Below are 69,370 nucleotides of genomic sequence, written 5' to 3'. Positions count from 1 at the left end.
AGGGAAGCAGGAACTCTCGTGGCAGCTCTAGTTGCTTCCTCGATGCAGCGACGCCAGAACGACTGGTTCTTTCTGTAAAATCGCCATTAAAACAAAAAAAAATCGCCAGTTGCTAGTCGCCTTTTGAAAGAAAATCACTAGAGCCGTCTGAGAAGTTGCTAAATGTAGCAACAAAGATGTTAAATGGGAAAACCAGAGAGCAGAGCAGCCAGACAGGAAGGAGCAGGAGGTGTTGGTTTTTCAAAATAAAGTATATTTTAGCATTTCATTTAAGAAAAGATACAAAGGCAATATTATTGTAAATTGAATTGTAATTATCTCAGATGTCTCTTGCTCTGTTCCTGCTGCTCTGTGAAACTGTAGCGACGCAGAGATCCTGTAATATTCAGGCCTTATTGGGGGGATTTCTGACACTTCTAAATTAATTTATCAAACTCTTTTCCCCTTAAGGCGGCCGACTTGAGCAAACCTATAGACAAGCGCATTTACAAAGGGACGCAGCCCACATGCCACGACTTCAACCACCTGACGGCGACGGCGGAGAGCGTGTCGCTGCTGGTGGGCTTCTCTGCTGGGCAGGTGCAGCTCATCGACCCTATCAAGAAGGAGACGAGCAAACTCTTCAACGAGGAGGTAGGTCCTGCAGGAACGCCGCCTAGGGCTGAACAATTAATCGCATTTTCAATATAATCGCGATTTAAAAAAACGCAATTTCCAAATCGCAGAGTCTGCAATTTTTGGCTATGTAACATTTAGGGAATTAGACGCGTCCATTAGGTGTTGGTAAAATGTTTAAAGTGGGTTTGCCTCCACATGGAAGGGAAGACAGTTGCAGCAGTGAGATAATCTAATTTTATTACTTGTTTTAGAGTTTATATAATCATACAAAGCATTAAGTACAGGTCAATCAGTTTAATACATAGACTTGCTTGTTGGTTGCACTTTATGTTCAACAAGGATTGATGTCCAAATCAATTAAAAGCTGTTCTCTTCAACAATATTCTGATTAATAGAAACATTAAAACTTTTTGTTTTAAATAGTCCTTGTTTACAAACGTCTTTATTTAGACGCCATTTTTGTTGCTTGTGGTTAACGTAGAGAAAAGTCAAAATTGCAATTTTGGTTGAAATATATTGTAGTCAGAACGCAATCATTTCTGCTCTCAGTTTAGATGCTGCGGGTCTTTTAGCAACTAATCTGCACAGCGAGGAAACAAAATGATGTTTGTGTATGTTTAAAAAGACATGATAAATTAAACTGGGGAAAAAACTTGCATTAAATCACAATATTAAGAAAAAAAATCGCAATTAGATTATTTTCCAAAATCGTTCAGCCCTAACGCCGACTGAACAGGGCTCCACAGCTTCAGTCTTCCTCACGTTACCGACGCCATGACAGCCGCCATGACAGCTGCCTCCATCTGTACGGCTTCTTTACCACCAAACTGTCTGTAAACCGAGCCGTTCAAAGTAATCAACGTTATAGATATTCTTTTCAGTATCAAATTTGATGTTTTTGCGTCGAAACGACCGCATGGGGACGTTAATCTAGTCGGTAACGTAAAATATTCACAGGAAGAGCTTTCCAATCACAGGGATCAATTATCCTGCTAATGCTGATCTAGAAGCAGCAGATATCGTTGATATATTTTCCTCACTTTGTTCACTAACATAATAAGGATGTTTTATCATTTAATTTTGGACTTTTTAAGAACAAAGTTATATTTATTAACAAATCAAATAAAAAATCAACAGCAGGAACGCGGTAGAGCTTCCTTCAGCACTAAGTTGGACTTAAAATCTGTTTATAAAAATATGACGATGCTGATGAATGAAATCAGTGGTTTAACGGTACATTACTAAATAAAATGTGTAATAATCAGAAATGGAGCGACAGGTTATCGCTGTTGATGCTTCGTGCTGAAGGTCCGACCCGCTGAGCTGGAACCGTAAAAATGGTTTTCTGTCCTCAGGAAGGTGTTTTTCTCCAATTAATGTTTTAATTGGAAGGAGAGCCTCTGGTTTCCACTTTATCACAATCGTTTGTTTCCGGACTGGAGTTTATTAAATCAATCGAGAACCATTTATGATCCCAGCAGCTCCGCTTACAGAATGAAGCTGTTTGGGTTCTAATGAGGTTAGCTGGAAAGAAAAGCTTAAAATTTAAAAAAAGGAAGAATTTAGGGAAATATAAAAACATCCAGATTTGTTTTTTTTTTGTTTTTTAATAACTTTAGCAATAATTCGTCTATGAAACCCAACGACAGGAGTCCTGTTCCGTAAACATCTTAAATCCTGATCGAACACGACGTAACCAGCCAGCTTGTTATGGTAATATGTGATAAAGTCAAATTTAACTAAATGTTAAGTAATAAATAGTTTATTACTTAATAGTTTAGGGAACCGGTCCGGCTGCTGTTTGAACCGAGAACGTCTTCTAGACTATATTATCTCCTTAGAAGTTCGTTTAAGCTCCTTTTTTCTGAAGGTTTAAAGGAAGTTTTACCTCAGTTCTGCTATCTCGGCGTTTTCACTCGACACAAACTTTGCCGAACCGGTTCTGGCAGAAAACATTTTTTTTTTTTTTTTTTTTTTTTGTTTCAGATCTAGGTCTGAACGATTTTGGAAAATAATCTGATTGTGATTTTTCTTTATCTTAATATTTTTGATTTAATGTGATTTTTTTATTTATTTATTTATTTTTCCCAGTTTGATTTATCATGTCTTTTTAAACATATACAAACAACAAATCAATTTGTTTCCTCGCTGTGTGGATTAGTTGCTAAAAGACTCACAGCATGTAAACCCAGAGCAGAAATTATTGCGTTCTGACGATTTATTTCAACCAAAATTGCAATTTTGACTTTTCTCTGCGTTAACCACAAGCAACAAAAATGACCTCTAAATAAAGACGTTTGTAAACAAGGACTATTTAAAACAAGAACTTTTAATGTTTTTATTATTCAGAATATTATTCAAGAGAACAGCTTTTAATTGATTTGGACATCAATCCTTGTTGAACATAAAGGGAAACCAACAAGCAAGTCTATGTATTAAACTGATTGACCAGAACTTAATGCTATGTATGATTATATAAACTCTAAAACAAGTAATAAAATTAGATTATCTCACTGCTGCAACTGTCTTCCCTTCCATGTGGAGGCAAACGCACTTAAAACATTTTACCAACACCTAAATGTCTGATTCCCTAATTGTTAAATAGCCAAAAACTGCAGACCTCTGGGCGTTGTAGTCCAGCTGTGGAGCTCTGCTCAGGTGTGTCCTGCTCTCTACCTGCTTCCTCTAAATAACTCTCTCTGTTCTCCTCCCACCCGGCTCCTGCTGCCAGAGGCTGATCGATAAGTCCAGAGTGACGTGCGTGAAATGGGTCCCGGGCTCTGAGAGCCTCTTCCTGGTGTCCCACGCCAGCGGCAGCATGTACCTGTACAACGTGGAGCACACCTGCGGCACCGCGGCGCCGCACTACCAGCTGCTGAAGCAGGGCGAGAACTACTCGGTGCACACCTGCAAGAGCAAGTCCACCAGGAACCCGCTGCTGAAGTGGAGCGTCGGCGAGGGCGCGCTCAACGAGTTCGCCTTCTCGCCCGACGGCAAGTTCCTGGCGTGCGTGAGCCAGGACGGCTTCCTGCGCGTCTTCAACTTCGACGCCGTGGAGCTGCACGGCACCATGAAGAGCTACTTCGGCGGCCTGCTGTGCGTGTGCTGGAGCCCCGACGGCAAGTACATCGTGGCGGGCGGCGAGGACGACCTGGTGACGGTGTGGTCCTTCCTGGACTGCCGGGTCATCGCCCGCGGCCACGGCCACAAGTCCTGGGTGAGCGTGGTGGCGTTCGACCACTACACCACCAGCGTGGAGGAGAGCGACCCCATGGAGTTCAGCGGCAGCGACGAGGACTTCCAGGACCAGATGATCCATTTGGGCCGGGACCGGGCCAACAGCACGCAGTCCCGCCTCTCCAAGCGCAACTCCACGGACAGCCGGCCCGTCAGCGTCACGTACCGCTTCGGCTCGGTGGGCCAGGACACCCAGCTGTGCCTGTGGGACCTCACCGAGGACATCCTCTTCCCCCACCTGCCTCTGTCTCGGACTCGGACTCACACCAACGTGATGAACGCCGGCGGCCCCCCCGCCGCCGCCGCCACGGGCGCCACCATCCTCGCCAACGCCACCAACGGCAACAACAGCGCCGCCAACACTCCCGCCGTCAACTCGCTGTCCGCCGCCACGCTGCCGCGCTCCAACAGCCTGCCGCACTCCGCCGCCGCCGCCAACAGCGCCAACCGCACCGGCGCCGGCGGCATCATGGACAGCGCCATCGCCACGGGCGTCAGTAAGTTCGCCACGCTGTCGCTGCACGACCGCAAGGAGCGGCACCACGAGAAGGACCACAAGCGCAACCACAGCATGGGCCACATCAGCAGCAAGAGCAGCGACAAGCTCAACCTGCTGAGCAGAACCAAAACGGACCCGGCCAAGACGCTGGGCACGCTGCTGTGCCCGCGCATGGAGGACGTGCCGCTCCTGGAGCCGCTCATCTGTAAGAAAATAGCACACGAGCGGCTGACTGTACTCATATTTTTAGAGGACTGTTTAGTGACTGCTTGTCAGGAGGGATTTATTTGCACGTGGGCGCGGCCGGGCAAAGTGGTAAGTTCTTTTTAACAGGAACCGCGGAGGAGGGCGCCGGCGCCGTGTTGTTCTCTGACGGCTCGTGTTCTGATGCCGCGGCGTGCGGCTTAGGATTTCTTCTTTTTTTTTTTTAGCTTTCTACGGCAGCCGGTGGCGTGCTGAGGCTTCCTGCTGCTTTCATAGGAACCGTTTATCACGGCTGAGTTTGAAAACCTACTTCCTGCTTTTATAATCTGAGGCATTGAAGGGAAGTCCTGCAGTTCAGGTTGTTTTATTTGTTTTTTTTTTACCCAGGAGGCAAAGATCTCCGCTCAGATCTAAACAAAACTCCTCCTGGACTTTCCATCTTTTCTATTGTCACTGGTTCCTGAAGCAAAAACTGAGCATCACAGCGTTTGTTTCACGTTTTTTTGTCTCTCTCTCTCTCTCCCTGGATCGGCCTTTGTTTCCTGCTCCACACGGATCCCGCTAAATGACTCCCTAACGAGCTTCAACAGTTCACTAATTAAATTAGATCCCAAACCCCTGAAATCAGCAGCGACTCAGATTTCTGTCAGAATCTTCTTGTGCCTCTCAGAAAAACGACGCATCAGCAATCTCTACTGCGTTACACGTAACAAATATTTATCCGTTATCTCTGTTTTCAACCCGGAAAATACTCAACCTGCTCACGTTTTACGCCGTTTTGCATCAAAGCAGCCGGATTTGTGCCAAAAAAGGTAAAAAAAAAAGGTGTTCAGGGACCCAGGAGGACGCCGTCACAGCGGTTCTGATTACCTGAGACGTTGTTATTTAACTGATGCTAATACTTAACGCTCTGTTTTATGGGCTAACAGCAGATAAAACCTAAATTATTGTTCTAGTTTGTGTAAAAAAACATTTAAACTAAACTTCAGTGACGATCTGGAGTCAGAACCTCCAGAACCTGAAAAAACATTTCTACTCAAAGATCCGAGTTTAGACGTCGATCTGAAGCTCGTCGTTCTGCTCCATGTGGCGTTAGACGGGTTCTACTGGGTTCTACTGGGCCGGTGCTCTGCTCTGGTAGAGTTTAAACCTTAATTAGATTAAACAGGAGGCGCTGCTGCAGGTTTCCCCCTTAGTTTGTCTTTCAGCCAGCTGGTCAGCAGTGCTGGTCCTGTTTTTTTTTTTTTTAGCTCAGTGGTTCAGGCAGTAACGGGCGTTAAACCATCACCACATAGTAATAACGATGTTAACGAGCTGTTAACGATGACGAATAAGGAAGTGCCTTGGTCCGCCCAGACGTAACGGACCGGCTGCTCGCTGACGTGTTTCGTTGCTTCATTATTTTATTTATTTTTGCTGCAGAATGTGGACTTTCCCAATGCAAATCTCCTTGTTCTCCTTTTTCCAGGGCGTATTGTCATCTCCCAGTGGGACAGTAGTGTAGCCAGAGTATTTCTGCTGCTAGAGTCCCCCGCCTGCTGGCTCTCTGCCGGCCGTTAGAGGAGCGGCGAGCGATTCCTGCTGCTTCCGCGCTCACGTTGCGCCTCAGCTCTGGAGTTTAACACATCTTAGAGCCTCTGTGTCTCTCCTCCTCCTCCTCCTCTTCCTCCTCCGACTGTTACTCTGTGGGAGCTCGGCTCCGTTAATGCGGCCGGCATAAAAACGCTCATGCTCCGTTTCACCCAGACTCGCTACGCCTCAATAAGAACTCCAACCTGACGTCCATCCATGCTGAACCACTACTTGTCTTTAGTGACTAGAACCTCCTGGTTTTTGACTTTGCACTGATTTATTTTATGTCTGTCAGCGGTTTAGTTGTTGTTTTCTGCTCCAGGCAGGACGCTGCAATCATTGTCTTTTTTTTTTTTTTTTCCAAGGAAGAAAAAATGTTTGCACTTAAATTAGTTTATTAGAAGAAAATGGCTTTACATTTTTTTTTTTTTTTTTTGGGGGTGTGCTAAGAACTTACAACTGGCTAATACAGTAGGTAAAGAAAATGCTAAAAGAGAAACTATTAAAACCTTTATCTATTGAGCATTTATTTTAATATTATTTCAGATTCAAATCTGCTCTGTATCATAATGTGTATAATGTAATTAATTGATTTGATTGGGGCCTACGCAGACTACCATTACAGTTTTGTCATTGATAGTTATATTTCTAAAGCCTAAAGTATACATATTAAAATAATCTTGAATACATTGTTTTCTGCTTGTTTTTTATACATCTTTGCACCGACATAATTTTACATAATAAACGTTTAATATTTGACCCTCTATAACAGGGGTGTTAAACTTATTTCTACACAGGGCCACTTTGGCATCATGAGGTCATTTAAAGGGCCGGTTGCACCTGAATAGATACTTTTGATTTCATAATTTAATTTCAGTTCATACAGAAATATTAAAAAGAAAATGCACAGTACCATAAAAGTAGCACATTAGACCCATTTATACAGTTTATCTGCAAAAAAAAGTTGATATTATGGTGAGTTAAACTTTAAACTCATCATTCTGCATCACTTCTTCTCTTTCTGGACATTTCTGGGTTGTTTTAAATGTGTTGTAGGAAAACTGACATCTAGTGGCAGGATGGTGTTACTACACAGTTAAACATTTGTTACAGGAGGCTCAGTTTTAGCCACTTTATAGAATTTAAAAGTATATATGCCTCTACTTTGACATGATGCGCCTTTTTTTGGCCGGATTAGGCCCACGAACCTTGAGTTTGACTGGTGCTAATAAAATTCTGGGAAATGATGAATTAAACATCAGCGTCCTCAACTTCATGGCACAACAAACTGATTTCTCAGTGAGGAAAACTTGTTAAAAATAAATGTGACCCAAAGGAAGAAGCTTTGATTCTTTTGTTGAATTATCGGGATGTGAGGACCTCCATGGTTGGCAATATCTTTGTCTTTTCTTGTTAAAATATTTTCACGCTGACTCACAATAAAATCGATGTTTGAACTCGATGGTCAGTGACCGATCTGAAAAGTGCGGCATGCACAATGGTCTCAGGTGTTCTGCAACCTCCAGCAGGACTGAGCAGAAACCAAACCTAATGCCGTTTAGTGTCTAACTTCAGGTGGACGTCCATGTCCTGGTAGGTCTGCAGGAGGTCCATCCTCTCTCCAGGTCCAGATGATGATCAGAGCTCTGGGAGGTTCTGTAGAACCTGATCCTGCTGTAAACTGGACCAGAACTTATTCTCCGACCCGTCTGCTGGGTTCCCTGGTCTCCATGAAGCTGGATGTTCTCTGAAGAACCTCTGAGGTCTGAAGCAGCAGGACTTCTGAAGGTAAATCATGTTTTTTTTTTGTTAAGTCCTAAACAGCGTCATATTTTCTCACTTTGCTGCAGGAAACCAGTTTGTGTTGGTCTAACAAAACAAGTTTAAAGGGTGTGAAAACTAATTGCAGGCTCTGAAGGTATGTTCTTTGCTAATCAGACAATGATCTAGACTCCGTGTGTCTGCAGGACGTTTTGTGACGTTCTGACTCACTTGTCTGGTTTACAGGAAGTTATTTGGAAAAGGGGGAAACTAAAACCTTCCTGTTGTTTCTAACTGGGCCGACACCAAATACCCCGTTAATCCGAACATCTGCAGACCCGCGGTGGACATTTTAATATATGATGGATAAATCTTTCTTGTTTTATCTTTTCAGTTTCTGCTCCATGAATAAATCCAACGGGCGGTGGAGATGAGATTAGAAGTATTTGTGCCGTCGGTGTTTGTGAAATAACACGAACAGATGAAATAAAACACACTTCGCTGGACAACAAGTGAGGTTAAAAAGTTTGAGCGTCCCGTTAAAAGTCGTTACGTTCGGGTTAAATGTGTTGATGGTCACAATGTGGCCAAATCCAGCCTGTCTGGTCGGGTTTAAACACTGATAAATACGTTCAATCATTTATTAAATACAGATAATTTGGACGTGAATTAAGACTTTGTCAAAAATGGTTATAATTCTTACAGTTTAATCTTAAAATATTTGGTGTTTCTGCCTCATTAACTGGATTTCAGATTAGTTTGGGTAATTTTCTAGCAGCAGAACAATCACCTCACCTGTAAGGTGTTGGTCCCGCCCCCTGACCGATGGCTTAGGCTGCCATTAAACGTGTGCTGCAACACTGTTGGATCAACACTGAAATAATCTGTTTTTAACGTTTAATGAGTTTAAATGTCAGTAATTTCTGATAGGATTTATGAAAAAACTATTTTTTAAGTGTCAGACGTGGAGGATGTGTTTACTGCATTCTTTATTTTGTCCAATTTTAAAAGTTTCAAATCGTTATAAAAACATAAATTAACTGAGATCAACGACATTTTTGGGGAAAGCTCTGATCAAACCCCGACCATCAGTTTGTGACTTTAATCTGAAGCAAACTTGGGAGTTTCAGCAGGAAAAGGATTAAAATTAGGGTTCTGGAGTGGCCTAGTCAAAGTCTGAACGTCCAGTATATCCAGTTGAGACCCACAGAGACATTAAAGCTGCTGCTGCCCGGGGTGGAGCAACCAGGCATTATATTTAGGGAGTGATAACTTTTCACACAGGCTCTGGTCAGGTTAGATGGCTTTTTACCTTAATAAATGAAATCATGATTAAAAAAACAACTTTCCAGGTTGTTTCTCTTAAAAAATGTATTTGATGTGAAACGTTTCTGATAATAAAAAAAAGAAGCAAAAACATGAAATATGTAGGGGTGGGGGTGGGGGGTGCACATACTTTTGACAGCATTGTAATTATCATATGACGTGTTTTATTTGTGGACCGGCGGCTCTCCGCTCCAGCGCCGGCTGACGGCTCTCCTGGCGGCCGCTGCGGCTCTCAGGTTCCTCCGGGCTTGCGCTCCAGAGGAGGCCAGCAGAAGGTCTTCACGGCGGCGCAGGGCGGCTCGTCCTGGGGCTGCAGAGACACGAGCGTCGCTGTCAGAGAACCGAGCCTGAGCTCACGCTGGAAACCTTTCATCACGTCGTTACAAACGGAACCGTTGCGGGAAAACACCGACGCCTTCACACCTGCACACTCACCTGGAGCACCTGCGACTGGCACTTCTTTGGCGTGATGGGCGGCAGCGGCGCGCCTCTGTGGCCGACGGGGAGGGCAGGCATGGCGGAGAAGGAGAGCTGCGTCCCCCCGCGGGGCGCCGCGCTGAGCCGGGCCAGCTCCGCGGGACGGGGGCCGTTCCTGCGGGGGAGGAGGTCGGCTCCGCGCCTCACCTGGTGCTGAGGAGAGACGCGGCGGTGAGCGGCTCTCTCTGCGCGTCTGACGCTGAGCGGCAGACTTACGTTCAGCAGCAGCGGCGTCTGTCGGGGCAGTCTCCCTCTCAGCTGTTTGCCCAGGCGGCCCGGCCGCCAGATTTGCTCCAACGAGTTCTGGGTCCCCTCCAGGTTCTCAGAAACTCTCTGCAGGGTCTCTGCTTTCTTCTCTGCCATCCTGGGACAAACACACAATGCCGGTTTTAACATTTTCTTCTCTAATGAACAGCCAGCAGCCAGAAGGTGTCAGGAGGAGCCTTCCTGCACCTGGTTTCCCTGAAGTAGGTGTGCCTCAGGGCGGTTCCTGCAGCGATGCGCTCGTCTGGGTCGTAGGCCAGCATCTGGTAGAGCAGGGAGAGCGCAGGCGCAGGGCAGCTGGGCAGCAGCCGTGAGATGCCGCTCCCTTTCTTTGGAGGGAAGTTGAAATGCATCGCCCTCGACCTGAAAACAGAGGAGACACCGCAGGACGTCTAATTACCAAAGTCTGCATGTGCTGCTTCCACTGCCAGGTCAAAGAATTAGTACCAATAAACTTTATCACGTTTGTCTTCTGAAAACCACAAACTTCTCTGCGTTTTAGTCGGAATTCATGTGAGCGGCACAGTTCACCCTCATGACCGGGGAGATGGACGGAGCTGAATCAGGATAATCCTGGAGGAGAACCTGAGACTGAGGAGGAGGTTCTCCTTCCAGCAGGATAACCAGCCTGAACCTGCAGCCTGAGGTATTATGGGATGGTTTATGGGTTAGAACGGCCTAGTCCCAGGGTCTGCAACCTGTGGCTCTCTACACCTTCAGCTTTGGCTCTTAAAAACTTTGATCAATGTTTCCAAATGTAAAGGTAATTTAAAATTGCTAGCTTTATGATGCATTTAGTTCTGCAATATATGCATAACATTTCCAGAAAGAGAGAAACTAATGGAGTATAGAATATTTTGCTACAGATAAATTAAGTATCTTTTTGTCAATGGGTAAAAATCAAATGTCCAATTGAAGAAAATGCATTAAACCTAAACATAAAAATACTGGTTTAAATAATAAAAACTGTTGATCTTTAATAAAAAAATAAATCCTATAGTATACTATAAAAACAAGGTCTTGTTTCAAAGAGATGTGAAACTTTTGTGGCTCTGAACAACATTTGTTTAGCTGGCTCTGCGGGTTGTAAAGGTTGCTGATGGCCTAGTCAAAGTAAGAACCTGAATCCAGCAGAGAGTACGTGGAACGACTTGAAAACTGACACTGTGCCATCTTCATTTATAAAGCGCTTAGAAACATCCAGCAGCTGAAACAAACTAAAACACATCCATTAAAAAAAGATAATGCATAAAAACACGTAAACAATAAAACCGATTTAAAGCAGAAACTAAGCCTGTCTAGTGGTGAATGATGGTGGGTTTTACAGCGAGTTTGAAGCTGGGCAGTGAAGGAGCAGAGCAAACGAATCTTCATGAAGTCTCGCTGGTCCTGGTTGTGTTTGCAAAGCAGGAAGAACTAAAATCTCCGTCTCTACGGCGACATTCGTGGTTCCAAATAGGGCTGAACGATTTTGGAAAATAATCTAATTGCGGTTTTATATCTTAATATTGCAATTTAATGCGATTATTTTTAAGTTTAATTTATCATGTCTTTTTAAACATCTACAAACAACAAATCAATCCGTTTCATTGCTGTGCAGATCAGGCGCTAAAAGAGCCGCTGCGTCTCAACTCGCAGCAGAAATGATTGTGTTCTGCCTGCGATGTATTTCAACCAAAACTGTGATTTGATTTAGACTTTTCTCTGCATTAACCACAAGCAACAAAAATGGTCTGTAGATAAAGATGTTTGAAAACAAGGACTATTTAAATCAAGAACTTTAAAAAAAATTTATTAATCAGAATATTATTCAATAGAACAGCTTTTAATTGAGTTGGACATCAATCCTTGTTGAACATGAAGTGCAACAAACCAACCAGTCTATGTATTAAACTGATTGACCAGAACTTAATACTATGGTGAGATTCCTGAAATTTTCTGGTAAAACAGTTTGATTATATAAACTCTAAAACAAGTAATAAAACTAGATTATCTCACCGCTGCAGCTCTCTACCCTTCCATGTGGAGCAAACCCACTTTAAACATAATTACCGACACTAAAGGTCTGATTCACTAATTGTTACAAAAACTGCAGACGTCTGGGATTTGGAAATTGCGTTTTTCTAAATTGCGATTAATCGTGCAGCCCCGGTTCCAAACGTGGCCAAAGTCTAAAGGCGGGGCACACGGTGGCTCAGGGGTCGGGCTCACCTTTTGAATTTCTGCAGCAGACTCTGCTCCGGCGAGCCCAGCACGTTGTGGATCTTGGTCACCTGGTCCAGCTCGTTGGTTCCAGGGAAGAGGGGATTCAGGCTGAAACACAACACAGCCGTTTGCAGAGAGGGCTACACCTGCTGGCTACACCTGTGGGCTACACCTGTGGGCTACACCTGTGGACTACACCTGCAGACCGACCACGTCTCACAGAGAGCCGAGGCCCCGACGTTCCCGCTGAATCACCTCATGATCTCGAAGAAGACGCAGCCGGCGCTCCAGACGTCCATCTTCAGGCCGTAGTAGCCGTCGGTCAGGAGGCACTCCGGCGCCCGGTACCAGCGCGTGGAGATGTACTCGGTGTGAGGCGGCTGAGAGTACACGCTGCGGCAGGAGCCAAAGTCGCCGAGCTTCAGCACGTTTTGCTGCAGGCGAGAAGGAAAACGCAGACATCAAAGCGTCTCTACAAACCGTTTGAAGATGTTTTTCCCCCCTAGAACGAGACCAGTCTGTCTCCTGTAACTACAAATTTAGCTGACAGGAAATAAAGTGTAAAATAAAAAAGCTGCAATGACCTGAATAGAATAAAAGTAATCCTTCAATTTTATTCATATGGAGCCAATTCATGAAGTATGTCATCTCAAGGCTCAGGTTGGTCAAAAAAATGTCCTTTATTGTCCCCCAGCGGGGAAATTCAGCAGCTAATGAGGGAAAACGTCCACAACAGGAGACAAAATCCAGTGCAGGTAATAAAAATGGCCGCCTCCCTCACCAGTTTCCACCTCATCTGTTTTGTTGAAACGTCTGTTGTTCTTCTCTGCTGCTGGATACACACGACTCTGTTAAGGGCTTTTTGCATCCTTCTCCTGACTGATACCTTTGCAGAAGGAGAACCCTCTGGAGTCCCCGGATGCAAATGTCTTTGTTGGGCAGCTGAACTTTATTGACATTTAATCAGATTTACAATAATTAATGATGTGATATCATAAACACTGAATGCTGAGATTAAACCAAATTAATTTAAAGGCGTTAAACATTAATACAACCAGGTTATTCCAGCTTTTTTATGTCTCATTTCTCCCCCCAAAGTTAAATAGTTTTTACACAACGTCGTATATGTTTTAGTAAACATGCTTCTTACTTTGATGAGGATATTTTCAGGTTTTACGTCTCTGTGAAAGATCCCAGAGCTGTTAAAAAAGAACCAGAGCAACATCAGGGGAACGTTCTTAGCTTCCTGTAGAGAACAGTAGGGCAGACGGCGGCTCTTCGGTCCTTTCTGCTGCACCTGTGCATGTGATCCAGGGATTTACAGAGCTGGTACATGTAGCTCTTCACCGTGTGGTCCGGCAGGGGCGTCTGTCTCCCTGCAAACAGCCAGAGACGTTCAATCAGCACCAAGCTGCCGTTATAAAGCGGCTTCATGGGCCGTCTTACCTTGTATCAGCTCATAGATGTTCATCTCCATCAGCTCACATATCAAGGAGACCGTCCCGGTTCCCTTGTCGCTGAAACATTGGGTTCAGTTAATACGACGAGCCGCGGCTGTTAGAAATGAGGCGGCGGTGCAGGACTCACTAAATCAGCTCGTGCAGCTGGATGATGTTTGCGTGGGGGCTCAGCCTCTTCATGGCCTGGACCTCCCGCAGGTTGTTGGCCTGGTCCAGACTTGGAGGAACATAAAACGAGTCAGCTGTGCTGTTCTGCGTCATATCCGGCAAGTGCATGCTTTTAATTGACTTTTTAAAACAATTCTTCTGAAAAAGTTCTGCAAAGGTTAAAATAAAACTTTCTCTAAAAGGCTTTTCTCTCATTATTAGCTGTACAGAGGATCATAAAGTGGCTTTCATGTGACTTTGTCCATCACTGAAAAACCAAATGTTCTGAAATAGGTGCAAAAACCTGGTGGCAACAGACTCTAGGATATCTGTGACATTAAAGGAAGGAAATGAGTTTCCTTTGTCTCACGCTTTAACAGGGGTGTGTATACTTTCAGCAGCCAGCGCAGTTGAAGAGGACGTACCTGTTAATCGTCTGCTTCATTGTTTTACACGCATAAAACTTCCCATCTTTAAGGCTCTGAGTTTTCAGCACCTCGGAAAATGTGCCCTCTCCAATTTTCTTGATTATTTTGTAACCTGCAATCATGGTAATAAAGTTAGAATGAACAGCAACTTCTTTTTAAAATAAATAATTAATTTACATTTGTTTATATATATATATATATATATATATATATATATATATATATATATATATATATATATATATATATATATATATCTCCAAATCACAGATCTGATTAATATGCCGTCATATAGACATATTCTGATTCACATAAATCAAGCCTAATTCATACTTGATGAACAATACAGCTAAATTCATTTGATGATACAATCCTGTTTAGTAAAAGGTTTCTTTCTAAGCGAGCCCAGCCGACTGCAGCAATCCCTCTAAGGAACCAGACGTGAGCGATCATCCGCTGTAACAAAGGGTTTGAAAAGGCAGAAAGCAGATGCGGTCATGCGTCCCTGATCGTGTCTGACCCCTGAGCTGCAGGTCAAATCCTTGAAAAATCAGAATGTACCTGTTCTGTTCTTTAAATTCATTAAAAACTTTAATAGTATTAGGAGAGAAAACGTTGTCCCTGTTGTCAGTTTAGCAAACTAGTCAATTCCTCCCAGACCAGGTCCTGATGCGCCGTTGGCTGAGCTGCAGATCACCAGAATGATCCATAACCTGGACAGATGGACGGTCAAAGATGTCTCGCTCTGTGCCGTGGGAAGACCATCCTGCTTAAAGAACCGGCGCCGACCCGTTTTCACTTTCAAGGCAAACAGCTTCTTTTTTAAATTCAGAGTGTATGACGTTATGGACTACACGGTTTCCTGTGCTTTGTCAGGAAAAACAAGCCCTGAGCATCACAGCCCCCCCCCCCCCACACACACACACACACACACACTGTACTTAACACTGGGCATGAGGTGCATCTCCAAATATTCATCTTTTTATTTACCTTTAGTGTTGATTCACAATTAAGGTTATATAAGTCTTTTTTCATGCATTTTTGTGTGAGGTTATGCTGCAATGATAATAATAATAAAAAAGTTTTCAAGAATTTTTTAAATATATTATCTGGGAAGCTAATAAATTTGCCCACTTGGATATCATAAGATTTTTCTTGACTTGTAATTTCTACCTCACACTGTCAGTTGTTGCTAAATAATTTTTTATGTATTTTTCCTCTATTGTTATCATGATATAATAACAACAGTAATAATAATAATAGTAATAACATAAATATTATTATTGTTATTATAATATTTTAGCAACAATTCAGTTGTTGCTAAATCATTTTTTATGTATTTTTCCTCTATCGTTATTATGATATAATAACAACAACAGTAATAATAATAGTAATAACATAAATATTATTATTGTTATTATATAGTAGTAATAATAATTATTATTATATAGTAATATTTTTATTATTATATAGTAGTAGTAGTAATAATAGTAGTAATAATAATAACAACAAAGTCCCTCTTGTACTTGCGAGTGGAAAGAAGGTGAACACTCACGTCACCAATATATTAAAATTCAAATCAAAACAAAATCAAAATAAGTTATGTATTTTAATCTGTGTTGTTTTGTCTATTTATGTCTCTTTATTTGCTCCCAGCGCACAGAGGCGCATAATTTGAGGTTAAAACCGTAAATCCTAACGGAAGAACCGTGGGGAATCACCGGTGAACGCTCTGTTCTCGTTACTCACGGTGCATTCCTTTCACCTTTTCCCTCCGCATGTCGGCCAGGTGTCTGTAACCTGTGCGTGATGACGCTACATGCCAGTAAAAGCCGCAAAAAGGAGATTTTCCTCTCCGGAGCTCCGGTCTGATTGGCTAGCTTAGCACCGCCGCGGCGCCCTGTTAGCTGACCGTTGCCCCGGCAACGGAGCACGCCTGCGCCCTCCGCCCTGACCCGAGGAGGCGACGCGAGCTCAGCCATGACTGCCAGGGCAGCGCGGACCTTCCGCTGGGAACGGACCGGTTTAAGAGCGCAGCAGCAGCCGCCCCTGCTCCCGTTTTTCACCGCGGGCCCAGACAACAGACAGAACCGGACCGGACCGGACCGGAGGCGTGTTCGCGGTCTCACCTTTTCTCCGGAGGTGGGCGGTGACCAGCAGCCCCGGCGGGTTCTCGTCGGGCCGCAGGACGTTGCTCTGCGTTTCCACGCTGCTGACCCGGTGCGCGTCAGGGGTTGCCCTGCGCGCATTTCTCAGGCTTGCCCTGTTCTTCACGCCAATGAGCCAGCTGGAGTAGTGCATCATCGGTGCACACGGACAGCTGGCAAGCGGACCATGAGCTCAGCAATTTATAGGAGGAAAAAAACAGCTCGTTCACTGAATGCATGAAACAGCGTTAAGCCCCCAGACGCCAGTTCATATCACGTACAATGCATTCTCTCCACCGATGGTGCGAGTAAAAGGCGTGGACCATTTCATTTTTGCACCCTATGGGCTTCCGTAGAATTATCCTTGCGAGGTGTGGGAAACGTCAGCGGGTTTTCCATATTGTGAGTGGAACGTTCTCCTCAGAAACACCAGCGATGGGACGACGGCGGTTTCTGAATAAGTAAAACATGTTTTGATTTGTGTGAATTAAATATATAAGTATAAATGTTCATTTTGGCCTCAGTAATGATGATAACTCAGACGAAATAAAACTTAATTCAGCATTTTCACTATTAAATAAACTGTGGTTTGTTTAGCTTCACATTTATTGGTTGGATGTGCAACGGTTTAGTCAAATTTTTGTATATTATTATATTAAATAAAATAGTGCAGTGAATAAATAAACATTAATATACATTTTAACAATATCCTATCATAAACAGACACAGATTCATATATATTCAGCCTAATTCATTCATATTTATAAAACAATACAGTTAAATGAATTTGATGATCTATCTATCTATCTATCTATCTATCTATCTATCTATCTATCTATCTATCTATCTATCTATGATAGAAATACGTTTATTTCCTAATATAATACGCTTACTTTAAACATTACTTGTGGTAATATAATTCCTATCTAATGTGTAAAAAGGTCTAAGCAGAAACACCCTTCCCAATATGGCGTCGAAGCTGACGCACTGTAGACTCACGTGCGGCGTCCGCCCCTCTGTGTCTCGCACAGCTGCGCATGGGCAGAACTTCCCCGCAATATTTTCTTGTTGTAGCCTCAGATATGTGAAGTTCTCGGTCCATACATCACAAACTGAGCTCCGGACGGGATCCAGGTCACCATGAAAGGCCGGTTCACCACCGTGGACATCCGGGCAGTTATCGCCGAGATCAACGCCAGGTAGGCGGCAGCTGTTAGCCGCAGCTAACGCTAGCAGCCCGCAGCTAGCGCGGCTAACCTTGATCTGTTTACACATGTTGGGTCTTTCATTCGTGTATTTCTCCACAGCTACATTGGCATGAGAGTGAACAACGTGTATGACATCGACAATAAGACTTATCTGATCCGCCTGCAGAAGTAAGGACACTTTGAAGCCTCAGAATTTATTATAAAGTGTATGAAACGGTCAGAGACATGCTTTTATGGTTTCTGTGAAGCAGTTTATCGTGATTGCTTCTATGCTAACAGCAAGCAACATTTAAAACATAAATTCTTTTTAATGGTTTCCTTTAATTGCTGTGTTTTGCTTTTAGTTTTCTTGCGTATAATTGCATTTAATATTTTACCTGAGTATTTTAATTACATTTTAATGTCCCTCTCTTATTTTATTATCTGTTTTCTATTAACTGTAGCACTTTGAGATTTCTTGGAAACGTATAGTGCATTACAAATAAACTAAATTATTATTACTATTATTATTAGATTTATGATACTGTTGATACGTTTAGATATTACGTCTGATCTCTTATTTCTGGCCGATTCTAAAATTTTCTTTTTCATGACTAAAATAAATAAATAATAATAATAATTTCAATCCAAGAGACAGAATTACAAGATTTCTCCCATTGATGCATCCAGGCACATGCCCCTAACCTGTATCTGGTTTTAATTAAACCCAAAAAGGTGCATAAAGAAGCACACTGCGGGCGTTTCAGTCGCAGATCAGAGCCTCTAGAAAAGGAAGACCTAGTTGGAAGTAAGACAGTCAGTGTCATCCAGATGAGTTGATGCTAGGGAATTTTCTCAAAGGATGAATTTTTATCCTCAGCGACAGTGTAATAGATTGCAGTTTTGCTAAAAATGCAGATCATTACACCAACACCCTGAGCTATAGAGTCAGTGAGCAGGGTTGACCTCTGCTGTGTTGTTGTTTCAGGCCGGACAGCAAAGCTGTTCTCCTCATAGAGTCTGGGACTCGCGTTCACTCCACGGACTTCGAATGGCCCAAGAACATGATGCCTTCGGGCTTCGCTATGAAAGTAAGAACGGCTAACAATCGTTTTAGCACCATGCTGCATTGACGTTCTTCTTGTTACAACCACAAACCTCAGTGGATTTTGTTTGGATTTTGCACGACAGACCAACAGAAAGTGGAGCAAAATTATGAATTTTTAAACATCATATTTGGTTTATAGGTGTGGAATGCATTTGTTTTCATCCACCTTCAGCTCTGATACTCCTAATTATCATTGCTTTAGAGCTCCGCATGTGTGTAATTTAACCTCCTCATACGTTAATCTCCTCTGTGAGGGTCTCAGAAGTTTGTTAGAGAACATTAGATTTAAATTTAAAAAAATGCAATTTCCAAATCGCAGAGGTCTGCAGTTTTTGGCTTTGTAACAATTAGTGGATCAGAAACGTCCTTTAGTGTCAGTAATTATGTTTAAAGTGGGTTTGCTCAACATGGAAGGGTAGAGAGCTGCAGCAGTGAGATAATCTAACTTTATTACTTGTTTTAGAGTTTATATAATCAAACTGTTTTACCAGAAACTTTCAGGAATCTCTCCACAGCATTAAGTTCAGGTCAATCAGTTTAATACATAGACTGGTTGGTTTGTTGCACTTCATGTTCAACAAGGATTGATATCCAACAAAATTAAAAGCTGATCTATTAAATAATATTCTGATTAATAAAAAAAATTAAAAGTTCTTGATTTAAATAGTCCATGTTTACAAACATCTTTATCTACAGTCGATTTTTGTTGCTTGTGGTTGATGCAGAGAAAAGTCTAATTAAAAATCACAGTTTTGGTTGAAATATATTGTAGACAGAACGCAATATTTTCTGCTCTGAGTTGAGATGCAGCGGCTCTTTTAGCGCCTGATCTGCACAGCGGTGAAACAGATTGATTTGTTGTTTGTGTATGTTTAAAAAGACATGATAAATTAAACTTAAAAATAATCGCATTAAATCGCAATATTAAGATATAAAACCGCAATTAGAATATTTTCCAAAAGCCCTAATCTGTAACCTATAATCCCAGTAAAATACGCCGGACCTCGTGGCTGTAAAATATTAAAACATTAAGCCACTGCAGCGGCACCTGTTGTTTTAATTTCCCATCTCCGAGCAGATCTGAACGTCTAAAGTCCTTCATGTCATAATTTCCCACATCGTCGGCTTTTACTGAGACATAGACCTGAACAGGGTTCCCACGGGTCCTTGAAATCCTTGAAAGTTTGTGAATCTGAAAAAATAAATTCAAGGCCCTTGAAAGTTCTTGAAAACAGCCAAAAAAACACGTTGTACTTGAAAGTCCTTGAATTTTTTGTGGGGTTGAAAGTTCACACGGATGACGACTCGTGTCATTATTTTACTACCACACGATCTTTTAAAATTATGTTGATTCCGCAGACTTTTAATTTGCAAAAGTACGTCCGCTCTTCTTCGTTAGTTGGTAGGTTTAGGCCTACGTGCGTCCAATAGGTTACATTCACGCAGTGTTGCCAACTCAGCGACTTTCTCGCTATATTTAGCGACTTTTCAGAGTCAAAGTCAAAAACTAGCTTAATCAAAGTAAGTGAAACAAATTGATATAATTCTGAACATTTCAATGCTGCACTTTTTTCCATAAAATTCCATGAAACGGTAGGCTAATGTACATCTTATATGTAATGTAGTATAGCATAGCCATGTACATAAATGTAGGCTATGAATATGATCAATATCAATGTAGGCTATAAATTAAGTCCACTTTCTTGCATTGCTCCTGGAAAGTCCTTGAAAGGTCCTTGAATTTGATGTTCACCAAGGTGTGGGAACCCTGCCTGAAGCCGGATGTAAAAGCAACGTTTGTTTCCTCCGCAGTGCCGGAAACATCTGAAGACGCGGCGGCTGACCCAGATGAAGCAGCTGGGGATGGACAGGATCGTTGACATCCAGTTCGGCTCGGACGAGGCGGCCTACCACCTGATCGTTGAGCTGTACGACCGGGTCAGGAAGCTGCACTAAACCCCCCCCGCACGCCGTAAAACGCTGGTCGGATTAACCCAGACCTGTTAACATACCCGTCTGCTCTCAGGGCAACATCATCCTGGCTGACCACGAGTACACCATCCTGAACCTGCTGAGGTTCCGTACGGCAGAAGCCGAGGACGTGAAGATCGCCGTGAGGGAGCGCTACCCCGTGGAGAGCGCCAGGCCCCCAGAACCCCTCATCACCTTAGACAGGTAACGTCATCCATCACTGCACCTCCATGATGACCGCACAAATGAAAACATGTCTTCAATGTCGTTTTATAGACTCTCAGACATCCTGAGGCAGGCCCAGCATGGAGAGCAGGTGAAGAGAGTCCTGAACCCACATCTGCGTGAGTAGCCCGCTCCTAGACGTCAACCACGCCCAGACGCCTTCCTGGCATTAGTGCATCACACTTCCTGTTTAGATAGATAGATAGATAGATAGATAGATAGATAGATAGATAGATAGATAGACCGGGATTTGGGGCGAACTGTGGGAATCAAGACTTTAAAAGACGTTAGAAAGTGTCCTGGTCCACAGCGACTCGAGTCCAGGTACCAACATGGGCTGAAAGGTCGCTCAGAGACAGAGTCCATAACTCCAAATCCATAACCCAGCGTTCCTGCAAAGGCTCAGAATAATGAAGCTTTTATCTATTTCCAGCTTTGGGTGAGTTTGGGGGAAAAAAGACAAATCAGGAAAAATTTGGGAATTTTTTCTAGATTTTTCTTTCTTTTTCCCCCCATAAATGTAATTTCTTATCTCTAATTTCTTATCATGCCTAGATTTCAACATTTAACTGGTCAGTATGTAAAGTTTTGACCTGACTGGATGAACAAACATTTTTTTATTTTATTTATATTTTCTGCTTGACAACTTTAACAGAGCTATAAGTGATGCTGACACCTTGTGACTCAAATCGGTACAATAGCTGCCTGTAACAATCTAATCTGCCGTTTTTAAACGGTGTGCTGCTGCTGTTGTGAATATTTACTCACACAGGACGGGTCTGTGATGATGTGTTCTGGTTCTGGTTCTGGTCCACTTCTCCTACTGGCTTCCATGTTTGCAGCCTGCTGCTCTGCTTTGGGAACTCTGATGTGATTGGCTCAGGAACCAGGAAGTAAACACGAGCTACACTCTGAACTCGACCATACCTCTAGGCTTGAAAGGAGAAAATGTGACTAAGACATTGTTGATGGAGAAGATCGTCTGTTTATAGGGAATGTTACGTCCATCCTGGGTGACAAATTAGAATGATTTAGGTTGATTTTACAGTAAATATCTTATTTACTTATTGGTCCTTTAAATTCAGGATAAACTGGACATTTGATTTTCAAACAGGGCTCGTTTAAAATGTCACACAAAGAAATTAAAGAATTTACAAACTAAATAAAGCCTTCAAGGTTTTGTGCTGTAAGGAATTTAGCTTTTATCTAAAAGATGGCAGTCATCCAGAGCTCCTCCTACTTTGTCCAGATACCAAAAATAAGAGAAATGGCCTGAAAACTGAAGCCAGTGTGAGGATTGTGTTTCAACCTGCAGATGGTAAAACCAACAAAACGTCTCTATTTTTATATTTTCTACTCAAATGTGAGTAGAAAACACTTTGAGTGTTCTCAAAGCTGAAGAAACAAAATCTAGATTAAGTCTGAAAAAGTTTGAAATGAGAAATTTTAGGTTACAAACAGAGAAGCCTTTCAATTGGTCGGTCGTCCAGAACGCTGGTATTAACCTCCGGGTCCAGGGACAGAAAAAGACAGATGCTGACCAATAGAAACGCGCCTAGGCTCCGCCCTTCAGATGAAGCCCCGCCCTTCAGATGAAGCCCCGCCCTTCAGAGGAAGCCCCGCCCCCAGACGTGGAGACACGAAACGTAGCGAACGCGATCTGTGTTTTGAAAAGAATTCATAAAACTTAAAAAAATTTAAATCTGAAAAAACAGATCTAGGTTAAATTTTGCACGCATTGTAAATTACTCTGAAAAACTTTTTGTTTTGATCAAGAAGTTTTAGAAAGTTTAATTTTCTCTACTCGCAACATTAAAGAAATAAATATCTTCCCCATAGCCTGACGACACTGGAGGGTTTGGCCGTGGGGAAAGTTGTTAAAGTTGCAGAGTTCCTCCTTTTCATCTAAAAGCTGCTGATAAAAGTCAAATTTACCATCAAAGTTTATCTCTAATCTTAAATTGTTGGTTCTCCTTTCCCCATCCTGAATGGACGTGACATTTCTACGGTATGAACAACAAGCCTTCTAACGTTTTGTGTCCCTTCCTTCAGCGTACGGCGCCACGCTGATCGAGCACAGCCTGATCCAAGCGGGCCTGCCGGGCTCCCTGAAGGTCGGCGGTGAAGCCGATGTGGCCGAAGGTACGCCGGCACCAGCGGCAGATTTCCTTTTCTCGCATGCACTCTGTTAACGAGGCGTATTTGTTTTTGCAGTTGCACCTCGGATCCTGGAGGCCCTGCAGGTCGCTGAAACGTACATGGAAAGAACAGAGAAATTTAGCGGCAAAGTGAGTCAGAAATGTCACAAATGTCAGTGCATGTTGTCGGGATTTCATGCGACAGCAGAGCCCAGTTTAGCTCGTCGCCATCAGGAGTTATTTCAGGGCTCCTGCCGTTTCTACCAGAGACGGAAACGTTTTAACCGCTCTTCTCTTTAAAACCGCTCATCGGATTAATATCAGTTTTTTAAATCCTGCCACTGATTCCCGTCCAGATTTAGGTTGGGGACTTTGACTAGGCCACTCTGACCTGACGGATAATCATTCATCCAAATGTAGCTCTGGCTAGGGCTGAACGATTTTGGAAAATAATCTAATTGCGATTTTTTTTTCTTAATATTGCGATTTAATGCAATTTTTTTCCAATTTAATTTATCATGTATTTTTAAACATATACAAATAACAAATCATTTTGTTTCCTCGCTGTGCGGATTAGTTGCTAAAAGACCCACAGCATCTAAACTCAGAGCAGAAATGATTGCGTTCTGCCTACAATATATTTCAACCAAAATTGCAATTTTGACTTTTCTCTGCATTAACCACAAGCAACAAAAAATGGCCTCTAAATAAAGATGTTTGTAAACAAGGAATATTTAAAACAAGAACTTTTAATGTTTCTATTAATCAGAATATTATTCAAGAGAACAGCTTTTAATTGATTTGGACATCAATCCTTGTTGAACATAAAGTGCAACCAACAAGCAAGTCTATGTATTAAACTGATTGACCAGTACTTAATGCTATGTATGATTATATAAACTCTAAAACAAGTAATAAAATTAGATTATCTCACTGCTGCAACTGTCTTCCCTTCCATGTGGAGGCAAACCCACTTTAAACACATTACTGACACCTAAAGGACGCGTCTGATTCCCTAATGCGGTACCGCGCGCGAGCTATTTTTAGAAACACAACGTCACAATGACGTCACATCACGTGGTACGCAGTGGGGCAAACTTTTGAAACCCGCCGCTGCTTTGCTTTAAAAGAGACGTGCGTTAGCCTAGGTTTTACTCGGTAAACGACTGCTTTTTCCAAATCTAAGACCATGGTTTTTAAACATTGTTGCTATGGAACGGGCAACAGCGACTCGAGGTACGCTGATCGGCCGCATATGAAGGATGTTTTCTTCAAGACTGCCAAGGAGAAATGTGTACGCTTGGTACACCGGTGCGGTCGGCCTACACAACAGTTCAACCCGGAAAAAGTTACCAAATTCACGTACATATGTAGCAAGCATTTTGTCGGAGGAAAGGGCCCAACCGAAGAACATCCTGACCCAATTCCAGCGACATCAAGTCAAGGTAAGAGTATTTTGGTGGCCGACATGTTAATAAAGTAGCGCCTGCTACCATGACAGCATATAGGCTATCATGGTAGCAGGCGCTAACATGATAGCCTGCTACCAGGATAGCTTACTCAAAAACATTTCAAATGAGACAAACATTAAACATATACCCATTCCTGGACGGTGATTGCAAACAACAACAAAAAAAAAACGGCCGACGCTGCCATGATCGCCGCGCAGGAAAAAAAAACAAAGCTTACCGTTCATCAACTCGGCCAGTTTTCCAGTCTTTTTAAGCCATCGACACTCAAGCCATCGTTTGAGCTGAAGGTTGGTGTGTTCTTCGACAGTTCTACCAGTAATCCGTGTGCCTGGGACATCGTCTTGGGAAAGTTTAACAGCTGTAAAGTCGGTCATATCGCTGTTTCTGTTGCGCTTGTAATAGCTGGGTTATCCGTGCTTTCTCTCCTGTATGCCCTACCTAAGCGGCAAAAGGGGCGTTGCTCTTGAGACGGTGACGTCACGTGCGCGGTACCCCATTGTTACATAGCCAAAAATTGTAGACCTCTGCGATTTGGAAATTGCGTTTTTTAAATCGCGATTATATTGAAAATTCGATTAATTGTTCAGCCCTAGCTCTGGCCGATTTCACGTTTTGATTTGTAACAAAAAAAGTTACAAACCGTGTTTCCTTTTCCTTCTACTCTACTATCACGTCCTAGTTCCTGTTGTGCTGTCGCATAAAATCCCAATAAAATGCAGGAAGGCTGCTGTGGAGATTCTCCGTTTCATCCTCCTAAAGTCTTGCTCTGCTCTAATAAGGGTTACATCATTCAGAAGAGAGAGAAGAAGCCGAGTTTAACTCCAGGAAAGCCCAGCGAAGAGCTCCTCACGTACGTCTTGGCCTGTGACCCGGCAGCGGTCGGCACGTCTCTCCGGATGCTGGTCTGCAGGATTAATTTGCTCCGGTAACGTCTCTCCGCAGGTACGACGAGTTCCACCCGTTCCTCTTCGCCCAGCATGCAGCGAGCCCTTATTTGGAGTTCGAGACGTTCGACAAGGTGAATATCAGCCTGAGCGCTACTGTCCTGTCCTGAGGAGAGAATAATGACAGAGACACGTTCCCGCAGGCGGTGGACGAGTTCTTCTCCAAGATGGAGAGCCAGAAGATCGACATGAAAGCCTTGCAGCAGGAGAAGCAGGCGCTGAAGAAGTTGGAGAACGTGAAGAAGGACCACGAGCAGCGGCTGGAGGCTTTGCACCAGGCGCAGGTAAATCACCCACACCTCGTCTGCAGGAAGGAAATGTCCGGCCTGATCTGACTGACGTGTGTCTAACAGGAGGTGGACAGAAGAAGAGGAGAGCTGGTGGAGATGAACCTGCCTGTGGTGGAGAGGGCGCTGCAGGTGGTGCGCAGCGCTCTGGCCAACCAGGTGGACTGGACGGAGATCGGCGTCCTGGTGAAGGAAGCCCAAGCCTCCGGGGACCCTGTGGCCTGCGCCATCAAGGAGCTGAAGCTGCAGACCAACCACATCACCATGCTGTTGAAGTGAGCCTCCGTCTGAGACCACGCCCACCTGGTTTACACCCGTCAGCCCGTCATCGTTGTTTCTGCTTTCACAGGAATCCCTACGTTTCTGACGAAGACCAGGAGGAGGAGGAGGAGGAGATCAAGGTGGTGGAGGAGGAGAAGGGAAAGAAATCCAGGAACAAAGACAAAGGTCAGGACAAGAAGCTGCAGAGGAGCAAGGTCATGCTGGTGGACGTGGATCTGGGCCTGTCGGCTTACGCCAACGCCAAGAGGTGGGTTTGAATTCAGGGAGCCGTTTGAAAGGGCCAGGGTGGACGGAGTTTAATTCAATTTTATTCATATAGCACCAATTCATGAAACACACCGTCAGGACCATGAAGAGGCGCCAGAAACATTATTTAACCGCTGGTGCAGAGTAATAACTTATTATTATTATTATTATTATTATTATTATTATTATTATTATTATTATTATTATTATTATTTATACAGGTATGCTTATTGAGATCCAAGATCACATTTTCATGTAACCCTGTTGTAATAAAAAAATAACAAGAACAGTAAAAATACAAGTAACCAAAACATTTGACTCAATCATTAATTTAGCAAAGTTGTGGGCTAAATACCTCCATTATTTATTTATTTGTGTTTTTTTTCGTATTCAGGATCTGCATGGCAGGTTTAAAGCAGTTTTCATATAAAAACATTAAAACAAAGGCTCAAGGCCTTCCAGGGTTTTCTACAGCATCAGGATCCAGAGGCTGATTTCTGATCTGTGGCTTTAATGCTTTGATCTCCTGATACTGAATTTGATTTCTAATGAAGAAAGTTTTTCTCAAGAAGATAAAAGTTCAGCATCCAAGACCTCTTGTTTCTGTCCATTAATTATTTATGACAGGGTGTAACCGTTCTTAAAAACTGACATAAAATGGTTATGGAGTTCATGTTTTTAAATCAGCGATCGGGCTGGTTAGCAGTCAATTAAATTACATTTTATTTATATAGCGCTACACATCATCTCAAGGTTCTTTCTAAAGTCAGCTTCCATCAGATCCTCCATGTTGGTGAGAAAGTTTCCTCTCTAAGGAAACCCAGCAGGTTGCATCAAGTCTCTCCAAGCAGCATTCACTCCTCCTGAAAGAGCGTAGAGCCACAGTGGACAGTCGTCTGCATTGTTGATGGCTTTGCAGCAATCCCTCATACTGAGCATGCATGAAGCGACAGTGGAGAGGAAAACTCCCCTTTAACAGGGAGGAGAACCTCCAGCAGAACCAGAACCAGGCTCAGTGTGAACGCTCATCTGCCTCCACCCACTGGGGCTTAGAGAAGACAGAGCAGAGACACAGAAAGCACAGAAGCTCACATTGACCCAGGAATACTTTCTATGTTAGAGAAGACAGAGCAGAGACACAGAAAGCACAGAAGCTCACATTGACCCAGGAGTACTTTCTATGTTAGAGAAGACAGAGCAGAGACACAGAAAGCACAGAAGCTCACATTGACCCAGGAGTACTTTCTATGTTAGAGAAGACAGAGCAGAGACACAGAAAGCTCAGAAGCTCACATTGACCCAGGAGTACTTTCTATGTTAGAGAAGACAGAGCAGAGACACAGAAAGCTCAGAAGCTCACATTGACCCAGGAGTACTTTCTATGTTAGAGAAGACAGAGCAGAGACACAGAAAGCACAGAAGCTCACATTGACCCAGGAGTACTTTCTATGGTAGAGAAGACAGAGCAGAGACACAGAAAGCACAGAAGCTCACATTGACCCAGGAGTACTTTCTATGTTAGAGAAGACAGAGCAGAGACACAGAAAGCACAGAAGCTCACATTGACCCAGGAGTACTTTCTATGTTAGAGAAGACAGAGCAGAGACACAGAAAGCACAGAAGCTCACATTGACCCAGGAGTACTTTCTATGTTAGAGAAGACAGAGCAGAGACACAGAAAGCTCAGAAGCTCACATTGACCCAGGAGTACTTTCTATGTTAGAGAAGACAGAGCAGAGACACAGAAAGCACAGAAGCTCACATTGACCCAGGAGTACTTTCTATGGTAGAGAAGACAGAGCAGAGACACAGAAAGCACAGAAGCTCACATTGACCCAGGAGTACTTTCTATGTTAGAGAAGACAGAGCAGAGACACAGAAAGCACAGAAGCTCACATTGACCCAGGAGTACTTTCTATGTTAGAGAAGACAGAGCAGAGACACAGAAAGCTCAGAAGCTCACATTGACCCAGGAGTACTTTCTATGTTATAAGGTAATAGCGATCCGTTTCTGTTCCTCTCAGGTACTACGACCACAAACGCAGCGCTGAGAAAAAGGAGCAGAAAACCATGGAAGCTGCAGGCAAGGTGGGGGAAGCTGCTCTTTCCTTTATTTCTGTGGCGCTCTGGGGTTCCTCTGCGCGCTCGTTGAAAGCGTCTGCAGCTTCAGCAGCAAACCTTTAGACGCTCTGCCTCCCAACGTGTGTGCAGGCCATGAAATCTGCTGAGAAGAAGACCCATCAGACCCTGAAGGAGGTGCAGACGGTGACCACCATCCAGAAGGCCCGGAAGGTCTACTGGTGAGACAAAGTGAAGTACATGACGCTGCAAAAGTTATTCACACCCCTGCAACCTTTTTTAGGCAGGTTTGATGTGGCGGAGCTTCACAGAGTTCTGCAGAATTGTGAAGTGGAAAGAAAAAAACATTTGTTTCTGAGCTGAAATCCAGGAAAAACCTGGTAGAAAACCTGCAGGAGACCTGAGACAGAGGTGGAGGTTCTCCGTCCAGCAGGAGAACCAGCCTGAACCTGCAGCCAGAGACATTATGGGATGGTTTAGATCAATGCAGATTCATGGGTTAGAATGGTCTAGTCAAAGTCCAGACCCGAATCAAGATGCTCTCCATCTGACGTAGAACAGGCAAAGGCTTCAGTCTCTAGGTGTGGAGGCAGAACCCAGCAGAACGTGCTCCTACGATTTATTAAATCAGCCTGGCTGAAAAAGTATGCAGGCCGCACTTTTCAGATTTTCCTGTGTAATGAAGATTAAAAACTTAAAAGTTTTTCCTTCACCCTCCCAGTTCTGCACCACTTTAAGTTGTTCTATCGCATAAAATCCAGCAAAACGAGGACATCAGGGGGTCTTAACAGGGAAAATTTATTAATTAAAAAGTAAATTCATTAATGAAAGAATTGTGAATTATCAATGTTTGGAGGGTTTTACACACTACTCCCCCCCCCCCCCCCCCCCATACACACACACATAATGTCTATTTTCAGAATAATTATTTTTTCATGTTTAGTAGTGATTCTTTCAGGCTGTGGAAGTTAAACTCAAACTTACTAAACGATCCAAAACAAAAGCTAGTAGAAGAAAATATTAAAGAAAATGATACTGATACTAAAATTATGGTATGGGACGCTCTAAAAGCTGCAATGCGAAGGAAAATAATCTCAACTTCTACGTACATGAAGAAATAAAGAAAATAGCAGAAATAAAAGGAAAATTTAAAGAAATTACAACTAGTGGACAGCAATAATAGCAACTCAACTGTAAAAGAGGAAATTAATCAACATCCAACAAAACATTGACCTTTCTGGATGTTTCGGGACAAAATGTGGGGTGTGAATACTTTTGCACGGCACCATAAATGCGCGGGAGTTTCTGCTGGAGGTCCCTAATTGGTGGTTGTTGGGGCAGGTTTGAGAAGTTCCTGTGGTTCATCAGCTCTGAGAACTATCTGGTGATCGCAGGCCGGGACCAGCAGCAGAACGAGATGATCGTGAAGCGCTACCTGCGGGCAGGTAAGAGCAGAAGAAGAAGAAGAGGAGGAGGGCGTGTCCTCTGAGCACGCGGCGCTAACTGCTCCTCCTCTCCTCCAGGGGACATCTACGTCCACGCTGACCTACACGGAGCAACCAGCTGTGTCATCAAAAACCCGTCAGGTACTCCGCGCTCCGCCGCGCCTCACGTTCACCTTTCTGTTCCCGCGCTGAACGTCGGTGTCGCTCCGCCGCCTCCTCAGGGGATCCCGTTCCGCCGCGGACGCTGACAGAGGCCGGCACCATGGCCGTGTGCTACAGCGCCGCCTGGGACGCCAAGATCATCACCAGCGCCTGGTGGGTGCACCACCATCAGGTCAGTGAGAAGCCGAGGGCAGCCGGCGGCGTCCTGCTTTTAGCGACGAGATTTAAAACCCCCGCTTTATTATTTCATTAATCCTGAAGATAAAAGCGTGTATTTGAGTTAGAACATGCAGCTCATCTTCTAGAAGCTCTGACTCCTGGTGAATTCCCCACAAAACGGCCTTTTCTTCAGAACCGCCGTTGTTTGTGTCGCCTTTTATCTGCCGACGTTTTTCCTTCCACTCAACTTTCCACCAAAACGGGTCTTGTGCAGCACAGCGGCGTCTCTGGCTTTCAATTTTTATGCATAAAATTACAAATAAAGTCTCACTAATAATGTTCATTAAAAGATTCACATCAATGAACTAGAAAGGACAACCAACACTGTTGACACACACTTTGCAGCTGAATGTAAACTTTTTTTTTACTTTCTTTTATTTTACTATATTTTAATCATATTAAACACTTTGCATTGTCCTTGTACTGAAATGTGCTACACAAATAAATCTGCCTTGCCTGGATGCTCCCAGACTTTCCAGCAGAACGTAAACGTAACATTTCCAGCGTTTTGATTGGACGATCCCAGCTTGTGCCCCACGTCTGTCTACTGGGAGCGTACTGGGCATGCTCACTGCGACTTTAGATGTTCATTATTTAAACAAACGCCTTAGGAGGATTTAGCCTCCGAGTTTGTCAGTTTTCTGGCAGACTTACATATATAGACACAGAATTTTATGGGTAAGAGTATCAGCCTTTTTTACAATAACGCCCAAATGTGGTTGGAGTTTCTATCAGAACCGTCAACATGAACGGAAACAAACACCTGAAGGTCCTGTGTTCTTCTAATCAAGAGGCAGCTGTACACTGCAAAAACAGACCTAAAAATTAGTAAAATGTTCTTAAAATGAGTGTATTTGTCCTTGATTTGAGCAGGTAAATAAGATTAAGATAAGATAGTCTTTATTGATCTCACAATGGAAAAATTCACTAACTTTTATCTGCCAATGGAATAAGATTTGTGCACTTAAAATAGGAACAATTCATCTCGATCATCTTATTTCAAGTGCTGGATGTCTAATTATCTTATTTTAGGGGTTAAAATACTCATTCCGCATTGCAAAAACGGATCTAAAAATATGTAAAATGTTTTTAAAGTTAGTGTATTTGTCCTTGATTTGAGCAGGTAAACAATGGAATGAGAATTTTAATCCCTAAAATAAGATAATCAGACATCCTGCACTTGAAATAAGATGATCGAGATGAATTGTTCCTATTTTAAGTGCAAAAATCTTAATTCATTGGCAAATAATCTTATTTACCTGCTCAAATCAAGGACAAGTACACTAACTTTAAGAACATTTTACTTATTCTTAGATCCGTTTTTGCAGTGTAGAGCTCAGGTACGCTTTAATTACAGGAAAAATGCTTTTCTATTTCCTTTAGATGTGAGAAAAAAAGTGTTTTATGGTTAAAAATACGATTTTTAAAAGGCAAATAAATAAGACTTGCTGCTTGAGGAAAATGAATCTTGTTTTTCTTTTGTCCAGGTGTCTAAGACGGCTCCCACTGGAGAGTACCTGACCACGGGAAGCTTCATGATCAGAGGTACGTCGCTCTATCGTCTGCGTACGTTAACGCGTCTCCTGCGTGACGTTAGATCTTCTTTCTGCTCCTCAGGGAAGAAGAACTTCCTCCCTCCCTCCTACCTGATCATGGGCTTCGGTTTCCTGTTCAAGGTAAGCGCCGGCTCTGATCGCCTCGGCCTGCCTGGGTCCGTCGGCTCTTCATGCGTGGCTCTGGTCCCCCACAGGTGGACGAGCAGAGCGTGTTCCGGCACCGTGGCGAGCGGAAGGTGAAGACCGTGGAGGAGGACCTGGAGGAGGCCACGTCCAGAACCGCCGAGCTGCTGGAGGAGGGCGAGGAGCTCGTTGGTACGGGACGGTGGAAAATAGTTTAATTACTTACAGCTTTCTGCTTTTCTTTTGGTCACACTTAAAGGTTCTAGATCATCAAACACATTTTTATTATCAGTTCAATTTTAATTTTATTTATATAGCACTAATTCACATCATCATCAAGGCTCTTTCCAAAGTCAGACTTCATCAGATCCTCCAGGTTGGTCAGAAAGTTTCCTCTCTAAGGAAACCCAGCAGGTTGCATAATGTCTTGAAAAGATAAGTAACTAAACACAAAATGTAATTTATCAGCTTTGATTTAAGCTTTGGTACTCTGTCGAAAAGCAAATCACGAATCAAATGTGATTAACATCGTTTTCCAGAAAAATACGTTTGAGTTCCCAGTCCTGCAGAATCAAGAGAACCCGAGTTCACTGCAAAAAGGGAACTAAAAGTAGATAAATCCTCTTGAAATTTGTGTATTTTCCATTGATTTGAGCTGGTAAATCAGACTATCTGCCAATGGAATAAGATTGTTGTGCTTAAAATAGGAACCATTCATCTCCATTCCTCTTATTATATGGGTTGAAATTCTCATTTCATTGGCAAATAATCTGATTTAGCTGTTTGAATCAATAAAAAGCAGGTTTGAAGTGGCCTAGTCAAAGCCTGGGTAGGTCCAGCTGAGATCCTGGATTTAAACGCAGCAGCGGCGTTGAAGACCAATCAGCTGGGGAAGCGACCCGCTTTCAGGTTGAGATTACTTCTCCTCAGAGCTCCAGGACGGGTCCAACGGCTGTTTTCCCACCGTAGATGAAATCATCGTTTAAAAAAAAGAAAAAAAGAAAAAAAAGTCGTCTTCTGATATTAAAAATGAGTTTCATGACCTGAAACGTTAAAAGTGTGACAGAAAGGGGAAAAGCCAGAAGAAGTTTATGCTCCAGGTAAAAAGCTGCTGGACTCGTTTCTGTCGACGTTCTCAGGCGACGGCAGCAGCGATGAGGATCAGGGCGAAGGACGAGCAGAAGAGATGGACGCCGAACCCGACGCCGCTGGGCCGCCGTCAGAGCCCGGCGACACGGAGAACGGGGACAACGACGACGACAGCGGCGTGGAAGACGAGTTGAGCTTTCCGGACACCACCATCTCCCTCTCTCACCTACAACCTAACAGGTAACGTCTCGTCCTCATGAGGACGTCCGTCTTCCTCCGCATTCACAACCAGGAACCAATCAGATCCTCCCTCCTCATTCCTAGGACCGCGCCCAACCCTGGCTTCAGAAAGGAAACGACCCCCCAGGCAACGACCAGCCTCTTGTTCTTCTCTCCAGGCTACCTTTATATTACCTAATATAAGTTAATTATTTAGTTTCTATAATTTTATCCCTGCAGGCTGAGGCGGATTCACAAGGGAGGAAACACATGAGCGCCAAGCAGAGGAGGTGAGCAGCAAAGGTTAAAGCAGACGTCATCGCCTTCAGCGCCAGGGGACGGTTTTTGTGAGACAGGCTATGGCAAGACCATTAATATTTAAATGATAGACTGGATATGAATTATTGATATCTGCAAAAATAACTTTGTTTAGACAAATTCTTATTCAAAATGTCTGTAATTAGATTCTGGTTAAAACTCTAATTTCAGACATAGTAAGATTCAAACTGTTTTGCCATTAATGTGTCGTTTATCATCATAGATGTCTAATTTAGTTTTGATTGGTCAGAATGACATTAAATATATCTTAAATCAAAATTCATACTAGTCACAGTGACATTACGACTAGTCAAAATGACATAGATATATAATGGTAATTCAGGATAGTTAAACATACTGATTAAATGTTAAATCACTTGCCATATACTCTAAATATCCATTGAGCAGAGCGGCTTCATTGCTAACCAAAGTCGTACATTTTAACAGATTTTTGAGCGCATTGTACCACATAAAATCAGTCAGTAAGCAACACTTTAATCATAGATAAGGCCCACCATCACTTTTTGAGATTTAAGGATTTAAAGTCTGCCTTATAGTTTGGTATAATATAATAATACGGTAAATTAAGAGCTCCTGGGGAAATGTTGGGATTTGTTCCTCAGTGGCTCCAGAAGGTCTGAACTTAAAATGCTCGTTCAGGTGAAAATAAATAATTTATCTATGTTTTTTTTCAGCAAGCTCTTTTGTCTTCCTCATAATTGAGTTTAAAACCTTCATGGATAACGTTTACATATAATCACCAGTGGAGGGAAACTAACGGTCAATAAACTATCCAACGGCTTGATCATGATTTAAAAAGTCCACTTTAGGCCAGAAAAACTGTCCAACTGCTTTAACAATATGAAAGGAATAAAGTCTTATTGGAATCAGACTTTTTTTAAAACTGAATTTTAATCCTGTGACATCATGCATGTGATTCTTTAGTTTTGTGAGTTGACCTCCTGGTGACAAAAGCCAGAGCAATAAGTACTAGAAAGAGTTGAGCAGCTTTTAGCCAATCATATCGCCCCCATTTGATCATGTGACAACAGTGAGTTGGGCAAAGGTGAGTCTTGAAATAATTTGTGGCAAATTTTTGCAGGTGAAATGAAAGTAAAGCATAAAACACGAGCATAATTTCAAATGATAAAAATGCAGTTATAAATTCAATCTCTAAAAAAGTCAGACTATATTTCTTCCAAATATTTTATATATATATATATTTAAAACAAAAACGGCGTCTTTTTCCTGCTGTTTCCTAACAAGCTTTACTTTGTGTTCGTCTGTCGCATTAAATCCCAATAAAATATGTTAAAGTTGGTTGAAAAAAAAGAAAGAAAAAAGTTTGAAGTCGTTGATTCAGAGATTTTATTTTAGAGAAGAGAAGAAGAAGAAGCAGAAGCAGGAGGACTGCGACGCTGAGGAGAAGGTGGAGGTTCCAGCTGCAGCTCAGGGGTCCAAAAGTGGAGGAGGTCCTTCTCAGCCGCCTCTGAAGAGAGGCCAGAAGGTGAGAGAAAAGCTTCCTGCTTGTGTGGACCAGAACCAGAACCAGAACCAGAACCAGTGTCATTAAGCGGGGCTTCCAGGATGAGGTCATTAGTGTTTTACTTTGTCTCCAGAACAAGCTGAAGAAGATCAAGGAGAAGTACAAGGACCAGGATGAGGAGGACAGGGAGCTGATGATGCAGCTGCTGGGGGTGAGGAGCACCTTCAGGTTCGCTTCTCCACCTCGGCCCACGTCACTAACCCATCGGCCTCTTTCCTCCCTCTCAGTCTGCCGGCTCCGCCAAGGAGGAGAAGGATAAGGGCAAGAAGGGGAAGAAGGGGAAGGGGAAGGAGGAGCCTGCCAGGAAGCCGGGCCCCCAGAAGCCGCCGCAGAAACCTCGGCCGGTGGCGCCCGCAGCGACGAACCCGCAGCTGCACGGAGGAGAGGAGGAAGAGGAGAAGCCACCTGGGGAGCAGCAGGAGGACAAGGTAGATCCCCGCTCAGGATGAACCGGCGTTTGTTTTCCTACTACTCACCGGTGCTGTCATCTCCTGCAGGAAGACGAGGCGGACCCGGACAACCCTGGAGCAGAGGTGGGGCTCCTGACTCAAGGTGAAGGTGCTTAACGATCACGGAGGAGATCTTCACCTCGGCTTGTTTGTTAACGACAGGAAGCGGAGAACCTGCTGACGTCTCTGAGCGGCCAGCCTCACGCCGACGACGTGCTGCTGTTCGCCGTCCCGGTCTGCGCGCCGTACACGGCCCTCTCCAGCTACAAGTACGTGTCCCCCCCCCCCCCCCCCCCCCCCACACCTGTCCTCTCAGACCCCGAGCCCCTCGCCCACCGCCTAACGACTCCTCTGTCGCCCTCAGACACAAAGTCAAGCTGACGCCAGGCTCTCAGAAGAAAGGCAAAGGTAGGAGCGAGCCAGCCGGCCGCTGGTCGTAGCACAACGCCCACAGCTCAGGTGTTGATGCCACGCCCTCTGCTTCCTCCACCAGCTGCTCGGACCGCCGTGCTCAGCTTCATAAAAGCCAAAGACGCCTCGTCCAGAGAGAAAGACCTGTTCCGCAGCGTCAAGGTAAAGAAAAGCTTTCACACTCCTCTTTTCCACCGTCTGTCGTCTCAAAGCAAACCTCGTTTGTTGTGGGACGATCCGTCTTTCAGATTTATCAGTGAGAATGCTGAGTCAGCATTCTCACTTTTTGTTTTCCTGTTTTTCCTTATTATTATTCCGTCGCAGTCTAACTACTCCTCCATACTTCAACCAGTTTCAACAATTTTGGTATCGAAACGTTCGCCTCATTTCCGGCATGACTGCTTTATCTCATGGTTATGCTAACTTTTATACTTTTTAAAATATTTCACTTTTTGTGCGATATGTTTTTTTTGGTTGCTCCCATTCAAATCAATGCAAATTGCTTCATTCTTCAAATTCTTCCAATTCTTATTCTTCAAACTCTTCAAAGTCCTTTAAATTTTTCAAATTCTTCTCAATTTTAAAATTCTTCAAATCTAATTTCAATGTTTTTCAGATACTTTTTCTCTTCTGCAGATTAGCATTCTCACTCGCTATTACGCAGGAACAGCTTTTTCTAGTTTTATTTATTCAAAAGGAATAAAATTCCTTTGAAGGTGGAGAAACGAGCAGGGTGCCGAGGCAACTCTGGAGGAGCTGCACAGGTCTGCTGCTCACGTAGGAGGTTCTGGACACAAATTTGACATTTGCGCCCAGATTTAGTAGCAAGAAGTTTAATTTCTGCTGTAATCCATGAAGACGTGGGAGGAGCTGCTCTGAGAACGGGGGGAGGGGTTCTGTTCAGCAGCAGCAGAACCTCCCTGAACCCACAGCCAGAGATAAATGGGATGGTTCAGATCAGATCAGTTTCATGGGTTAGAACGGCCTAGTCAAAGTCCAGATGCCAACTCAGCCTGTGGCAGCATCTGGAAATAAAATTCAATCTGACTTTATCGGGCCAATGCTAGGGCTGGGCGATATGGATTAAAAAATAAATCTTCGATTTTATCATACCAAATCCGATTAATCGATTTTTTTTCCCCTCCTTTTTGTTTCATAAAAAGAAATTAAAGAAATTATTTTAAAACCTTGCTTTTATGTCAAGCATTTCGTCAGGGAGTTGACCTGAATTCAAAGTGCAACTAAAAACAAGCTGTGAAACATGTAAAACAAGATGGCAGCCGTGCCATTATAAACAATGAAAATATAACAAAACATTTGCTGCTAGTGGTTTTACACATTGAGCTAAGAACAGGCTTCACTGCACTTTTGAACTTCAAACTAAGTTAAAAAAAAGTAAAGAAGTAAATGAAGTACTTCGTATTATGGTTAAAAAAAGTTTCCACTTAACAATATTTTGACAATAATTTTGCCTAAATATATATTCAGCATCACATGCTGTTCTCTTCATGGAAACCCAATGAGTGTATTGGCAAAATAAAATCCAGATTTTCCAAAAATGAAATCTTAAAGAATTGTAAATTCGAATTAATCGATTAAATCCATTTATCACCCAGCCCTAGTCAATGCATTCAGATGTGCTGAAGTCCAAACTGAGCACCAGAACCAGGAGGAAAAGACGAGTTTCTCTGAACCAAAATCTGTTCTTAAAGGCGGTTCTGGAGGTAATTGGGGGTCCAACCCGGTACCGCTCGGCTGGTTGTTTCTTTGTGATCTGAACCTTTTTGTCTGATTTGAGCAGCGCCTGCTCTGCGGTTCTGTTTCTCCTCCTCTCTTTGTTCCGCCTCAGGATTCGGACCTGTCCAGAAACATGCCAGGGAAGGTCAAGGTGTCGGCGCCGAACCTGTTGGCCGCCAAGAAGAAGTGAAGGCCGGGCGGACCCGAACGGGCCAAGTTCTGCTGCTTTAACGGGTCGACCACGACGCCTGTGACGGAAGAAGAAGTTTAATTGATTGTAAAGATGGAGAAAAAAAAAAAAAAAAAAACTGCAGAGATTTTATTTTCTGTATTTTTATTTGAATACAAACTTGAATGAGCAACAATTCAAAGAGTCATTTTTGTGCACACCACGTTCTGCTGAGGTCCGCTGTGGTTCTGATCCGATCGCCGCCCGTTCACACATTCCTCTGAGCAAGCTGGCAGAGATCAGGTCAGAACCAAACCGGGCCTTCCCGTCCACTTTGGACCTTTTTAGTGTCGAGACAAAAAAAAACGTATTTACACACAGAACACGAAACGTTCAGTCTTCCTGGGGAGCGGACCCGGTGTCGGGTTCCTGAGGGGATCAGAACCAGAACATCCAGTAAAATTATAGAACATGAGCGTTTAATTCAAAACAGACAACTTTTTAATTTTAAACTTATTTTATCTCCGCTGACAAACTAAACGCTTAAATGGATCCAGCGCAGCCGCCTTATTCCCCTAAACATCAGAACCGCTCAGAACTCGACCCGGTTAAATGGTTTGGGTCGATCTGGGTCGGCCTCTGAAGCTCCGCTCTAAGTCATCAGGCTGAACGAATCAAATTTGCTGGACGTCTCTAAATCGGACCCTAAAAACGCCCAGCGGTGCCGACGGGCCCAATTCGGACCTTTCTGGAATTGCAGGCCACAGAAAAATGGGCCCAACCGGGCCGCGCTGGTTTATACAGCAGAACTATTGGACCTTTAACTGAACCCGTAGCTGTCGGGACGTTGGATGCAAGAGGATCCCAGTCGGTCCGAGCCGAACCAGAACCACCGGGACCTTTTCGTTTAAACTGAGACACCCGGGGGAGAAACCGCCGCTCGCTCCGTTCCTCACGGTAAACTTTTTACACAAACTCCCGACCCAATCAGAACCGGCCCGTGACTCCTGACGCGTGGTCCGGTCGGACCTGCTCCGGGTCCTACGAGCCCAGCGTGTTGACCCGGGACATCCTCTGCTTCAGGCTGTGCAGCAGGTGTTTGGGCAGGCAGTCCCAGTAGCCAGAGAGCCGCTCGCTGTGCTGCAGAACCGTCTCCATGCAGAACCTGAGGAGAACAGCGCGGTTAGAACGTCCCGCCGCCGGTGAACGGAACCGCTCCTCCTGCGGCGGGACGTTCTAAAACGCTTAACGTGAAAAAGCTTAACGTAGGAAATCAGCACCAAATTTCGCATGGCCATATCTTGTCATGAAGACTTAAGCCTGTCAAAAAAATAAATAAACCGAAATCCGACGATTATAGAAGATATCTCACGTTAACGTTAGTCTATGGCGAGAAAAAGGCTTAACGTGGTTCAATGTACTTAAACAATGCTCAGTGATCACCAAATTTCTCTTATATTGCTCCTCATAAGCACATGAAACTATCAAAAAAATCGAACCCAAAGTCCAATTATTATGGACGTTATATGACATTAAGTATTTCATAGGCATGGAGGCTGGCTATATGAAAGCAGAAACGCTTAATGTTAGATTCAATTTTATTTATATAGCGCCAAATCATGAAACATGTCATCTCAAATCACTTTACAAAATCAAGTTCAATCATATTATACAGATTGGGTCAGATTATACAGATTGGTCAAAAATGTCCTATATAAGGAAACCAGTTGATTGCATCAAAGTCCCGACAAGCAGCATTATGAAGCAGATAACGTCCATAATAATTAGACTTTGGGTTTGACATTTTGACAGTTTTATGTGCTTATTAAGAGCAATATATAAAAAATTTGGTGATCACTGAGCGTTGTTTAAGTACAACGAAACCAGAAAGCCAGAAAGGTTCTGTACTGTACTTTATCCTGTACTGTAATTCACTGCAAGGTATCCTGTAGAGTTACTGCAATATTTCTGAGCTGTGTGAAAACGACATTTCGTTCTGTATGCACTCTGTGTATACAAAATGACAATAAAGAAAGTCTAAGTCTAAGTCTACATTAAACCACGTTAAGCCTTTTTCTCGCCATAGGCGCCAATGAAGAAGAAAACGTTAATGTGAGATATCTTCTATAATCGTTGGATTTCAGTTTTTTTTTTTTTGACAGGCTTAAGTCTTCATGACAAGATATGGCCATGTGAAATTTGGTGATTCAATTCAATTTTCAATTCAATTTTATTTATATAGCGCCAAATCATGAAACATGTCATCTCGAGGCACTTTACAAAATCAAGTTCAATCATATTATACAGATTGGGTCAGATTATACATATTGGTCAAAAATGTCCTATATAAGGAAACCAGTTGATTGCATCAAAGTCCCGACAAGCAGCAGTCACTCCTGGGGAACCGTAGAGCCACAGGAAGAGTCATCTGCATTGTACATGGCTTTGCTGCAATCCCTCATACTGAGCATGCATGAAGATGATTCCTCGTTGTTTTCCTACTTTAAGCCCCGTTAAGCGTTTTCACGTTAAGCGTTTTCACGTTAAGCGTTTTAGAATGTCCCCCTGCAGCTTCGCACTCACCGGACCAGAGACTTGGGCTGGACGTTGAACAGCAGCAGCTCGTTGCTGTGAGCCTGTGGGGGAGAGAGAAGAGAATCGTGGATGAGCGGCGGCGCCGAGCAGCAGCAGCGGCGGGTGGAGACGCGGCGCGGCGCTCACCGCTCTCTGATGGGACAGCAGGTTGTTGGCGCAGCCTCCGAACACAAACACCTCTCCGTCCGGCCCGGCGCACGCCGTGTGCCACAGCCTGCGGCACAGAGGCACGTTTAGCTGAGGGCGCGCCTGCAGAGCGGCGCCGCGGCGGCTCAGGCTACTCACCTGGGGCTCTGGGCGTGGCTGTGCTTGAAGGGCCTCCATTGGTTGCGGCTGACGCAGTAGAGCCAGGCGTCACCTGGAAGAGCAGAGCAGAGCGTTGCTGCAGCGGGCGGCTCAACGCACACGGCGGCCGTGCAGGACGAGCGCAGACTCACTCAGCGTTTCCCTGTCGGTGGTGAAGCCGCCGAACAGGAAGATGTGATCCGGTGACACCGGCGTGAAGGAGTGCCAGGACCGACCCACAGGACCGTGCTGAGGAACACTCCTGCAGGAAGACAGAGGAAGAGCGGCTGGAAGCCTGAATACGTCTGCAGGATTTTCACAGAAATCACCTTCTAATGCCGACCGAGGCTTAAATCAAGGTTTCATTTCTCGTCGGTGGTATACTGAGCAGGAAAGTGGTCACACCTGAAGCTTTCCACACTAAAAACAACCATTAATGCATTTTACTGAGATTTTATGAGACCAAATCAAAGATCCACTTTTATTTTATTTTGAGCAAATAAAACCGGGCTTAGTAGAACCACCTTCTGCTGCGGCTCTTTGGAGTTTTGGCTCCACCGGCTTTGAACATCTGGATCCAATCAGAACATCTGAACCAGGAGTGCCAAACTCATTTCTATATTGGGCCACTTTGGTATCATGAAGTCATTAAAAGGGCCGGTTACATGCATATAGACGATACTTTTTGTTTCATAATTTCTTTCCAGTTTGCATATAAATATCTTAAAAAAGAACAGCAACGTAAAAATAGCACCTTAGCCTCAGTTTATCTGCAAAAAAAGTTGATTTTGTGATGAGTTACACGTTAAACTCGTCATTCTGCATCACTTCTTCTCTTTCTAGACATTTCTGTTTTTTTTTTTTATGTGTTGTGGGGAAACTGGCACCTAGTGGCAGGATGCTGTTACTACACCGTAAAAAAAAAAAAAAAAACATTCACTACAGGAGGCACAGTTTTAACCACTTTATGCAGTCTAACAGGATATATGCTACCTATGCACCACTTTGTCTTGGTCTGTCGCATAAAATCCCAATAAAAGTTTGTGGTTTCAAACTAATGGAGCAGGAATAATTTAAGGGAAATGAAAAATTATAATTTGATTTTTTCCCGTTAAAAAATTAATTCCTGATCCCCATGTAGGACATTACCACAGATCTAAGACATGACTTCTGTTCCACTCCTCTCTGTACACTGCAAAAACGGATCTAAAAATAAGTAAAATGTTCTTAAAGTTAGTGTATTTGTCCTTGATTTGAGCAGGTAAATAAGATTATCTGCCAATGGAATAAGATTTTTGCACTTAAAATAGGAACAATTCATCTCCATCATCTTATTTCAAGAGCAGAATGTCAATTTATCCTATTTTAGGGATTAAAATACTCATTCCATTGGCAGATAATCTTATTTACCAGCTCAAATCAAGGACAAATACACTAACTTTAAGAACATTTTACTTATTTTTAGATCCGTTTTTGCAGTGTAGAACATGTGATCCCAGCACTTACATTTCGTGCCACTCCCACGTCTCCAGGTCGATGTAGTACAGGTCGTTCAGTCTGTAGTTCTGGAGAAAACAAAAACCCGGTTTGGGTGGATTACAAACATTTAATGACGATACCGAAACTCAAAAAAGAAGTTGTGGACAATTTTTAGAACAAAAAACTACAAGGAAACGAGTCAAAATGGGCAAATATTTCACCTACAATGACTCCCAAACATTTAGCATTTCAACCCTCTACATTTTTAAACTCAAATTTACTATTTTTATCCAAACAAGTCCAAATATTCGCAGTAAATCTACAGAACTGGGACGGAGAATGATGACTTCATGATCTTAATCTCGCCCTTTCAGGTAATAAAACACAAAGTCTGAACCCAGACGCGTGTTTTCTTACCTTGAACCGTCCACCGAACACGTAGCCTCTGTTGCCGACTGTAGCGCAGGCGTGAGCTGCTCTGGGCGACGGCGTGTTGCCCTGAATCAGGCCCAACCAAAGCAAAAACAACTAAATTATTCTCTATTAGCTAAACCCATATGAAAAACGGGAAAATATATACAAATCCGACATTAGAGTTCCTGTTCTGGTCGATAACGGATATTTAGTAACATTATCGGACCGGTACCAGCGCTTCCCTACAGGAGGAGAGGCTGCTGGGCGGCTCTGACCTGAGTGATGGGTTGACTCCAGGTGGAAGTCTCCAGGTCCAGGACATGGATGTGGTTGTTCCAGCCGCGCCCAGGACTGTCCCACTGCACCAGGAACAAAGCTAGTCAACATCTAAACGGTCCTGCTTCAACACAGCTGAACCCAGGGTGCTTGCTCTTTTTCCAAATTAAAATTCCAGACTTTTTCCAGACTTTTTTAAAACTGATATTTTTCCCCCCAAGACCTTAACTTTATGTACTTGTATACTTGTGTGCCTACTGCCTACTTCATTGGTTGAGATTGTACAAACTGTTTATTAGAAATGTTCATTGAATACTAGCCTATAAAAATTAACAAATGCATTATTCACAGTAAATTATGCTTTTACTGATTAAAACGTTTCAAAACATGAAAATCACAAGTACATGAATTTCACATCAAACAAGTGTTTGATTCCATTATAGGCTAATACAGTACGTGACCAGTTAGTAAAATTATAGTTTTATAGCCTACCTTCCTATTTCTCATTTCACAATGCCTTTGAGTGTACTGTAAAATTCTACCATAAATTTTTTCCCATACTTTATTAAGACTTTCACACAAAATTCAAGACTTTTCAAGGTCTGGTAAACAGTGTTTAAAAATTCCATACTTATTAGGACTTTCAAGACTTGCGCAAGCACCCTGTGAACCCTGATGGCAGCCTGAGAGATTTAAGTCTGATGTGTTGGAGCAGGAACAGACATGCCTGATTTAAACATGACAGCTTGGAGGAAGAAACTGAAGGGTCGCATCAAAGCTCTGAATGAAATACAGCGGATCCTATTATTACAGTTTTAAACCCAAAGAAAAATGGTAGAATTTGTTTACAGACCATAAGAGAGGAGGATTCGTCGTAGTGGAAAGTCCCTCGATGAGATCCCTGTGGAGCGTAGCCGTAGCCGCCAAAGAAAACCAGCCTGCAGAGCGACAGGATGGCGTCATTAAGCCTTCCTGGAGAAACTAAACCAGTTTTCTTCTGCCAGCCACGATGAAACCAACAAACATTAAAGGCTGTAACACGGCCAGACGTGGAGAGGCCTGGTAATCAATAAATTAATTCATCGCACGATAGATTTTAATCACCATTAAAAGAAACCTGATAATTTGTGTCTCCTCTCTCTGAGACGGGAAAGCAAAAGGCTTCAATTAAATTAAATTTTATTTATATAGCCCCAATTCATGAAACATGTCATCTCAAGGCACTTTACAAAGTCGAAATCAATCATATTATACAATATAATACGCAGTACGCTGCTTCTCGTTCCCTCGGTGTAGGACGGGTTCAGTCTAACCAGGATACGTAATTTATTAACAAATCTTGATCAAGAGAAGGTTTCTTAAGTAATTCCAAAAAAAGTAAAAAACAAAGCAACTGGACTTGTCTTCCGTAGTTTGAAGACGTTTCGCTTCCTCTCCAGGAAACTTTCTCAATTCAAAAAGTCTGGAGTAATGTGGAGTATCAAGCTTTATACTACTGCCCAACAAAGGCCTTGTAATGGTTTAGATAACATGCAGATTCAACAGAAACAGGTCCACCCCCTTAGTTTCTTAAGTAAAGTCTTAATAACAGCTACTTTAAAAGCCTGTGGTACATATCCATTTACTAAGGATAGATTAATCATGTCTAAAATAGAGAACGTGAATCGTGGCGGTAGTGGTCCGCTGCAGCCCTTCACCAGGTACCGTAGGCTGCGTCAGGCTAATAGCAGCTAGCGCGTTCCAGACGGGAACTTTACGTTTGTCGCTCTCAGACATCGAGGCTTTTAAAAACAAACAGAGGACGCTGAGCAGCGGCCGGCCAGGCCTATAACACGGTGGGGGAAACCCAGCTTGTGTCGGGTAGGCACGTGCTCAAAGTTAACATGAGAGCCTCATGATGGAGAGCCAGAGAAACGCTGGTTTGAAAAGAAATTAAATTGATGTCAAAGCCAAACACGACCGCTGCAAGGTAGGGGTGGGTATTGCCAAAGAAGTCACGATTTGATTTGAATCACGATTCACATGCCATGATCCGATTCTATCACGATGCATCACGATACTTCAATTATTTCGATGTATCGCGATGCATTGTGATATTTTCACTGAACACTGTTAGAAAAAAATACAGCCATTACCAGTGGCTGACTGGCTGTGTATGATCTGGATAGTGTCTTAAATTGATACATAACTGAAAGCAACTGTATTCATACATAGCTGTATTTATTGGAACAACTTTTGGAGGTATTGCCATGAAAACAAATATTACTGTTACTGGAGTGGACACACTGACAAAAAGTGTTTAGGATTTAGAAAAGTTAAAATACCAAAATAAGGATAACCAGTGTCGTTTACATGGCCTCAGTGGTCCTTTAAACCAATGAAGTTGTATTACACTTGTTTTTGGCTGATGTTCGCCAACCATTCATGCAATTTTATTTATTAATTTTTTTAATTAATAATCGATACTTGGCATCAAGAATCGATGCAGTAGATCGCGAAAATTTGAATCGCGATGCATCGTCATGACGATTATTTTGCACACCCCTACTGCAAGGTGGGAGTTTTTCTGGATTTAAATTAAACGACACCGCTTAATTAAGCTGGTGCATATACTCACGTTATTATGCTCTTATCATACTGGTGTCCAAACGACAATAATATTTATCGCAACACGTTTTAGAAAAATAATTTGAACACGTCACCTGTTCTTGTGGACCCAGCACCCTAGCTTGTCCTTGGAGGACGGGGGAAGTCCTTTAAGATCCCTCATCTCCTCCCACACCAGGCTGGGAGCCCTCAGAGGCAGACGGTAGATCTGGAACAGATAGACCAGTTTTACACAAAGATGGTCGGCACCAGCAGAGGCGCTGCGGTCCGACCCATTCCCCCCCCCACTGCACCCTGTTTGTGTTCCCCCTGGCGTGGTGACCCCCAAACAGGTAGAGGACGCCGTCGAGGCACGTCCCGCAGCTGCCGGACATGGACGTGTGCAGGTTTCCTCCGGCTACGTGCTTCATCCTGCGAACACGTGCGACAGTGAGAGGAGTTCACAGAAACCAGAACAGCGTCCCGTACGGGTGACGACGGGGTTAGCGGACGGTTTTTTATTTCCTCACCATACTCCCGACTCCATGTTGTAGGTCCAGACCTCATTTCTGGGCAGATATAAATCAAAGAAGCCGTGACTTTGGCCGTTCTGGTGCAGAACGAGATTAGGAATTAAAAACCTGAGAGAAAGGCACGGTTACACGTAACGAAAACAAACCCTGGGTTCTTACCTTGTATCCGCCCCACACATACATGATGTTTCTGTCAACTACAGCAATGTGACCACTGCGCTCAGCCGGCGTGTCCAACTCGAAGGACTCGGGCGCCTCGGTGTCCGCCGGGTGTTCGTCCTCCACCTCATCGTCTTCGTCGTCCTCATCCATGTCCTCGTTCCCGATCCAGACAAAAAATCTGTCGTCTTCCTCTCTGTCCGAGTCGTTGTCGCCCTCGCCGGCCGGCACCTCTCCCGCGTCTTCATCCATGTCTGCTTCTCTCTCTGCCATGTCGCCTGTTGCTCTGGTTCCTGTAGAAAATGGGTTCTTTGTTTGGTTCTGTGCAGCACAAAAGCTTTCATAGCTGGTTAATTAGAAATGCCATCAGCCCGGGTAACCCGCCAGCTCGTAAACCGTAGTTCTGAAACAGCGATGCCTATTTTAGACTTTATCTCTCACAAGTCGTTCAGTTTCCAGGAACTCCTAATTAGCAATTAATGACCTCTTTTCCTCCTGCGGTATAAATACGATGCAACACAAAGACCCAGTTCTCTCAGCCCCTGGTCACAGGGTGGACGAGGATCCGTATTTATCTTTTCCTCACACTCAGCGAGCAGGATGATACAGAGGCACACAATGCCGACACAGCACACTGTTGGTAAACAGCAGCAAAGAGTGGCATACTGTGGTCCCAAACACCCACTGGGGCCATCTAAGTCTTTGTTATGGAGGCTTTTTATTCCTACTTTTACAAACATGAACAGGCAGTCAGGTGAACTGATAAACAAGCACCTCGGCTGGGCATCGAAACACGGAACGACAGCGTGGAAAAGGAGCTCGGGCCCACAGGTGAGCACGGCGGAGGTCCTGTGATGCTGTGGGCCCGTTCCAAAGGGAGACGTGTCGGAGCGAGGCGAGAAGACTGAAATTACAAACCAGGTGGCGTCTGCCAGAGAACTGTAAATGAGACGAGATGGGATCAGGTCCAAAACAGTTGACACCAAAGTGGTGTCAACTGAGAGGTTCTGCAACCCCAATAATTTTATCTTTAGTGTGTTTTCTCTCTTTTTGTCACTCTCCAAATAAATGTACTCAAGCTAAAGCTCTGAAATTGTCATTGTTTTTCCGTTAGATGTCAAAATTCTCCTAATTGTAGTTATTATAAAGCATTTTTAGCCAAATTGACCAGGTTTAGGTGCTTAGAGGCAGAGCAGGGTTAGCTAGCAGCAGCTACACCAACAGCTGACCTACTTCCCAGCAGCTTAAATATTCCGGTCATAATGTCAACTTTAGCTGCTGATTAATGTGGAGAATTGATCGTAAAAACTAAGCCCAGTAGTTCTGATTTAATCTGTAGCGACTTCAGCAACCAGCCAAGCGGCAGAAACTGTTGTTTTCTTTGCTGCTGCTAGCTTTGCAGGATGCAAACATTTCGAGACAATTGGCAACAAGCTAAGCTAATTTTAGCCGCTAGCGCTGATTTTAAGCGAAATTGTAACATTTCTGCTTCTGTTAGCATCTACATCACAACAAACCTACCTTTTAAGATGCTGCGTTGTCCGAAATATTCCAAATAATCCTCAACTGACGAGGTTATAATCAGGACAGAAGGACAACCGGAAGTAACCCACTTTTGAAGCGGAAGTGACGCAGCTCTTCTTCTTCAACGCGGGGGCCGTCCTGGATGTCTAAACTTGTTTTTGTCTCGACGTTTGGAGATTTTAAAAATGTATCCATTGCCTATTATGGACAAAAAAATTAACAACCATTTTATCGGGAAAGCCTTTAAATGTAAAACATTTAATGATTTTACTGGAACGACAAAAATCGAATCGAATCATTAATGATTCATGTAACAAAAATGGCCAATTCCACCAAAAGTAAAAGAAGTACAATATAAAATGATGAATAGTTATTACCCAACAGCAGAAACTCTTAAGAAAAGATTTGGCTTTCAGGTTGAAGCCTGCGTTTTTTGCCTTGAAGAACATAAAACTATTGAACATCTTTTCTATTCGTGTAGAGTCACAAGTCATTTTTGGCACAACCTGCATATTTGGTTGAGTACTAAAATAGAAATTATAACACCTTTTGATATAAATCAAATATTAACATACAAGAATGACATTGCGAAGGATATATCTGACAATATTATCATGATTATGGGAAGATGTCATATACATGTACGTAAAAGGGAAAATCAAAAACCTTCATTAATAGGTTTTAAAACTCAAAATCTTCTATTCCTCTTTATCTTTGTTAGCTAACAAATATGGACATATACAAAAAATTTGTAGTGACATGTCACAATTTCTGGTACTCGACAAAATGCTAAAGTTAACATGATGCAAGAAATTGTCTCATTGTTGATTTTAAATCCTTAAGTACATATATTATATGTATTTATACTTTTGGAGATTGGTTTTGTATGCTTCCACTGGTTTTATTGTAAATGCCTGTTAATTAATTTATTTTCCTTTGCCTTGCACAAGTTAATCTCCTGTATATAACTATTTTATTTGTCTTTTTGTAAGAATGCAAAGTGGAGATTCTTACTTGAACATGTAATTAGTGTTATGATCAATAAAGTTGAGAAAAAAAAGGTTTTAAAAGCCTTTCTTTCCCGACAAACTCCTGTATACCAACAAAAATTAAGACTTGGTGGAAAAGGCAAAATAAGAACCAAGATAAACCAAGAGCAAAACTTATAATTAATTATAATTAAGAGCAAATTATAACTGACAGGTTTTTCTTCTTCCCCTTCCAATGAACAGGGTCAGATAAGCTAGCTGTTATCTTCATACCACAGAACAGCTTTCAGGCCAGAAAAAAAAGCTTTTGTGCCAATATTTAATTATAACCGCAGTGAGGCGACACGACGACAACCGGACCTCGGTAACACATTCTGATTCTTCTCATAAGGCCCTGCGTATTGCTGGTAAACTCAGGATGTTTGACACTCACAAAGCCTCTTTGTTGTTGTTTTTTTTACTCCAGTTATTTTCCCTCAATACACAGCTCAATATTTAACATTATAAACTTGGCGATAAAAACGTAACATTCAGAGACGAAGACAGCTTGAAAAGTAAATATTTTCAATGAGCTTAGATATTTTGAATGTTCAGTTTCTCACTCAAAAACTTCCTCCTGATCTTGTTTTGTATCTTTTTCTTAATTGAAAGCAGTAAAGCTAAAAAGCAAACTTTTTCAAAAGCTGACTCCAGTAAATGTAACGAGTTACTAACCACCTCGGCCAATGGTTATTAGTCTATTTTGCCAAATCAATGTTTCACGAATACTGCATCATAATATTAATAACAACTTTATGGCAAGTTAAAATAACACTAAGTTCCTAATGCAGCTCCTAATGATCTAAAGAGCCTCTAATTAACAGAACAACCACAAACAGGGTGAACTGATCTATCCACACTAACGAACATCTACAAAATTACTAAAACATGTAAATATGTTATTAAACAAATATTATCCATCTCTCGACATATTTAAAAGCCTTTCTAGATATGAATCTATGCCAAACAATCCCTAAATGGTCTCTTCAGGAACCTTAAAAAGCTGCTCAGGCCCCAGCAGCCTGAACAGAGGAAGAGACAAAGTCACCTTTACAACAAGTGCAACAATCAATCTTTCAGTCATTTAAGAGTTTAGCCATAACAGTAGTTGTGCTTTATTGTCCGTTTAATTCCCAGGACAGGCCTTCATTAGCACCAGCTGAGAAAAAGCTGTCAAAGAAACAAAAACTGCCTTCAATCTATTTCTGTGTAATTATTCATTACAAATATCCCAAACAAATAACTCTTAACATGTATGTTTATATAAGTGATGAAGACCTTCATTACAGATACAAAGGCTGCTCCCTCACACACACACCCTTCCAAAAAAAAAAAAAAAAAAAAATTATATATATATATATATATATATTTATATATATATATATATATATATTTTTTTTTTTTTTTTGTATTTGAACATCCTGCATGGAGCCCCAGTCCGAGAGAGGTTGACAGTCATTGTAGCGACTTGCATCCAAAAAGCCAAGCAGTCGCTGAGAGGCTGAGGTATGAGTGTATGATTGTATGACGCGCTGTACCAAACAAAATCCGCTGCAATCCAGATGCGTCTTGACGAGTTTATTGAAAAAGGTTGTCCAACTTAATCCAGTAATCCAATAATAATAACGTGCGCAAAGTAAAAAGAAAATCACAGTGTAGGCAGCGTAACAGCGGTCAACAAAAGATACGGCTTCCCCGTAACTCACCCTCTCTCCAGTTAGGCTACTTTCCCCCGTGCCTGTGCACCTGTCGTAAAATTAGTTCAATGTTACCGCCCCCACTTACTGTGACAAGAAATTAAACAAAAGTAATGAAATATAATAACCCAAGTAACCCAAATATAAACCATCAAATTATATTACTTAACATTACATAAATCAGATTGAATATAATAATAATAATAATAATAATAATAATAATAATAATAATAATAATAATAAAACACCTTCATGGCTCCTACACACCAGCCCCTAATTATTACCTAATAATTACACACAATAGGAGTCATGAAATAATTAAACTAAACAAAATATGTAATCACATTACATTCTTCTTCTTTTTCATCTTCATGATTTTGTGAGAAGTCAGTCGGTAGGGCCAGAGGTTACCAGCACATAGCCCTGTGATCTGTGTTCACCACAGTCACTATTAGTCAAGCGTCACAAGTAAAGTCAGACGTCTAGTCAGAGGTCTAGGCCTTGTCATCTGCAACAGCTGCCCCACCTCCAGGATCGGCCTCCTGAAGCAGACATATCTTGGTTATAGGCCGGTTCAGGCAGCTACTCTTAGTCTTGATGCGCACCTGACGCACAAAGCCCCTTCGGTCTGGAAAGGTTTGTAGGACTCGTCCTACGACCCAAGAGTTCCGAGGTACTGTACTGTCCATTACAAGCACCAGATCTCCAGGGACAAGGTTTCGCTTCACTCCTGACCATCTCTGCCGCTCCTGCAATTGAGGTAAGTACTCCTTAACCCATCTCTTCCAGAACAGGTCTGACATGTACTGTACCTGCTTCCACCTCCTGCGTGCGTACATGTCGGCTTCCTGGAAGACTCCTGGTGGCAAAGATGGTAATGCCTTCAAAAGCAGCAGATGATTAGGTGTCAATGGTTCCAGGTCATGAGGATCCATGGAAGCTTTCGTTATCGGTCGGCCATTGATAATGGCTTCCACTTCACAGAGAACTGTGTGAAGACCTTCTTCATCCAAATTTTGCACATTCAAGGTGGAGTTGAGGACTTTACGGACTGATCGAATCAACCTCTCCCAAGAACCACCATGATGGCTCCCAGCTGGGGGATTAAATGTCCATTTTATCCCTTTCTGCAGGAGGACATCATTGATCTGCATCTGATTCCACTGCTCAATGGATGATTTCAGTTCTTGTTCTGCTCCTCTGAAATTAGTCCCATTATCTGAGCGCAATTCCCGTACTTGACCACGTCTTGCTATAAAGCGCCTGAGAGCATTTATGAAGGCATCGGTGTCGAGTGAAGGTGCCACCTCAATGTGGATTGCTCTTATGGCCATGCAAGTAAAAATTACTCCATACCTCTTCACTACACTTCTTCTGCTTCTCACCTCGAAAGGTCCAAAGTAGTCCACTCCTACCCGAGTAAATGGAGGTTCATCTGGAGTCACCCTTTCAGATGGTAAGTCTGCCATCAGCTGAGACACTGGCTGAGCATTCAAACGTCGACAGCTCACACACTTTGACAGAACACTCCTAATGGCTGTACTAGCTCCTGAGATCCAATATTTCTCACGCAGCTTGGACAACATGTGGTTTCGCCCGCTATGTCCCACTTCTTGATGGACGTGTCTCAGCAGAAGGGTTGAGATATGCAAATCTTTTGCCAGTATTACGGGATGCTTAGCTTCTGCTGGCATAGATGACCTGCTGAGCCGGCCACCAACTCTCAAAATCCCATCTTCCAATAGTGGGCAGAGCGTGTAGATGTGGCTGTGAACCTTGACACTTTTGCCTTTTTCTAGCATGGCGAATTCTTCTGGAAACCTTCTCCTTTGACTAAACTTAATGATCTCCATCTCTGATTTCTCCAACTCCTCCACTGATAGACAACCTGAAAGAGTCTTTTGCTTGAATGTTTCCATATCCCTCTCAAATGAACGTCGTTGTTGTTCTTCATCCAATCCTGATTGTGCAAGAGCCACATTCAACTGTCTCCTCTTCTGACAGAGAGATGAGAGCCAAGTCTTGAATCTCAAGATCCAGGCTACAGACTTTTTCAGACGGATCCAAGAGCTGAAGTGGTGGATCATGCAAGATACTGCATCAGCCTCCTCACTGGCCTGTACAGCATTTACTGTGGTTTCCTTCTTGACCTCAGGGTCATCTGCTGTTAGTCGATGAATATCCTCGGGGTTGACAGGCCACTCATCCTCTGGTTGAAGGAGAAAACGAGGCCCGGACACCCATGTTGCATCATTGAGAAATGCATCACTTTTCACACCCCTGGAGGCGATATCGGCTGGATTATTTGCTGTTCCAACATACCTCCACTGAGAGGGTTGTGAAGCCTTGCGAATTTCTGTGACTCTGTTGGCAACAAAGACTTTGAACCTGGATGTTTCATTCCTGATGTATTTGAGCACCGAAGTGCTGTCGGTCCAAAACACAGAGTCTTGAAGTTGCATATGCAGCTCTTTCCTCCACAAGATGTCAATGCGACTGGCCATGGTGGCAGCGATAAGCTCCATTCGGGGGATGGTAGCAGGTTTCAATGGTGCCACCCTCGCCTTTCCCATGATGAACGCACTGTGCACCTGTGTTTGTGCATTTCGTGACAGTAAGTAAGTCACTGTTCCATAGCCATCCTCGCTTGCATCACAGAAATGATGTAATTGTGCTGTAGACACTTCACCAAAATCTGATGGTTTCAGACACCTCATGATGTTACATTTCTCCAAATGACAGAGTTCATCCAGCCAGTTTGTCCACTCCTGAGCCACAGTCTGGGGTATGACATCGTCCCAGCCGAGTGCTCTCCTACACAGATCCCTTAAGATCTTCTTGGCAGACAAGACGACAGGACTCACCATCCCAAGAGGATCATAAATGGAGCTAACCGTAGAGAGGATTCCTCTCCTAGTGAGTGGTCTGTCCTTAATAACAATCTTGAACTTAAAAGTATCAGACTGAATGCACCACTCCACACCAAGCACTCTCTCCACGGGTGGCGACTCCTGGTCCATGTTCCACAATTTCATATCTTTGGCTCTGTGCTCTTCAGGTATTGCATTTAGGACATCACGCCTATTGCTTATCCACTTTGTGAGTCGAAACCCACCTTTGGCACAGATTGCGATGAGCTCATGATAAAGATATACAGCTTTTTCCTCCGAAGCCACGGATACTAGACAGTCATCCACGTAAAAGCTATGTAGAACTTTATCCATTGCTTCTTCGCTGAATTGTTCTTTGTTGTCCTCTGCGCATTTCCTGAGGGCAAAATTGGCACAACTGGGAGAGGACGTTGCCCCAAAGAGATGCACCAGCATCCTGAAGTCCACATGTTCTTGACTTAAGTCTCCAGCAGGCCACCAGAGGAACCTCAAGAGGTCAGCATCCTCAGGTGGTACCCTGACCTGGTGAAACATCGCCTCCACGTCCGCCATGATGACGACTGGTTCCTTCCTGAACCTGCTCATCACTCCAATCAGTGAACTTGTGAGGTCTGGGCCCTGTAAGAGTTGGGCATTAAGTGATGTTCCTTGGAAACTAGCTCCACAGTCAAAAACAACCCTGATCTTCTTCTTCGTAGGATGGTAAACACCTTGATGCGGGATGTACCAAACCCTGCCATCATTACGTTCCAAATCCTCTTCAGGCACCCTTTCTGCATAGCCTTTGACAACTAGATCTCCCATGAAGGCCTTATAGTCAGCATGAAATGATGAATCCTTCTGAAGCCTCTTCTTCAGATGTAAGGCACGCTGCTCAATGATCTTCTTATTATTTGGCATACTAATGTCCTTATTCCTCAATGGCAGGTTGATCTGATAATGACCATTAACCTGTTTCACTGAACTTGTAACCAGCTCCATGAACTTTTGTTCCTCTCTTGACATGGCAGGCTGTTCCTCCCCGCTGCATTCAGGGAAGTCTGCCTTAAACTGCTGCTGCCAAAGTTCATCCAAAGTCACAACTGACACCCTGTTCACGGTTAACTCTGGCTGCTCACTGCCACCGTCTTCATCCAGAGGCCCATTTACTGTCCAGCCCAGCATTGTTCTGATTGCATAGGGTCCATCTCCTACACTACGAATCACTTGCAAGGGTTCCAAGGCTTTGGAGACATTTGTCCCAATCAACAGCTCAATCCCTGCATCAATCTCAGGCAAGTGAACATGTTTCAAATAAGGCCATTTCTGAATATCACTCTGTTTTGGAATGTTTCTCTTGTGAACAGGCATGTGTGATTGCGTGTAAGCTTTAGGCAGCTCACAGAAATGCTCCCCAGTCAAGCCGGCCACTTCCAGTCCTGGCACCATATAGCTGCTCACCACTTTCTCTTGGCCCATCGTCCGTAGGAGAATATGGACCTTCTTTCCTGGAACACTAAGTTTTTCCCTTAGTGCCTCTGTACAGAACACGGCCGTACTTCCCGGGTCCAAGAAAGCATAGGTGGTGACAATCTTATCGCCCTTCTTGGACTTAACTTGCACTGGAACTATTGGAAGTTTGCAGTCGTAATCACCAGCCCCTGTAAGCCCACTTGACATCAGGGCACTGTCGACGGACACCTCTGATTTCCTCTCAGCTAGTTCCGGATCCTTGTCCTTTTCCTTTTGTGGAATGTGAAGAACAGTTGGATGTTTGAGACCACATTTTGCACAGGAAATCCGTTTTCTGCAAACTTTGCTCATGTGTCCAATACACAAACAGCCAAAGCAGACACCCTTCTCTCTTAAGAAGCCTAACCTCTCTTTGTGTGCCTTCTTCCCCAACTGTGGACACAAATCCAAAAAATGTCCTTCTCCACAACAAATGCATGTTCTCCTCGCAAACTCCACACGCTCATTTCCTCTAGTGCCAGGCTGAGTCTTGTGTATCACAGGAGCTACAGCGGTAGCAAAGCTGGTTCCCTTAATTCCAGAACGAGTTTGTGGATTTGGCTTGTTCACTCCTCTATAAGTTGTCAGTGATGGAGCGTCCTGTATGTTTCCAAACACTGGGTCAGTTAGAACCCGCACTTGTTTCTCTATGAAAGTTGTGAGGTCAATGAATGTAGCTCTCTGGCTGCACTTATCCTGTAGTTCACAGGCTGCAGAACGCCACTTGTCTCGGAATTTGTAGGGTAACTTTTTTATGATGGTTAGCATGTTAGCAGGTATGTCCAGTTCCTGCATGTATTGCACCTCTTCCATAACGTTACAGCAACCTCTGAGAAAAAGGCTATAATCACGAAGAGCTTTTGCATCTTCATTCTTGATTGGCGGCCATGAAAGAGCTTTTTCCATGTAAGCGTATGAAATCCTCTGCTCATTTCCAAACTGCTCTTTTAACAACACTTTTGCTTTAGCATATCCTCTCTCAGGATCCATATGCTGGCAACTTCTGATCAATTCTTTGGGGAGACCCCTTGTGTGCTGTTCCAAGAAATACAGTCTGTCACTGTGATTTGCAGTGTTCCTTTCCACACTGTTCTCGAAGGCCTTCACAAACGCATGATATTTTAATGGATCACCGTCAAAGATTGGTATCTCCCTCTTTGGCAAAGATGAAAGACACTGCTGCTGCACCAACAGTGATGTTATTTCATTTTGTTTGCTCATAATGCCAAGCACGTTGCTTTGATCTTTATTTGGACCAATATTTAAGGCATCTCCATCTTGCGTTTGTATCCCTTCTCGAGTACTGTGATTCACTGCATATAAATTGGTTCCATGTGAATGAATTAACTGAGATGGATTTCTCTCCTTAGGTCTTGTTCCTGCATCCAGATCAGCATGGTTGATTTCATGTTGTGACCTTTGTGGTACAAATGACTTTGCTTTAGTATTAAGGAGCAGTTTTTGTCCTTTCGCCAGATAGGAGTTCATTCCATCTGAGCGCTTCGAAACAGAGGTTCTCTCACTCAAGATGCTCCGAGACTTGAGCACATCCAATTTTGCCATGTTTGCCGCAATTTCTTCATCCAACTTAAATTGTTCTTTCCTTTTACGCAACCGTTCCTCCTCCTCTTCCAGTTCATGTTTATCCTTTAATAATTTTTGTCTTGTCCTTAAAGCTGCCAAGTCAGCCTCTGCTTTGAGACGTGCAGAAGAAATACTGGAAGCAACAGACTCTCTTCCTGTGGCAGAGTTTCGTGATTTGGACACCCTGCTTCCCACATTTGACACACTGTCATTTGGTTTAACATCGTCTTGTAGCTCATCTGCATCATTGACTAAGGCATCCTGTTGCTGAGTTTCATCAGGTATTGGAAGCAACTCCTGTTTATTCATTTCACCATAATCAGTTTGATCATGTAACTCAAGCAATTCATCTGGCTCAATCAACCATTGCTCAACACGCCTTTGAAATGTGTTGCTATAGGTCATGATGTTAGAAAACCATTCATTTTGGATCTTCTGTTGCTCTTCAGGGAGTAAAGGAATCAGCAGGTCATGTGACTTGATGGCATTTTCACACTGATCAATTAAACTCTCCAAAAGAGATTGTACTTGTGAAACATTTTCCTTATTTTTCATTAATGTTTTCATTTGTTGTATGAACCCTTTAACTTTATCCACACTCTTTCTCCTTTTATTTTGAAGCGTTTCGATTTTGTTTGCCAAAGCCTTTGCTGTGGGCTTAGATTGCCTTTTCTCACTCTCCATTTCAGAACTTGAAACACCCTTTTGACTCTTTTTTTTTTTTTTGCGTTTTTTTTTCAGTTACTTCTGAATAAATATGCAAACATGTTCAAAACACGTCATGCAGTAGCAAAGCAGCGGCAATTTCAATGAGACAAAGCAGATCTTCAATGTAGCATGGGTGTAGGCTGCAATGCGTCCAAACACTTCCACGTATCCAGAAACGTCACGCACATTAGCAGAGCAGCGGCAATTTCAAAGGGACAAAGCGAAGATTCATCTGACAGTGCGGAGATATTACAGCACCGAATCCACACAATCAATGCCAGCGATCGGTATGACAACTCAAACGGTGTTTAATCCAACAATGTCCCCAATGGACAAACAGCATATGCGTGCCGCATTCCTTCCAATGTACAGCTTAATGTGCATAAACACCAGCCAGCCTACCTGGCTTTTGAGTCCTCCGAGGCTGTGGCTTAATGATCGAAAGTCGGTCCAGTCTTCCTTCCTTTATCTCCGATGATCCTTTCTTCCATTTGGTCCTTGAAACGTCCGCAGTTGCTTTCCTAATGTCGCTTTTGTTGACAAAAGTGTAGCGACTTGCATCCAAAAAGCCAAGCAGTCGCTGAGAGGCTGAGGTATGAGTGTATGATTGTATGACGCGCTGTACCAAACAAAATCCGCTGCAATCCAGATGCGTCTTGACGAGTTTATTGAAAAAGGTTGTCCAACTTAATCCAGTAATCCAATAATAATAACGTGCGCAAAGTAAAAAGAAAATCACAGTGTAGGCAGCGTAACAGCGGTCAACAAAAGATACGGCTTCCCCGTAACTCACCCTCTCTCCAGTTAGGCTACTTTCCCCCGTGCCTGTGCACCTGTCGTAAAATTAGTTCAATGTTACCGCCCCCACTTACTGTGACAAGAAATTAAACAAAAGTAATGAAATATAATAACCCAAGTAACCCAAATATAAACCATCAAATTATATTACTTAACATTACATAAATCAGATTGAATATAATAATAATAATAATAATAATAATAATAATAATAATAATAATAAAACACCTTCATGGCTCCTACAGTCATGTTTAGCTTCTTCCATTTTCTAGTAGTTGCTTCAACAGTTGATCTTTGTTCACCAAGCTGCTTGGCAATTGCTCCGTAGCCCTTTGCAGCCTTGTGGAGGTCTACGATTTAGTTTCTGGGGTCTTAGCCATGTTAGTAGTTAGTCTTACTGGTTGTGTGGGGTGGACAGATGTCTTTATGCAGCTAAAGACCTCAAACAGGTGCTTCCAATTTATTCTAATTTTAGAATAATAAGAGTTTTTAGAGGCAGACTAACAGGTCTTTGAAGGCCAGAAGTTTTGATGATTGGCAGGTGTTTCACCTAAGATGAAGATTTCAAACCCCTCCATGATTTCTAAGTGGGTTTTTGCCAGGTTCTGCATATGGACGTAAGCAATGCATGGCTGTGACAAAACGTGAACGGAGATCTATGCCGTCTCATTAAATAAAAGATGTTGTGACTTGAAACCAAATTCCCAGTTTAATGCTAATATTTAGCTGTGCACATTTCTCCTCTTCAAAAGCAGTTTGTGTCGAATCCGCACGTACAAATGAGCATTACAATCAAAAAATATTATTTACAAAGAATAAAACCTTTATTTAGGACACAATAAACACATAAAAGCGAGCATTTGAAACAGAACAGGCCAGTCCAGCATTTCCTTCAAAGCCCTTGAAGTTTGCTGTGAAGACAAAAAAATACACGCAGTTATTACTGATGAGCGTGAATAATTATAAATTACGGGATGCGTCCAGAAGAGAAACGTAAAGCTGCAGCGACGTGTCCCACCTGTCCTCAACCGTTCTGTTGGACGGGTAGTACACCTTGAACGTGAAGCCACTTCGAGGAAATGAGCCCTAGAGAAATGAAGACCAATTAGAACAAGGGTCAAATTATAACATCTTCCCAAGAAAAAACTAAACTTGTTGATCATTTTCCACCAAACGGGGGTTTTCTGTGTCTTACCGGGTTGACACACAGGCAGTCGGAGCTGGTGATGGTGAACGGGTCGTACTTGTCTGCAAAGACAATGAGGTCAGGCACGGGGTAGACCCGCAGGGCGTAGTCGTAGGCCCAGAACACCGGACTGACGTACAGAGGCAGAGGAGTCAGGTGGCCCTGGGACAGCACCGTCTTTACGAACTGGAGGAAGAGGAGGACGAAGAGCGGCATCAGCGCTAAAGGACTTCAACCCTTAGAACGTTTCACCTTTTCTCACGTGACAAATATAAAGCTCATTGCATTTCAGATGAACCCATTTTCCCCAAATTAAATCTGAAAGGTTTGCCATATATCTATAACGAGCCCCTCTGACTCAGATGTTCGTTAGAAGGACCTTCAGCCTGAGGAGCAGCTCTCTGCCACCAACATCTACAGGCTGAATGTTTTAGCCGTTCTTCTTAGAAACAACAAATTAAAGCAGCTGCAGCTCAGTCAGATCGGACGGAGATCGTCTGACTTCATCGGTTTTCTAGTCTTGCCACCGGTTCTCAGCTGGGTTTAGGGTGTGGACTTTAACTAGGCCATTCTAGCACATCTATCTGCCGGGACCTACACCGCTCCGTTGTAGCATGATGATGCCGCCATCATGTTTCACAGTGTTGATGACGTGTTCCACCTGAGCTGTGGGTCTCTGCAGCTCCTCCAGAGCCTCCATGGTCCTCCTGCTTCTCTGATCAATGCTCTCCTGGTCCAGCCTGTCAGTCCAGGTGGACGTCCATGTCCTGGTAGGTCTGCAGGTGGTCCATCCTCTCTCCAGGTCCACATGATGATCAGAACTCTGGATGTTGTTGTAGAACCTGATCCTGCTGTAAACTGGATCAGAACTTCCTCCCTGACCCGTCTGCTGGGTTCCCTGGTCTCCATGATGCTGGATGTTCTCTGGAGAACCTCTTGAGGCCAGAACCAGCTGGATTTAGGTTAAATTAACCCCGGTTGGACTTTTTTTTCCTGATTATGTGGCAGCTGTATGTGCTGAACTTTTATCTTGGGGTATCAGGTAAAATAAACGAGTTTTTATTCGTAAAATATATTACAACATATGATTTAGCAATGGCATCCAGATGTTATTCGATTGTATCTGTTGCTTTATGTCTGTTGGTTGTGCTGTTCTTTTTGTGTCTCTTTCCAGGTGATGGAGCAGGCAGAGGACATTTTATCATTCTCTTCCTTTTATCTCTTCTTTCTTTCACCTCTTCTCTTTCTTTTTTTTTCTCTCTCTCTTCTTGTTCTTCCTTTACTCTCCCATTGTAGTGTGCATATAATTTGAAATTCTTCCTACAGGAATCACAATAAAACTATTTACATGCATAAATCAAGCGGAGCATTATGGTGAAAGCTGTTTGCTCCACTTGTGAAAGCAAAATCTGTCGAGCTCTATTTGGCTTTAAGATATCAATTCTTATTGCCACATTGCTAGACAGGACACTGGAAAAAAAAAAAAAATTAAAACCACTCATCATCTTCCTTTTCCCACATTTACACACCACTCTGTCATAAACTACATGTTTTTTCTTTTTAGTTTCAACGTGACAAAACGTGTAAAGCTTCCAGGGCTGCGAACACCTCGTTGGCGTGCGTCTGATAAACGCCGTGGTCACACCAGCGTAAAACTCACGTGGTTTGGGATGTCCAGGTTGCTGTTGGGCAGCCGCACACAGTTCCTGCACATCTTGTTGACCAGATCTTCCCTCATGATGACGATCTCCTGGCTGCAGTACTGAATCCTGACCAGATCACAGCACTTTGTCACTTTCGCAGTCATTTCACACAACAACAACAACAACAACAAAGCCCCGTGAGGCTGCTAGCCGTGCACCGACAGCCTGAAATGAGGCGGACCTGCACGGGTTGGTCGTAAACACGGAGCAGGGCACCCTCTGCCGGAAGTCCTCTGTGATGTGCTCTGCCAGCGGAGGCCTGCAGGGAACGAGCTTCTCTTTAGATACATGTGGCTGAGAGGAGCAGCGGCATCAGACGGCTCTGAGGGCCTACCTGGGCAAGATGGCGCCTGGACCAGGGTCCTCTGGACCGGGAACAAACACGAAGCGACTGCTGCAGGTCAGAACAAACACGTTTGAGTTGATAGAGACGCTCGGTCCAGATCAGTGTGGGAACGGTGACGGCTCATACCTGCTGTGAATGCTGGGGTACGCACATATGACATCAGCCAGCGTCTTCAGAGATTCTAGAAAAACGAATAAAAACAGCCGCGCTGCTGAGATTCTGCAGCCACGACGACGACAACCATCGCTAAATCACACAAAGTCTCACCTCTGAGGGACTTATTCTGAGTTTTCCCGTACGGAGCCGAAGAAAAGTTCCCGCAGAAGATGAAGCAGGTGGGAGGCAGAGCGGCGTAGCCTGTTAGAGAAAGAACAATGTGGCCGGCGTCCCATGTGACCGGACCTGTGATAAAAGCAGCAGAACCAGACCTGAGAACATGACGTTGAGCTTCTCCATCACTTCCACGCTGTCCAGCCAGACGTCGGAGACGACCACGAACATGGCGTCTTCGTTCTCCTCCTCCAGCTGCTTCAGCTTGGAGGAGGCCTTCACCGAGGTGGTGGACGGGCCGCCGAAGAAGTTTATGTTGCCGTAGTACGCCCTGAAGTTAAGCCAAAGCTGATCACGTCAGTGGAGAGACTCAACAGGTAATGTTCATTTTTCACAGAAGCAGCTTCAACACCTTCAGCACCTCCTCACGTCGCAATAAAACCCCAAACTTTACTGACTTTTATTTATTTATTTATTGCTATAGACCAACACAAGGTTGTGAATAATCGTGAAGTTTATTTAGAAATCCTCCCAATGAGCATCCCCACAGCATGATGGTGCCACCGCCATGCCTCACCGTGTGGACAGGAGGTTTCTGCAACACATACCGGCCTCTCTGTGACCCCGTAACTCCAAATTAATTATTTTCAATACAAATATTTACCACCTTCAACAAATTCGGTAATTTTCTGAACATACAAAATCATATATTTTACACAACCTATAAAGAAATGCAGAAAACATGAGGAAAATGTAGTTTTTGTTCTGACGTTTTATGTTTTTTAAAGCAAAAATATTTTCAAAAATGTGAAGTTTCCTCACAATTACCTGTATAAGGCCTAAAAGAGATTTATTAAGACTAAAGAGATTTATTAAAGAGATTTAATAACAAAGGCTTTCTTCTTGCCACTCCATAAAAGCGAGATTTGCATCATCAGATCCTCCCACCTGAGCTGTGGCTCTCTGCAGCTCCTCCAGAGCAGAGATGTCAAGTAACTAAGTACAAATACTTTGTTACCTTACTAAAGTAAAAATTGTGGTTATTTCTACTTTAGTGGAGTAATTATTTCTTAAACCTGATTTTTACTTCTACTCTTTACATTTTCATGCAATTATCTGAACTTTCTACTCCTTGCATTTTGAAAATAGTCTCATTACTCCTATTTAATTTCAGCTTGTTTTGGTTCTGACTTGACAATAAAAAAACGAAAAAATATTCAGATAAACAGCGCTACCTAAACACAGTGGCTTTGTGGTTGGAGGCAGTACTGCACCAACAAAAACTTAAAAACCAAACGTGGAAAAAGAAAATTTTCTCAGGATTATTTGACATTTTTTGAATAACCGCTAAGTTTAATCATTCCTTTTAACAACACTGTCTGCTGTATACAGACAACCATACAAGGCTAATTGTTCTAAGCTCACTCATTTTCATGCCGTTTTATCTTACATCTGTTGTCCTCATCAGTTCCTGCAGCTACGCCTGGATGTTCATTTACATCCCAGTAATAACAGGTAAAAGCTTATTGATAATATGTCAATATGTCTCTGAAGTTTGACTGTTTGCACCAATACTTGATGTTCAGTATCGCACCTATATGGACCTTTAATACATTAGCTTTATACTAAATGGCTTATGTTCAATAGACATATGTGGGTGAAATGGCCATTCCCTTTTTTAATTTTAACACCACACTATAAAAATAGTAATGGTGTGTGTGTGTGAGATTACTTCTATTTTAACGTTTTAAGCAGTTTTATATATGGTACTTTTATACTTTAACTTGAATAATAGGTGCCAGTTGATGTTTCTTCTTCTACAGAAGTATTTTTAAGCCCTAGTTTCTATACTTCTACTTGAGTAACAGGTGTGAATACTTTTGACACCTCAGCTCCAGAGTCACCATGGGTCTCTAGGCTGCTTAAATAAATTTATAATTATAATAAATTGTATTTATAATGCACTTTACATTTCAAATAAAATCTCAAGCTTCTCTGATTCTGTTCCTTCTGGTTGCTGGTATCACAGTAAATGGGGCTGAATGCTTTGTGTGTCACATAAATCACATAAATCCTCACTGAATACGTTGAAATTTGGGCTTTTATGGTGAAAAACAGTCGAGTTGAGTCCTATAAACCATTATCTTAACATAACCTCATGGTGTAAATGCAGGAAAAGTGAAATCACTGTAATAAGACTGGATTATCTAGATATTATGCTTCTGTTTATACGTGCTGGTATAAAGTGGGAGGAGGTGCCTATAGAACATTTTTAACCGTTAAGCATACAGCTACACCGACCTTGTAGCCGAGGAAGGCTCTGTTGGCGGGAACCCAAAGCCGTTGACGTGGAACACCGAGTCCTCGTACCAACCTGCAACACGGAGACCACACCCTGCTTCAGCGCTGCACTGAAAGGCAACAATCGGACCATTTTCTGCTCACGTCTTCCACCATTGCCCTTTTCAAGAAAGCCGCCATGAAGCATAGACACAGCGCAGCATTAAAACCTCTGCCTCCAACGAGTAAAACTCAGCGGAGCAGCTTCAAACCACCGATTTTCTCCAAGGAGGGGCGGGATGTAATCGGTCCCCAGAAGTTAAAAATGTTAACAGCATTTTGTTTAGTGAGGATGAGCAAACAGAAGCAAGAAGTCATGATGATTTCATGTCATTGAGGATTTTGTATAATCCTCAAAAGATAAGACATGAACCCAAATATTGTGGCTCTCAAAACGTTCGCCCAGCTCTGTTAAAATGTCAGGTATAGGAGCTGAAAAACTGTTAAAACCTTTATTGCCTAGAATTTATTCTCTATTAATTCAATAAATTCTCCTTGAAACCATCACGGTGCTGAAAAAGCTTCTGGTCCATTTAAAGCGTTCAGAAGAATCCAGGTTTCGCCTGAAGAAGTCGCAGACCTTCCTCTGAACAACGCAGCAGAACCCCAGACGGCCCCTCAGCATGATGCTGCCACCACCATGCATAGCAGCCGCCGCAACGTTCCCAGGTGGGAAATCCTCCCAACAGATTTCACGTCGCTGCTGCTCGATCTGCTATAAAGCCTTTTCTCCAGAGGAGGTTTGGTTTTCTGACTAGGATAAAGACTTTAACGACCGATTTATAATCACATTCCTAAGAGACAGGGTGCCGCCACCATCACATCTAAACTGTTGCAGAGACAACGGCCCCAGTCTGGGCTCTTTCCATCCCAAAAGAAACAAAGAAACAATACTATTCTTTCTATGAATGAGATAAGCTATGACCATCTAACATAGAAAGTACTCCTGGGTCAAGGCGTCCTTCTGTGCTATCTGTGTCTCTGCTCTGTCTTCTCTAAGGCCCAGTGGGTGGAGGCCAGTGTTGTAGTCAAGTCACTATGCCTCGAGTCCGAGTCCAGGTTCGAGTCTCCAGTGTTCAAGTCCGAGTCAAGTCCAAGTCATTAAAAAAAATCTGAGTCGAGTCCGAGTCAAGTCCAAGTTCCGCACTAAAGTAAGCATAGCCTACATGTTTTTAAACTAAAAAAAAATCCACACTCCACCACATTGCACTAATAATTTAGATATTAAAATCATACACCAAATAATATTCTAATGACATATTAAAATTATAGCCTAATGATATAAAAAAAGTCGAGTCTTTTTCTCAATTTCCGAGTCAGAATGATCTGAATGTAGGAGTCAGAGTCCAAGTTCGAGTCATCAGTACTCAAGTCCAAGTCAAGTCACGAGTCTCTAAATTTAGCTAATGACTCGGACTCGAGTTCGAGTCTCGGACTCGAGTCCGAGACTCGGACTCGAGTCCGAGACTCGAACTCGAGTCCAAGTCTCGGACTCGAGTACTACAACACTGGTGGAGGCAGATGAGCGTTCACACTGAGCCTGGTTCTGGTTCTGCTGGAGGTTCTCCTCCCTGTTAAAGGGGAGTTTTCCTCTCCACTGTCGCTTCATGCATGCTCAGTATGAGGGATTGCTGCAAAGCCATCAACAATGCAGACGGCTGTCCACTGTGGCTCTACGCTCTTTCAGGAGGAGTGAATGCTGCTTGGAGAGACTTGATGCAACCTGCTGGGTTTCCTTAGAGAGGACACTTTCTCACCAACCTGGAGGATCTGATGGAGTCTGACTTTGGAAAGAGGCTTGAGATGATGTTTCATGAATTGGGGATATATAAATAAAATTGAATTGAATAAGAATACAGGAATGCACTAGTCTAATTTTGTTTATTATTATACATGATTGTAAAATTAATCTTACCCTCTGCCAGTACAAAGCAGGACTCCGTGTACAGACCATTATGAAACTGGTGAAATAGCGGCTAAGGAAAATAAATCTTCCTGAAACGTTGCGTGACGCTTGTAGAAAACACTGAACTCTATCAAAGGATATTGCTTTGGACATGTCCAGCTGCACTGTTCCACTCGGGTCCTCCAGGTAAAATTTACCCTTTAAAAAAAGTTCACAGATGGTTTTAGATGTTATACAGAATTTAAAAAAGGGTTTATTTACCACATAAAGCAACTTCCCATCACCTCTCTGCCACTTATACAGCTCACCTCCTTCAGCTGAGTGATCATCCCCAGAACAATGACCTCGCCCAGCTTCGCCGTGCTGCCCAGCAGCGCTTCGATGGTCTTCAGCTGGAGGGTTACCAACGAAGGAATCAGGGTCAGAGTCAAGGCTGTGAACCGGTTTCAGACTTTCCGCCGATGAATTCAGATTCTGTACCTGAAACTTGTTTTGACCCTCGTCGACAGCAGCTCCGATGGCCGGCGGGGTGAACAGCTCATGGCGATGCGTACGCTAAAAAGACACCGAAAGTCTACATTATGCAACCTGACAACAGAGACCAGCGTTATTATCACGATTAGGGTGTTACCGACCTGCTGTAAGATTGTGTAGCGCTCTCTGAAAAGTTCAGCTTTATCTCTGGCCAAAGCACACAGACTGGGCGGCGGATGGCTCGTCATGTTGATGCTGCACAGAAGAACGTAGGGTTGTCACCATACTAAAGTTTCAAACTCTATACCGATACTAGACGCTCGGCACGGGGTTATTTCTGTTTAATATCAAAAAAATACTTTGTTATTAGGGCAAAATCAATCGGTAGGGAACAATTAAACCCTCGTTTAGAGAAATTCCCTGTTTGGTGAAACACCAGACCAGATAACGCTAATAGTTTAAGTGTTAAAATGTACAGAAATATGTATGTAATGCAATTGTTTGTTTATAAATGTTTATCTTTTATGTGAAACAGCGTGCTTCCATTTCCCTGTAAATCGGCTGATGACACAAATAAGAGATCATTCTAAACTAAAGCCAATTGTCTGTTAGAACAAACATGGATCCACCATAACATGTTAGCATCAGCCACATTAGCTTCTAATAACTTTACAACTAAACAGAGTATTAAGGGCGGGAGGGGTTGTTTTAGCTGTCTGAGCTAGTTAATGTTTTCCTGCATTGATGCGTAATGCAGCAGAACATAGCGGAGGTGCATTTCGACAGGAAGTCCAGACCAACAGCACCTTGTCACTAAGCTGTCTGCGTCCATGAAGCTAATATTTAAACAGATAGCGTTAGCTTATGTCGTCCAGGAGGTTTAATACTTCAATTTTGCAGATCCAGGACTGACCTTTTTAAGTGGCTCTCAAACACCAGCGTCATAGTGTTAGCATCTAGCAATAACAAAGCTATAATGTAGTGATAACACAGCTAGCACTTAGCGATAACGCAGCTAGCATGTAGGGATAACGCAGCTAGCATGTAGGGATAACGCAGCTAGCATGTAACTATAACACAGCTAGCACATAGGGATAATGCAGCTAACATGTAACTATAACACAGCTAGCACATAGGGATAATGCAGCTAACATGTAGCTGTAACACAGCTAGCATATAGGGATAATGCAGCTAACATGTAGAAATAACACAGCTAGCACTTAGTGATAATGCAGCTAGCATGTAGCATGTAGGGGAGTGGTGGCCTAGTGGTTAGAGCACAGAGCTTCGGTCCCAGAGGTTTTGAGTTCAACTCCCACAAGCTGCCATTCTGGGTCCCTGAGCAAGACCCTTAACCCCCAATTGCTCCCCAGGCGCCGCACAGTGGCAGCCCACTGCTCCCCAAGGGGATGGGTTAAGATGCAGAAGTGAATTTCTCCATTGTGAGATCAATAAAGTTCAATTATTATTATTATTATTAGCAGTAACTTGGCGAGCAGGTAGCGATAAGGCACCTTGTATGTAGCGATAACACTGCTAGCATGTAGCAGTAACGCACCTTGCATGTAGCAATAATGCAACTACAATGTACTGGTAACGCAGCTAACATGTAGCAGTAACATAGCTAGCATGTAGTGATATTGCAACTATAATGTAGTGATAACACAGCTAGCATGTAGTGATAATGCAACTAGAATGTAGCGATAATGCAGCTAGCACGTAGCAGTAACACAGCTACCGTGTAGGGCTAATGCAGCTAGCATGTAGCATTATTCCGCCTTTTGTTTTTTCTAGTCTATTTGCATCTTAGGGAAAGTTCTTTCGAGCAACACTTTTATGTTTGTCTTGCCAATAAAAAAGGTCTCTCGTGTTTTTCTGGCTGAACTCGACATGTTAACAGAATTTAAACTTCCAGCAACAGATCATTGTTGAGATAAGCGGCTGCAGGGAGGCTGAGGGTGTCTCTGTAGTAGCCATTATTTTGACAACCATCATGACAACATAAAACTAACTCAGATGATACAGACGCACGGATAAGCAAGAGCAGTCTAGGGGTTAAAGGTGGAAAACATTACTCACGGTACGAATTTCTTCCTCTCCACACTGTAAATGTATCTGGGCACATCAAATGCTCCGATGATGTTGAATACGTTGTCTCTAGAAGAAGAATACGGATCATTTGAGGTCATAACAACAGAGCTGAGGGATATTATGAACGTATAAGACCAAGAAGTACAACATTATTCTGATTTACTGTATTATTTGTTATTGCAATGCATTAATCTGTTGAGGGTGTTCTGCCTCCTGAAGGACTAGAGATGAAATTTAGCACTGGCTATAATCTCACATTAATATACATTGTCACTTTATAAATAAATAAATGAATACAAATACAAATATTAAGCCTAACTTTTTTTTTATCCCTGAACAGAACTAGGCACCATGTGAATGCCCTTCCTGACGCACCCAGGATTGGAACCCCGTATCAAAGATGCAGCCTTAGCCCACTGCACCACCACAGAGGGACGTGGTTTAATGCTCAGAGTTGGTGGAGAAATCAAAATGTGGGGCTTCCTTTGTAATCTATCACACTTTGATTAATTCAGGGGTTCCAATAACTTTAGACTAGAGCCACATTGCCCCAATCGCACTGCCAGCTTTCACTGATACGCAGACCAGTAGACAACCAGACATTTAGTGCCTGGCCCAAGGGTGATATGATATGTGATACGAGGAAGCCGGAATAGAACCAACAACATTTGGACTACAAGAGGCCAAACTTCCCCCTGATACACAGAATTGTGGGTCGGCTGCAGGGTTTTGGAGTGAATGAAGCAGACTAACATTAAACCTTCACAAACGTATAGATGATGTCTAAAAGCCGATGCCAGGAAACCGAACAACGTAGATGATCTCCACCACGATCCACCGGCCAGAACACGCTGTCCAATTTAAGTTTCTAGCTTGTTAAGGGCTACAAAAAGGATGCTGCTGAGCCGCAGCTTTGATTTATTATTACCATCTAACATAGAAAGTACTCCTGGGTCAATGTGAGCTTCTGTGCTTTCTGTGTCTCTGCTCTGTCTTCTCTACCATAGAAAGTACTCCTGGGTCAATGTGAGCTTCTGAGCTTTCTGTGTCTCTGCTCTGTCTTCTCTAAGCCCCAGTGGGTGGAGGCAGATGAGCGTTCACACTGAGCCTGGTTCTGGTTCTGCTGGAGGTTCTCCTCCCTGTTAAAGGGGAGTTTTCCTCTCCACTGTCGCTTCATGCATGCTCAGTATGAGGGATTGCTGCAAAGCCATCAACAATGCAGACGACTGTCCACTGTGGCTCTACGCTCTTTCAGGAGGAGTGAATGCTGCTTGGAGAG

At 43.2% G+C, this 69,370-nt stretch overlaps 5 protein-coding genes across 9 annotated transcripts in view; 2 read left to right on the top strand and 3 right to left on the bottom strand.

Annotated features, from left to right (window-relative positions):
• wdr20a (WD repeat domain 20a) overlaps window positions 1–6,819 on the top strand; it is a 12,306-nt gene extending 5,487 nt beyond the window's left edge. The window contains exons 2-4 of one of the 2 annotated variants that reach the window (XM_021319136.2): window positions 451–633; window positions 3,350–4,559; window positions 6,027–6,819. In XM_021319136.2, coding sequence (XP_021174811.2) covers window positions 451–633; window positions 3,350–4,559; window positions 6,027–6,118 — 1,485 coding nt within the window. In that variant the 3' untranslated portion in view covers window positions 6,119–6,819. Of the gene's footprint in view, window positions 1–450; window positions 634–3,349; window positions 4,670–6,026 lie in introns of both variants that reach the window. The other variant, XM_012867790.3, reaches the window with a different exon arrangement.
• Window positions 6,820–9,361: 2,542 nt separating this feature from the next.
• On the bottom strand, window positions 9,362–16,724 carry LOC110368847 (MAPK/MAK/MRK overlapping kinase). 4 transcript variants are annotated; one of them, XM_021319156.2, is made up of 12 exons: window positions 16,328–16,724; window positions 14,196–14,310; window positions 13,751–13,840; window positions 13,610–13,680; window positions 13,461–13,539; window positions 13,314–13,362; window positions 12,419–12,597; window positions 12,170–12,271; window positions 10,148–10,321; window positions 9,911–10,058; window positions 9,653–9,847; window positions 9,362–9,527 (listed from the first exon to the last, which is right to left on the bottom strand). In XM_021319156.2, exons 1-12 carry the CDS (start codon window positions 16,500–16,502, stop codon window positions 9,450–9,452), a joined length of 1,455 nt encoding a protein of 484 aa, XP_021174831.2. In that variant the 5' UTR covers window positions 16,503–16,724; the 3' UTR covers window positions 9,362–9,449. The 4 variants fall into 4 exon arrangements, with proteins under 4 accessions (XP_021174831.2, XP_021174830.2, XP_021174829.2 ...); XM_021319155.2 differs by lacking the exon at window positions 16,328–16,724 and adding an exon at window positions 15,964–16,292 and having other exon boundaries at window positions 9,362–9,547; window positions 9,641–9,847; XM_021319154.2 differs by lacking the exon at window positions 16,328–16,724 and adding an exon at window positions 15,964–16,289.
• Window positions 16,725–17,367: 643 nt separating this feature from the next.
• Window positions 17,368–38,093, top strand: LOC105929857 (nuclear export mediator factor Nemf). The gene is made up of 32 exons (XM_036150397.1): window positions 17,368–17,544; window positions 17,653–17,721; window positions 18,521–18,623; window positions 20,453–20,578; window positions 20,667–20,815; window positions 20,888–20,955; window positions 22,889–22,978; window positions 23,051–23,124; window positions 25,226–25,296; window positions 25,389–25,464; window positions 25,534–25,674; window positions 25,744–25,952; window positions 26,027–26,206; window positions 28,230–28,293; window positions 28,417–28,505; window positions 29,626–29,729; window positions 29,808–29,870; window positions 29,951–30,063; window positions 31,598–31,655; window positions 31,728–31,786; window positions 31,861–31,981; window positions 32,929–33,118; window positions 33,203–33,245; window positions 33,338–33,387; window positions 34,793–34,922; window positions 35,035–35,112; window positions 35,189–35,389; window positions 35,459–35,494; window positions 35,573–35,679; window positions 35,775–35,818; window positions 35,904–35,983; window positions 37,671–38,093. The coding sequence occupies exons 1-32, from the start codon at window positions 17,486–17,488 to the stop codon at window positions 37,746–37,748; spliced, it is 3,123 nt and encodes a 1,040-aa protein (XP_036006290.1). The 5' UTR covers window positions 17,368–17,485; the 3' UTR covers window positions 37,749–38,093.
• Window positions 37,876–47,712, bottom strand: klhdc2 (kelch domain containing 2). Its single transcript, XM_036150398.1, has 14 exons — window positions 47,576–47,712; window positions 46,055–46,347; window positions 45,893–45,972; window positions 45,677–45,794; window positions 45,479–45,591; window positions 43,630–43,714; window positions 42,776–42,859; window positions 42,504–42,584; window positions 42,114–42,172; window positions 40,760–40,869; window positions 40,608–40,680; window positions 40,449–40,536; window positions 40,311–40,363; window positions 37,876–38,892 (listed from the first exon to the last, which is right to left on the bottom strand). The coding sequence occupies exons 2-14, from the start codon at window positions 46,325–46,327 to the stop codon at window positions 38,769–38,771; spliced, it is 1,341 nt and encodes a 446-aa protein (XP_036006291.1). The 5' UTR covers window positions 46,328–46,347; window positions 47,576–47,712; the 3' UTR covers window positions 37,876–38,768.
• A 10,863-nt stretch (window positions 47,713–58,575) lies between these two features.
• pole2 (polymerase (DNA directed), epsilon 2) overlaps window positions 58,576–69,370 on the bottom strand; it is a 13,277-nt gene continuing 2,482 nt past the window's right edge. Inside the window, exons 4-19 of the mRNA XM_036151027.1 lie at window positions 68,080–68,157; window positions 66,162–66,255; window positions 66,007–66,081; window positions 65,835–65,918; window positions 65,668–65,724; window positions 65,536–65,584; window positions 63,582–63,654; window positions 61,439–61,611; window positions 61,278–61,367; window positions 61,137–61,191; window positions 60,999–61,058; window positions 60,846–60,923; window positions 60,622–60,730; window positions 58,971–59,147; window positions 58,794–58,861; window positions 58,576–58,686 (exon numbers count right to left, since the gene is read on the bottom strand). Of these exons, the coding sequence (XP_036006920.1) occupies window positions 58,668–58,686; window positions 58,794–58,861; window positions 58,971–59,147; window positions 60,622–60,730; window positions 60,846–60,923; window positions 60,999–61,058; window positions 61,137–61,191; window positions 61,278–61,367; window positions 61,439–61,611; window positions 63,582–63,654; window positions 65,536–65,584; window positions 65,668–65,724; window positions 65,835–65,918; window positions 66,007–66,081; window positions 66,162–66,255; window positions 68,080–68,157 (1,339 nt within the window). The 3' untranslated portion in view covers window positions 58,576–58,667. The remainder of the gene's footprint in view (window positions 58,687–58,793; window positions 58,862–58,970; window positions 59,148–60,621; window positions 60,731–60,845; window positions 60,924–60,998; window positions 61,059–61,136; window positions 61,192–61,277; window positions 61,368–61,438; window positions 61,612–63,581; window positions 63,655–65,535; window positions 65,585–65,667; window positions 65,725–65,834; window positions 65,919–66,006; window positions 66,082–66,161; window positions 66,256–68,079; window positions 68,158–69,370) is intronic.

This window comes from Fundulus heteroclitus, chromosome 19, assembly GCF_011125445.2.
Source record: "Fundulus heteroclitus isolate FHET01 chromosome 19, MU-UCD_Fhet_4.1, whole genome shotgun sequence".
Classification (NCBI taxonomy): domain Eukaryota; kingdom Metazoa; phylum Chordata; class Actinopteri; order Cyprinodontiformes; family Fundulidae; genus Fundulus; species Fundulus heteroclitus.
This window is presented reverse-complemented; position numbering and strand designations above follow the sequence as displayed.

Excerpts from the sequence above, each read along its gene's own strand:
- LOC110368847 (XM_021319154.2), bottom strand. The coding sequence starts at position 16,180 with ATGGCTGAGCTCGCGTCGCCTCCTCGGGTCAGGGCGGAGGGCGCAGGC. Across the intron at positions 13,540-13,609 it reads CATCTATGAGCTGATACAAG|GGAGACAGACGCCCCTGCCG; the intron begins GTAAGACGGCCC and ends GGCTGTTTGCAG. Across the intron at positions 13,363-13,460 it reads TCCCTGGATCACATGCACAG|CTCTGGGATCTTTCACAGAG; the intron begins GTGCAGCAGAAA and ends CTTTTTTAACAG.
- LOC105929857 (XM_036150397.1), top strand. The coding sequence starts at position 17,486 with ATGAAAGGCCGGTTCACCACCGTGGACATCCGGGCAGTTATCGCCGAG. Across the intron at positions 20,579-20,666 it reads TCGTTGAGCTGTACGACCGG|GGCAACATCATCCTGGCTGA; the intron begins GTCAGGAAGCTG and ends GTCTGCTCTCAG. Across the intron at positions 35,113-35,188 it reads TGATGATGCAGCTGCTGGGG|TCTGCCGGCTCCGCCAAGGA; the intron begins GTGAGGAGCACC and ends CCTCCCTCTCAG.
- klhdc2 (XM_036150398.1), bottom strand. The coding sequence starts at position 46,327 with ATGGCAGAGAGAGAAGCAGACATGGATGAAGACGCGGGAGAGGTGCCG. Across the intron at positions 45,795-45,892 it reads AACATGGAGTCGGGAGTATG|GATGAAGCACGTAGCCGGAG; the intron begins GTGAGGAAATAA and ends ACGTGTTCGCAG. Across the intron at positions 40,681-40,759 it reads CACCGACAGGGAAACGCTGA|GTGACGCCTGGCTCTACTGC; the intron begins GTGAGTCTGCGC and ends CTGCTCTTCCAG.